Source organism: Leptosomus discolor, chromosome 25, assembly GCF_034619465.1.
Source record: "Leptosomus discolor isolate bLepDis1 chromosome 25, bLepDis1.hap2, whole genome shotgun sequence".
Taxonomy (NCBI): domain Eukaryota; kingdom Metazoa; phylum Chordata; class Aves; order Leptosomiformes; family Leptosomidae; genus Leptosomus; species Leptosomus discolor.
The window spans coordinates 2,571,597-2,641,904 of NC_141415.1; the positions used below are offsets into that span (position 1 = coordinate 2,571,597).

General features: G+C 45.4%; 1 protein-coding gene across 1 annotated transcript; it reads right to left on the reverse strand.

The window, feature by feature from the left end:
- Positions 1-33,794: 33,794 nt before the first annotated feature.
- On the reverse strand, positions 33,795-53,128 carry WNT9B (Wnt family member 9B). The gene is made up of 8 exons (XM_086478165.1): positions 53,040-53,128; positions 50,764-50,839; positions 50,320-50,330; positions 48,042-48,101; positions 44,996-45,059; positions 41,221-41,482; positions 35,166-35,431; positions 33,795-34,271 (listed from the first exon to the last, which is right to left on the reverse strand). The coding sequence occupies exons 1-8, from the start codon at positions 53,126-53,128 to the stop codon at positions 33,795-33,797; spliced, it is 1,305 nt and encodes a 434-aa protein (XP_086334291.1).
- Positions 53,129-70,308: the final 17,180 nt, after the last annotated feature.

Below are 70,308 nucleotides of genomic sequence, written 5' to 3' on the forward strand. Positions count from 1 at the left end.
GCCTGTTTCCAGCTGTGGTCTTGCTGACAGTGTCCATGTATGGTCCTGTACAGCAACACTTCGCCTTCTTTCGTCATTATATTACCCACAGATATCAAAGTGCTATCAGTTTCTTTGTTGGTGATGTTGAGGCAGAAGGAGGAGATCCAGGTTTTCTAATAGTAGACCTGAGGAACGACTGGAGCACAGGTCTCTTGTCCCCACTGCTCTGACCACTGGTCCCCACTGGTATCTCCTCCTCTCATGACTAAGATGCTGAGTATACCCGCAGCCCTGGACTGGGACGCTTTGCCCACTTGCAGACTGGGGAGAAGCTGCACTGTGGCTCCTCCCAGAGAGCTCAAGGAGCGGCAGTGCCTCCGGGCACTCGGTGAATGAATGAAAAAACAGAGTCAGAACTGATTAGGGAGCTCAGGTTTTGGCTCAGACTCTCTAGAGCCTCCAAGGCATTGCAGAGGCTCAGAACCTCATTACTTCTATAAAGTGAATTCAGTAATTAGCTCAGGTCAAAAGTTTACGGCTTGGAGACTGCTGCTGGGGAAGTGGTTCCTCCTGGATGTTAGAAACCAAACTGCAGAAAGCAGCAGTAGTTGGCATCAAGGCGAAACACTTAATCAATGATACTTTTGATGGGACTGTCTTGCTGTGTAGTCTTATTGGACAGTGAATGTTGCAGTGTTATCTCCTCAGAAAGAATACATCACACTGGAGAAGTAGGCAGGGCACTGCCACAAATACTTGTGAACCTAGGAATTGCCTAACCAGATGGGTCCTGGCCTAGCTATGCCAAAATCCTGCCATGGCCAGAACAAGGTTTTTCAAACAAGACTGCAAGTAGCTGTTACAGGTTGTATCCTACCTCCGCTGCCTCCAAACAGTCCAGCTGAAGAGCAGCCGAGACCTAAAGCAGTAATTCACTCCAGTGAGATAGTGTTGTCATCGGTTTAAATAGCTGATTTCTACTTAAGTGTTTCTATGTCCCTGATTTCAAAGATAGCCCAAAGCAGCAGTTCTGTATCCTTGATTTGTCCTGCATACAAAAGCCTTCCAGTGGGTGGAATTTTTTTATTTTCCAGTTTCATGTAATATCCCCCAATAATGTGTTATGTGACAGGAAAGCCCAGTATCATTTGCTGTTTAATCATTCTGGTTATGTTTTTAATGATTTACCTGACTCACAGACAATTAATTTTCCTTACAGTGATCAGACCTCTGGGTCTCATCCCACTCTTAGAGGCCTCTGCAATTCTGCTGGATCCCATGAGATGTGAAGTACACATCCGCACTGCTGAGCTCTGACATGGCACTGGAGGATTTTCCATCCTAGCCTTTACCCAGGATTATGCACCCTCATACCCTGCCCATTTCAAGACCACAACACAAAGATTGTGCCACGCTGCCCAGCACAACACCCTGCCTCCTTTCCCCTTGCCTGACTATGCCAGAGAGAAAGTGGGACGGGGAGGAGGGAAGGGAGGGGCTGAAGGATTAAACAAGACAGACCAGAAAGCCTTGAATTTTTCCCCTAATACTCAGCCATTTAATGACTAGTTTGATGATAAGCATGAAATTAAATAGACAAAGAAAATTATCTCATGTCTAAGAAGGCAGCAGATAATTAGGCTTTGATGGGGACATTCTGAGATACTTTCTACTTATTCTGTGAGTCTGAGTTAATGCTGTGGCTGTCTTGATTGTCCCTGCAGTTGAACCCTGCTGATCTCCCCTGGCCAGACCTTGGATAGATGCTAGTGCTGGTTGATGCCTCCTTTATTCAGGGAGGTGTTAGTCCTGTGTAAGAACCTTCCTCAATAGGGAAAAGCTTTCTGTCGTGCTCAGTTTCCATTTCCAATGTTTGTCCTTTTTAAACTCTTTATAGCTCACTTCATCCAGAGCAATATTAAGATAAAGCTGTACAGAGCATTTGGTATGCATATATGTCTTCTCTCCTTGTGAAGGTAAAATCAGTAGCAGCAGCGTGAGGAACAATCCTTCAGCAGCTTTGAAACACAAATACATTTTTTCTGTACCTATTTGTAGATATAAGTGGTTTAAGTCCAAAAATTTTGAAAACCAGAAAATAATTAATCAGCTCAAAGATTCAGACCCAAACCCGCCAGCTTCAAGAGTCTGAGGACGATCTAGACATGAAAATAATTGCACACCAGGTAGTGTGTGAATTCACAGTGTCCTGATCCCTCCCAAGGTAGCCATAATTTGAGCACTCCTAAGCACCAGGAAAAAAAATCCCTTTTCTCACATGTAATGACTCCTAAAGTCATATTATGCTTTGTTTTCAGGCGAATGCCATCTCATTATGCCAAGGCTTCAAGCCAGAATCGCCAAATGCAAGCTATCTCCAAACTAGAAGCCATGAAATCACAGGTGGTACAAGGCTGCCTGCAAAGTAAGGCACATTAGCTGTTTGCCAGAAGCACCTCTAAAAACTTGAGGTAGGAAAGAGGTGATTAAATGAGGAAGAACTTGAAAGTAGGAGCCAAATGGAAGGCAAGAAAAGACATAAGAAATCCCATTTGTGAACCAAAAGCAGAGAATGTGTCTTTTGACACAGGATTTAAAAAAACAATGCAAAGCTGAGTGTGTGAGAAAGGAGAGGTGAACCTGAGGCTGCTGGCTTTTTCCCAGTAAACTTTGGACTTGGGGAGAAGTAGGAGGATTGCCTGGCTCTGGCACCCAGCATGAATAGCGAAGTGTCATCTGAGAGCTTAGAATGGCACAAGCTTTGATAAAGTCACTGTCCTAAAACAGCATCTCTCCGAGTTTTGAAAAGACATTCCCATCATTCCATTTAAAATATTCCCAAAATGACAAATCTGACTGACCTCATTGAAAAATCAGACTGTCAGCTCACCCCGACACTCCACAGTTTTTGCTTTGATCACAGTATATGATGGGAAAAATTCCAAATCTTTGAAAGCTTGCCCTGGGAAGGAAAGAAAACCATTTCCTACTAAGCTCTGCTCTCAAATACATTTTGCTGTTTATTTTTGGCGGTAGAAGACCAGCAAACTTGACAGTGCCCATAAGGAATGTCCAGCTGCCAGCAAGCTGTTCACGGCTTTCAGGCTCCTGGAGGAGTGATGGGAGGTGGGGAGGGAGAGTCCACTTCAGGAATGCTGCTGGGGCGTTTAGGAAGGCTGAGCTGTGTTTGACAGTGTAATAGACCCCCAGAGAAGCACTGAGTCTTATGCATAGCCTGCAGCTATTCAAGAACTCAAAGCTCAAACATACACACAGAAAGGTTAGCTTTTAATGGATGGTAAATGTTTGGAGAGACCTTTGACCAGCTCTAATACTGCAGCTGACCGTTCAGAAAGTCTGTAATGAATGACCACGCATTAGGCTCGGCTGCTCACTTTAGCGAACAATAACTGTCAAACCTTGCTGCTTAACCCCCAGCAAGCTCTCCTGCCTGTCAGGTGGTAACTGAGCTGGTATTGAGGGGGTTAGACCTGGCTTTAGATCACGCTTGCTCTGTACAACTGTCAAAGCAGTCCAGAGCACCATGCTGAGTTGGAGAAGATGCAACAATACCTTTGGATGCCTCCAAAAATACATTTTTCCTGATTTTTCAAAAGAGATGAATCTGTTTCAGCCCTGGTCGTTGCCAGTAGCTTCATCTGCTCTGGCAAGGATAAGAAAGCAATCAAGTGTCTATGCCTTCGATCCTGGTCTTTATGACGAAGCCATGAAAGGAGACATTTTCCTTGCCATGTTCTTTGCATATACCTCTGGGCTCAAATTCCTCCCCCCGCCCTGGCCCTGAGAATTTCACACTTGAATTTGTGTGAGTACGCAGCATAGACACATGTGCAGATTTCCTGAAGATATTCACAATATTCACTGCAGAAATTTGCACAAGCATTTTTTGTCAAACTGGAAACTCCTGAAGCCCCCGAGTAAAATCTTACTCACAGTAGCCACGTTTCAGTGCCTTCTTCACTACTCTTCCATGTCAGACATCTATATTTTTCCCTCTTTAAAGATTTAAGCACTTTCAAAAGACTTTCAGATTGCCAAAAATCATTCTGATAACCTGCAGCAAAGCCATTGATACAAAATAAGTCCTCATTCTTACTGCCATGCACAGTCCACAGAGCAATGATGTTTCCATTTATAATGCCTATGGCTGGTCTGCTTTGAGGACTGATAGGACAGCAGTCTTCATGGCTTTCTGTCCAGTATCTTCTACTAGGAATTTCAGGAAAAGCTGTTTTACAGAAAGGGAGGTCTGAATGGCTCATTAGGGATAAGTGAGTAGGAACGAATCCACTATATTCCATGATGATGTATCATGGAGAAAACTTGATTAAAATGAATAGGAAACAGCAGAGAAAAGGCTCCATGCCTTGGGCCAGTTCATCAAGAGACCCCTTGAAGCAAATACCAGCTTTCTCCTCTTTCTGTGGTTACAGGATCATTATGTGGTTTCGTGATCCTATTGCCAGTCCATTGTCTTGGGAAGCTTGGAGACTCTGTAAGTCTTCTGAAGTGCCACCAAACTGTATAACAAATCAGAAATATTTCAGCTTAGTAAATATCTCAAAGCTCTTCAGACTGCTGAGTGTTGAGATCAACTCACATGAGTGTGTCACCAAGCCTCACAAACGGGGTGTCGTGCCAGTAGCAAATGTTGTTAAGCCCACCTAGATCAATGGATGCACCATGCTGTTTCCAACATCGATCATCCTGCCTACCAGTAGCCTCAGTCCCTTGGACCTCCTTAAATATTACCTCAGATGCTCTGTATGACTGTGCAGTGTGCATGGTCCTTCAGTGTCAGATTTGAGCTTGATCATCCTTTTCTTACCCCAATAGTGTTTGCCTGCACATGACAATGAAAGCAAAGAGAGTGTTTAGCAGAAGAGGTTGGATTAGGGTCAGGGAAGTCACCTGAAACTACCAACAACGACACAAGCTGTTGTTGGGTGTCTCTGCTTTGAGAACCTGGAAGGAAAATCATCATGATTTATTTACAGAGAATTTCTGAAGTACACTTGCATTAACCTGACATTTTGCACAGAGTGGACAGAAACAATGAACTTGTGATTTTGCTACATTTCTTACTGGCAGGTGGTATTTTCCCTTGCAGGCCCCTGGATCAACCCTGCTGCTTTTGCCAACCAAATCCTTGTGACTTTTAAAATCCCAGTGACAGAAATAATCTCAATTCACATGAGAATTGAAGTATTTACAGGGATTGAAGTGCCATAACCAAAGCTGGCTTTGCACGGAAGTTGACTGGAGAGGAGAAAAGAGTGCCTGAAGGGTTCCTCTACAAGAGGCACTGTAATGAATGTACAGAGCTTCATGTTGCCTGACTTTGCTTCATGAGTCCAACACAGATCAGACTACAGAAGGAAGGTGAGATGCTGGGAAGACAGTAGGTGATGGGTCCTATGGATATCCCATATGTCACACTTCAGACTGTAGAGGCCAAGCCTCTGCAGAGGCTGTAGTCAGAGGCCAAGCTGAGTCTGATTCATACATCTCTGAAATGCTTCACCTTTTCCAGAAGTGTGTATGTTCACTTTCCCATGGACTCACCATCACAAGTAGCTTCTTCCTTACTGAAGAGTAAATTGTCCTCATCACAGACTGTGCATCCACTCTGGGACAGTGCATCCTCAGGAGTCCAGCCACAGGTATCATACATCTTAAGCAAGAGAATAAAAGTGGTCACTAATTTCTTCACAGCTTGGAAAATGAATCTTTCCTCAAGGTAGTCAATGGGTTCCTCATCATGACCTTCTTTGCACTGTTGTCAGCTCTGGTGGTAGTAGGTCCTAATTGGATGTCCCTGAAATAAGTAGACCTTGGTCAGGTATGGGAGAGTCAGTACCTGGCCTGGACCTCTGACCTGTGCTTGCAAGATGAGTCATAGAGTGGATCCCTGGTAGGGCAGACATGTCATCACACACCCAGTGCTCTGCCACTGACACCTTCTCTGCTTTTCAGGCAAACTCAGAGTCTGGGTGCCATGGCACTGGTTCAAACTGACATCTAGCATGGTGAAAAGATGGCCAGGATAGGAATGTGTCTTGTCCCAGGAATCGTTTGGGCATTGCTGCTGTGCACTGTTAAGTTTCACAGCAGTTTTTTAAGTCCTGGCATGTTTACAGAGGTCAGACACTTGGTGGATGATTATTTGGAGACTGGGATCCAGCCGATGCACCTTACACCAAGTGGCATGAATATGGAGGATGGTGAGGCATTGAACTGTCATTGTAACTGTTCAGGTGAGTGTGTACATCTGCCTCTGTGTGCACGTGGTGGGGGGGTGTGGTTGCATATTTGGATAGAGCTGTTTCCACAGGTATGCATCTATATGTATATGTTCCTGTATGAGTGGGTACGTGTGCCGATGTGCGTGCATCTGTATGCCCGTGTCCATGTGTGCAAGTGGCTGTGTATCTATACATGCATGTGCATGTATGCATGTGTGCATGCAAATGACTGCAAATGATCTCATATGTGCATATATGTGCAGGCACGTGTACAAATAAGTGTGCAAACAGGTGCATGTGTGGGCATGCCTACATTTCTGTCTAGACACGAGTGTGTACATGTAAGAAAAGAAAAAAAGGAGCTCTTCTGGGAAAGGGATGAAAAGTAAAGCTCCCAGTAGAGCTCTCAGTGTTCTGGAATTGCTCATTGTGGTGGAAGGCAGTAGGATGTGACACAGCCTTGATCAAAGCCCAAAGGAGGGACAGGCACAGAAGTGCAGTCTGCAAGCCTGACACAGGCTCTGGGAGCAGCAAAGCATGCAAAGACTGGTAGAGTGCATGCCAAGTGATGAAACAGAAGAACATATCTCACTCAACTAAAGAGGCTTTTGCACCATCATTCATAGCAATGTCATTGGAAGGCTGAGAAAACAGGAGCTGGAAAAGCAGCAATTCAGCTGAACTGCTGGGCGCAGAGGATAATCATCAACGACATGATCGCTCCTCAGGTCACTCCTCAGGGTGTTGATATGCGCAACCATATAGCTCAAAAACTTTACCAGTGACTTCCACTGTGATATGAACTCACTTAGAATCACAGGATCATTCAAGTTGCAGGGGATCTCAGGAGTCTCTAGTCTAACATCCAGCTCAAAGCAGCACCAGCTGTGAGATCAAACCAGGTTGCACCGAACTTTAATCCTCCAGCAGCTTTGTGGATGATGCTAAATTAGGGAGGCGGGGGTGGGTGGAGTGAGGTGTCTGACAAGCTGAGTGGCTGAACCTCACTGCAGAAGGACCTTACACTTCAAGACTGGGCCAAGCAAAAACCTCATGAGGTTAACAGAGGAAGAGCCAACCGTTGTTATATTGTCTGTCACCCCTTAGCCTTCTCTTCACTCATTCTGCACCAGAGTCAGGATTACCTCCTGCATTGCTGCAGGCTGGGAGCAGACTGGCTGAGCAACAGTCCTGCTGCCCAAGACTGCTGGTGATGGTGGGTGCCAGGGTGAGTATGAGCTGGCAGTCACTCTCACTACAAATAAGACAAACTGCTTGTTGGACTATTTGTGGAGGGGCATAGCCAGGCAGTAGAAGGAAGTTAGTGTTCTTCCATTCAGTGCTGGAAAAGCTGCACCTGGAAAACTGCATGCAGTTTTGAGCTCCCAGTTCAGAAACGATGTGGAGAAACTGGAGAGGGACCAGTCAAGGCAACCATGATTGTCAAGGCCTGGGGCACATCGTCTGCCAGGAGAGGTAAAGGAAGCAGGGCTGATTTAGCAGAGAGATGGAGAGAAGGCTTCACCTGTTCTACTGGGTGAAAGGAGACTGAACAGTCTGTAAATTTTTGAAGGACCATTACAAGGATGGCAGAGCCAAACTCTTCTCACTGGTGCCAGACAATATAGCAAGGGTCAACAAACACAAACTGGAGCTTAGGAGGTTCATGTTAGGCATCAGGAAACACTCATTCTCCAAGAAGGTAATGCAGCTTTGGACCAATTGCCAAGAGCGTCTTTGTCCTTCAGTATCTACAGGGTTCAGCTGTACAAAGCCCTGGTTATCCTGATCTAGTCCTGGGGATCATCCTGCTCAAGGGGTGGTTGGGCTAGAGACTTACAAAGGCCTCTTTCCATCAGAGATGTTGAGATTCCTATGGTTCAATTTCTTTGAGAGTTGCTTTCCCATGAAGGTACACTCTTCTCCAGGTTGCTGCTTTTTCACAGAGGGGAAGAAGTTATCTTAACACTCTTGCAAGGTTTCCACCACACACTCTATACAAGGTCTCTGCCCTGTCACAAATTTCAGCTAAGATCCTTGTTGAACGGACAGAATTTCTCTTCAGTAATGAGAGGCCACCAGTATCCTTGTCCTTCCTATAGGCTTTTTCCAGGGATTTGACCTTGTTCCTACACTTCTCCAGTCTTGGAACACAGCAGCCCTCCCACATGAGACTCTGCCTGGATGTCATCAGAACTGCAGTGAACATAATTATGTCTGCAGGAGATAAAATAAGGACATATTGCTTGCAGTGGATCTCACTGTGGCTGCGAGTGTGAATCTGGCTTGGGAGGATGATGAACTGCAGTATCAGAAGGTCAATGTTATTGTGACAGTAAAGCCTGATGTGGAGGCAATGAGCAAGGCAAGGTCCACGTGAGGGTCCATAGCAAGGACAGGACCAAAGATGCTCAATGTCCAACGTGGAAGGAGATATGTAAGGCCCTGAGCTACATATGGAGGCTGTGGTGATGCATGGAGGCAGTGACTTGAAGATTATATGGGTGGGAAGAGAGCAAGAAGGGACAGATGAAAAGCCTGTCAGACAAGCTGAGGAAGGTCCAACAAAACACTACTTCTGTTTGCATGCTGATGGTATATCTGACATGAAATACGCTGGCACAAAGTTAACCAATCATCAGCCCTGTTTGAACAAACCTGAACTGGCACAAAAAGTTTATTCCACATCAGCATGTTGAGTAGCGAGGCTGTGTTATTTCTACTGTAGCACTAGAAGCCCTCAAGTTAGATTTAGCATATCACTGAGCTGCAGTTTTAAATCACAACTTCCCCATGTACTCTTTCCTTTGGGGAAAAAACAAGCATCAAAGGACTCTCTTAGGAGCTTCCCCTCCTACTCCTTCCATTTCATTTTTCAATTTGAGGAAGCACATTGTATGTTAATTTCACCTCCCTTCTCTCAGTTTCTTCCATTTGGCTGATGCCTTCAGATACTGTTCCAGTGTCAGTGAATATGCAAATACCATTTTGTTTGTCTTGCCTTGGGACAATGAAGTCTTTGAAATGTAGATGTGGGATCTTCAACTGGTCTTGCTGTCTAAGAACCTACTTTCTCTTTAACTCTTAATTTTTGATACAATTCAGTAGAAGGACTCTTGTCTTTCACTTTCATTGACAACTAGGCATTCACTCTCATTTAGACAAAGTGGAATATATTTCATCTGGTCGCTGGTTTTGTTTGCTGAACGAATCACAAATTATATACTTTTAAAAACAATTCTTATTCAATGCCTTAGCAGCAAGACAGCTATTTCTTCCCTGAATTACATGAAGTGTGAACAGTATACATAAACATAGCTGAGAGATGAACAGATTATACAGAGCCTTCCTGGTTTAGACATGAGGACACAGGATTGTCAAATCTGAATCAAGCCCAAGATCCTTTTAGCTCAGTGCTGTGTCCAGAAGAAATCTCTAAAGAAAGTGGACAGGAACAAGATGACTAGAGAATGAAGTCCAGTCAACAAAGCACCAGGGCACTTACATAGCAGGAGGTACCTGGGAGTCTGGGACTTCCATAAACGCAGTGAATCTGCATTTGAGAAAGGACCAATACAGAACAGGGCCACCTATATGTCAGCGGAGATCTACCTGTCTCTGGTGACAGGACGGCATCACTCATGAAATACCCATGTAGAAGAACTGGCAATCCCAGTGTTACAAACCAAACATGACACTGTCTGGTCTTGTGATGTACCCCATGGTGCCCTCTGCACAATACTTTCACACCATGAGAGTGGATACAGTCCTTGTTTGAACTAACACAGTGAGAGCTGGCAGCTTGCGCTGAGATTAAACTTCCTGTTGGCATATCGTAAGAAGCTCCCACATCTTTCATGTGGTTGTTTCAAGAGAGGACTATCCAGCTGTGCTGGCTTGTCTACCCCTGAGACACCTCTCCTGGTATCTCAGAATGGTCAAGTTCAAAATGAGAAACTGATCTGGCAGCTGCCACCTCAACAACCAAGCTAGTAGCCCCTGGTGTTGTGGCTCTTCCTTGATTGAACACTTCAATCTCATCAAAAGCCTGGCTGGTGACTCACAACTTCCAATGACCCAATACTGCTTGCTCTGCTCTACAAGTGCAGCATAGTGGTTGCTCAACTTGTTACAAATCATCTCCACTTTACCCTTCTCCTCAGCCACCCTAACCACTGCAAATAACTAATTTAGTTCTTAACATCAACTTTCACAGTCAGTTTCACCCCACCTGCCCATATCTAATCTTTTGACTCAAGTAATTCTTTTTCCTCTTTACTGAAGAGGTTTCAGTTACTCCAGAAATGTCTTCCTCCTTGAGCCCCTGAACTGCAAGTTCTGGTGGCCAGAAGAACATCCTGGGGAAGTCTCCTACCTGCTTGCCCCACTCACATATTCATCCCTGAGTATCTTTAGCTGGACTTTCAAGCCAGGATAACTGTCAGGTTCTTCTGTCTGCTTTGTTTACTCACAAGACTTCTTTTGACAAGCAGTTATTTCTAGTCCTTGTGAGAAAATTTGACTGCATCTCATCATCCCATTCAGAGAGAATTATTGGATTAGGTTAATTGGGTTTAGAAGAATGTCACAAATTGAATTCTCAGCTGAGTTCTTCTAGTGGAATTTTCTTATAACTATATTCCTCTGTGCAGCAAACCAGGTTTTTATTTCCAGTGTAATTTTCACCTAAGAGTTCAAATGTTCTAAAGGCATATATATTTTTGTTTGTTTGTTTAACTTCTGCCTTTATAGTCTAATGTTTGAATAGGCTGGGGGGAACTCAAGACATGGGCCAAGAAGAACTGCAACAAATACATATATAAAGATGCATAGGATGTATTTACCAATGTGGCTTGGCTGCCAGAACAGAAGTTCTCTCATAAAATCTCCAACACGATGCTCTCTACCATGTTGGTCCATCATCTTAACAACTTAGATTAAAAAGGCCCTCTTCCCTTTGTCTTCCTCTACCTAACTTCACTCGTCTTCTTAAAACCTCCTGTGATAATCTTTTGCCCACACAACTGACTCCCTCATCCAGACCACTGACTAAGCAAGCCTTGAAAGAGATTTTTTTTGATCGATCTTGAAAAAAATCTGGTACAAATTACAATCTTTAATTGTCCAGGATGTAAGAGCTAAGAATCAAAAAGCGGTCATAGAAACCATTATGGAATAGTCAGGATGCAGCTGTGATGAAGAAACCTCTTCACATGTGTGTCCTTTCATGTCTTCACTCTAAGCCCACCCAGAGGGGACCCAGCAGAGCTAGCAGAGGGCTCACTTGTACTGGGGACAAAATTGCCCATGCTTGATTAACAGATACCCACAGCAAGAGTATTTCTGCTGCTAATTCACAATGAGCTACTAGAAAGTGCCAGGATAATTTGTAGTTTGACTCTTGGCTTTCAACCCCACTTCCCAATTCCTGTCCTGACTTGACTCATGGCTTCAGTGCTGTCCCTATGGTCTGCCTGTGACCCTCAGAGAGGCAGAGGCAGAATTAAGCCTCGCTTCTTTTGTCTAGCATTGCCTGTTGTCTGATTAGTTACCGCATGCTATCCTGCTTTGTGGGCAATCCACTCCTCACAAATGTTGTGTTCAGGGCTGTGCATGACTGAACACCTCAAATCGTGCATTGCACGGTTTGCTCACCACTACTTGAATCTCTCTCAGGAGTCTTACCAAGTTTATGAAAGGACACAGGATTTCCAGCACAAGAAAGGACTGGGGAAACAAAGGCTACAACAGGAAACAGAAATCTGACAAGTAAATAGTGCTTAAAATTAAAATATCATAACAGATTATTTTCAAAGACAATTTAGGGAAAGTTCTTGTGAGGCCCTGTTTGTTATCTTTTAATTTCATGATAGGTTTGTTCACTGTTGCTGCAAGTTCTCCAGAATTTAAGGATGCTCGGAACACATTCTTAAAAAGAAAAGGAAACATTCTGTATTTCATGGTGAAATTACAAAACCTCTTAAATATACTTTCAAGAATAGAAACAGCCTTGTTAAAAGAATGACCTGCCAGTGCAATGAAGGGTGAAATGCAATAGGAAACTGACTTGATAAAAGGATAATTCCAGTAAATGAGTAACACTTCCATTGTATCACACAAAATACATAATGCTCAGTTTATAAGAATAGCAGCTGCAGCCCATATTCTGAGTTGCTCTTCTGGTAATGGCAAACCTGGATGGGAGCCTGTTGAGAGGATGCTTTACAATCAGTCTAGCTGAAGAACATGAAGCCCCATGATCAAAAGCAACCCTAGATAACCAGCACAGCTAAAAATTGTTTCAATTAATGTCATTAATGCAGTTGAAAACATTACCCCCATCAGCAAGAGGAGCATGCAGGTGAGTGTCCAGGGCCTGAGAATGCATGGATGGGATTCATCTCCGTTCTGGAGCTGGAAAGTGAGATGTCAAGTGTGAGCCAGGCGCCTTAGGCTCTGCTCATACCCAGTGGAGAAAAAAGGCTCAGGGCAATTCGTTTGGCCGTTAGAAAGCATTTGTCCTTTGAAGGCCTGATTCTTCCATAAAGGGAGCACAGAGTAACTAGCTCAGGTAGGGATATTAAATTATCTGTTGAGGAAGCTCTGACAAAGAGCCCTCACCATGTCAGGACTCCTCTAGGAAGGATCGTTGACTAAATTGCAGGTCTTAACACTAATTATCCTTGAACTGGACATTTTTTAATGCTTACCAGAAGCAATGGGGATTCCCACCTTTACCTCACAGCTGTAACTCTGACTTAACATATTACTCTGGATGAATCTCTTCCTCTGCTCTTCTTTTGCTAATTACACAATTATGACTGTGAATTTGAGGCTCAAAGAAAAGCTGTGGATCTGGGGAACCAAAGGGCAGGGTCTGGCAAGTTGCCATTCATCCAGAACCGCTTCCTGAGCCCGCACAGCTCTGGATAGCACCTCTAAATCTGAGCCAGAGAGATACCACTTTTCTGCCTCCCTCAAGTGCCAAGCTTTGAAGTCAGCCTCTAAGGCACAGCTACTGGTGATGACTCATAGGTAGCGAAGCCAAATATGAATGCACTCCCACGACCACTGGAGTCAGAATAGACACATTAACACGAGACACTAACATGCAAGACACTGATTAGCCTTGCAAAGGAGGAAGGCCTGTGAACTGCCTGCCTAAATCATCTCCAAGACTGACACTGATGTATTCAGAGCCATGGGATGAGCCCCTGTGCCACTAAGCACACTTCAAATGGAAGGTGATTTCCGAATCCCATGAACACATTTTTATTTCGGTAAGGACAGGAGTCGCAATGTACTGATTTTAGAGGTTGGAGGCATTAGGAATGAGTACGTCAAGCAAGGCGATTGCTTAGTCCCAACTTAGAAGAGGTGTCAAGGTCCTGCAGTAGAACTATATGGCATGGTGCTGGCAAGTGACATTCATCTGAGAATAGTCAACACACAGGCCACACTGTATTTGCACTTACGCTGAAAGGAGGAAGAGAGGGAGAGGAAGGCTCTGTCCTACCAAGTCCTCTGAAGAAGTGGGTTTCCCTGTCAGCATGGCCAACCTCTTTAAAACTCTTCTTCTAGCTGCTATGTTGGTGGCAGAAACAGCTGGAGCCCTTCCGAGGTCAGATAGTGGAATTTTAGCTAGAGGCATTTTTTTGTCTCAACAGAGATGCCGCCAGTTTGTTCGGCTGAAAGATCTAAAGTAGGGGCCGCTACAGCAGAAATCTGCTTGCTTCGGCCAACCACTGCCCACCCACCCTGGAATTACTCCAACACACTCACTAGACCCCCCACCTCTCGTTTAATCTTTAATGCGCCTCCAATTGCCCTAGGCTGGACACCGCAGCAAGGCAGGCAAGATAGGAGTGATGATTAGCTCCCTGACCCCGCGTGCTATGCTGGGCATTGGGAAATGTATGTCTAACGGCTGACCCTCCATCGATCCTGACTCTGTCCTCCAGGCAGAAGGAATCATTAGCAGCAGCTTACGATGGAGGGGCATGCAATACCTCTCATTCTGCTGGGTGTAGGCACATGAAAAAGCCACAGGCACAGCAGACCTGTCCTACCTGTTCTTGTTCCCCCCGACTCTCTGTTTGGCTGTTCTTAGGTATCTAGTGTAACAGGGAAAAGGGGAGGGATGAACCAGTGTGCCCTGTACATAGCCCCTTTCGTGCTTGCCTAGATGCTTTTCTAGCTGCGATACCCATCCTGTGCCATAGGAAACTAGCTCTTGCACTAACAGGACAACTGCCCTCTCTACAACCTGTCAACAAGCCCTGATGTCTGCCCAGCCACTAACACAAAAACACAGAAATTCCAGGTGCAAATCTGGAGACAATTGCATTTCACTTCTTACCCAACCCCTAACATCAATGCTCAATTTTGATGAAAGACAGTGCTAGAACGGAAATGTACACACAGAGGGAAAAGGATCAGGAGAGTTGCTGGCCCCCACCAAAGAGGAACTTCTACAAAGCTGGAGCAATCCAAGATCTAAGGTCAAGTAACCTCATACATGACAAAAGGTGGGGTTTCCAACAACAGTGAGGGAACTCAGACCAGAAAAGACAACAGACAATAGCGAAAGAAACAGATTTTATGTCCAACACGTGGAATAAGGGAACTTCCCTCTGACCAATTTATAAAAGGAGCATTTGGGGACAACAAAAGAAGCGGTTGAGAACCTACCTGTGGAAGAAGAAAGCAGAAAGAAAATCAAAAGATGAGGGAACTTAGAAAATAGCTGGATAGCTCCATTGCTATCATGTCTCAATGGTCTAGGAGCCAACAGTGCAAAGGCTTTGTAGAGACTAAAAGATAAATTCCCCTAAGGGAAATAATTTCTGTATTAACTGGTTAAGCAATACTGAAAATGTGTTTTGTCCAGGTTCTATCCAGGTTCCATCTGGTGGGCACTGCTCTGTGTATGAATGAAGCCTCGGTGGTGATATGAGAGTAGACTTATACGGCAGGAAGAAATTACCCAACTGAAAATACCATTCAAGATACCCGTGCAAGAGCCTGGAGTAAAAGGAACATTGTTGAGAGAGACTTACTGCAGTTGTGCACGGTAGTACCAAGACCGGTAACACATGAATCCATTAATTGGCCGCTGAAACAGAAATGAATACCTGGAAATCATCATGCTCAAAGCAGTGTAAGGCAGACAGGCTTGGAATGGGGAGGCAGACGTTTTCAATATATGTCCGACCCAACAGAGCACACTTACTACGAGGCCAGTGCCTACGCCAGGGGCAGTGACTGAAGCCCCTGAGGATATGCAGGGCATATCCTTTGATTTGCTTTGTGATCTTCAGGGTCTCCACAATAGCTCTTGGTCACATTTCTCATCTGCTTCTCTGTTCCTTCTCCATATTGGAAAGTATGGTTGGTGATGGCTGTGTCCTTGTTTGTCATCCAGCAATAACACAAGAGCAATTACAGCCCAGAGGGTCAGCCCTACTGGATTGAAAATATTTATGTCTGTTCCTTGTAATTTCTGACAAGCGAGAATTGGTATGCTTAGAAAACTTCTTTCAGGTTTATAGTCTTGTCCTTGTACCGGAGAACAGTAACCACACATAAGAAATTACCCTCCTCAATCCCACCATTATGGGTGCCAAACTTGGTGCTGGCCACTACCAGACTGAAGCAATCCGATGACAACAAGCCTTCTACATTTGTGCAATACCCATCTTCTTTCTCCCCCGTACTCTTCCCACCCTCTGAACACCACACTTCTGGTTTTCATGGCTGCATCATACAAAGTTTCGGATCTGTTCAGTGTCTGACTCTACTGATAAGCTTTTCTTCTACCCTGATGCTTTCCAAAGACAAGCTCCAAATTTACAGCAGAAGGTGCTGTTAGGAGTTTGTAAATGTACATCTATCCATTCCATACTCCTGAATTACATCTCTTTTCTATCACACATTGTCAGGGACATAGGACATACCCCAGTATATCATTACTACTTCTGTCTTGGCAGTGCCCCATAGCTTTGTGCTATTAACACATTAAATTGAGACACAGCTGACATGGACTTTTCAAGAAGAGATCACACCAAAACAGCTCAGCTCCAGTGTGAGGGTAACAAGCCTGGTGGCTAAGAGAGAAGCAAGTGGATTCCTATGTCTTGTTTGCACTCGAGTCACTGAAGTAGGTTAGAAAAACATAGGTTACCTCCAATGACAATAAGGTATCTCCAGGGAGTGATTATGAAGTTTCATTATGAAACTTCATGCAATACCCTCAGTTCAGTTCTGGTTCTGGTATTATGAGAATTTGCATTTGTTAAAGATTAGGATGCTGGAATAAAGAGTACCTTTTCTGACCCTACAGGTGATAGCAACCAAGCAAGGTCTTCCCTACGTTAAAAGACTCATTTCAAATTAGTTCAGCTTTTGGTTTTTTTTACGAAAACAGTTGTTTTATCAAACTATTTGACTGGTCTATCATAATTGTCTTCTGATAAACCAGTGTTTTAGCCAAATCCCACTTCTTCAAGTACATGTTCCATCAAAATCCTTTGCTTAATGCTGAGATCAAATACACAAAGCTGCAGCCATTCACATTGTTTTTTTCCTCTCCTTTTTTTATTCCAAGGTATTGATCTTTTCAAGGTGTTCAGGATGGTTTGATAAGAACTGAAAGGTGGTGTGATATAACCACTCAGATTTAGCATGATTTAGGATGAGCAGCACAGCTCTGTAAGTGTCTTCTTATATGCGGATAATGCAGATAAGGGAGTGAGGAGGATAAGAAGGGCAGGGGTTCAGCCATATCTGAAAGAAGGTTAAGGGAATAATAGATACTTCATCGTCTGTATTGCCCACAGCACCATGCTGTCCACCAAGATAGGAATTTTCTTACTTTTGCTCTCCACCTCCTTGCCCATTATTTTAGCCTCCTGTATCTGACTGTGTCTTCTAGCTGGGGAGTTCACACAAGAATCTCCGAACATTCTCTTCCATTTCTTGGCTTGACATTTGTCTAAGTCACAATAGTCTTCAGCTTAAAAAGATTCCCTACAGTTCAATTTATCTACTAGGAAGAAATTGATTTTAATAAATGCACCCTGAGGGTGGAACATCAAAACCCATTCTCACACCATCAACTCTGAAATTAGCTGTTGACCTTGATTTTATTGTCATGACTGACTCTTCTTCCCAGAATAGAGAAGAATTCTGTTTATGTTTACCTCCATTTCTCTTTGGATATGCCCTACTTGGTTGGAGCATCTTCAATCCATCCCAGCTTTGCAAGGGACAGCGATGGATACCTCTGTGCCCCACCACAGTTTTTGTCAGCCTCAAATCCACATTTAATATTTCATTCCTAGAAGATATTACACTTTTCTGGTTTTTTGATCTTCTTTGAAAAATTATGAACTCATCAAATATTTACCAGTTAGAAATTAATCTCCATTGCATAGAGAATTCAATGGAATGAACACAGAGATACTAGCTTAAATCAGGGGTGGTATTGCTATGTAAGACATGGATATCCATTCCAGGCCAATATCAAAATGCTAGTGGAACAACTGTTGTTTCAGTAAGCAAGGCAAACTGAAATGGAGTTAAGACCAACATCCCTCATTTACAGGGAACAGAGATCTAGAGGGGCCACAGATATTGTGAAAGACAGCACTTCATATGAAAATATGTCTGAGATGCTGAGAAATAATCCAAAAAAATAAGGAAAGGGACAATTTTATTTTAAAAAAGTAAATGCCACATCCATGTTGTCTCCTTCAAGAAAGCTAGAAGATATAAATCCCATGAGATATATGTAGCATGGGTGTTTCTTAAGGTGTATGATTTATAAAGGGCTGGTTCTGCATCCAAGCTGAGACAAGTTTGAGGTCTTACGTTTTTTAGAAATGAGTTGGTGAGCTGCAGGAGTTGCAGTGGCAGCTGATATTGTGAAGTCAGGGCAGAAGAAAAGGTGTTCCTCCAGTAGAAGTTAATCAGGATCTCTGTGGCATGGGCAGGACCATGTCCAGTCAACCAGTCACAGGAAAATTCTTCCTGTCACAAACACAGTAAGAAAAAGGGACCTAAATTTCCATAAAAGCAGCTCCAGTTGGGTATTCAGTTTTGTTTCGGGTGTTCGGAGCTTTGAGGGCTTTATTACCTAACAGGACAAACAGTGAAACAATGAAAGAAATTGCCTAGATAAGTGTCAAAACTCTTTTACTGTTATCTCTGTTCAAGCCACAGGCTTGTCTTGTCTTTCTCACAATGGCACAGTATGCAGCTCCTATGAGCTCTCCATTCCCCCCATACTGTTCACTCCCTCCCTATATTTTTGCCTTTCAATAAGTCCTGAGGAATCCAATAAAGACTCCTGGAGGAATTTGTAGCAACACATTCCTTTTCCATCATCATCTGCACTTTGAGCAAAGCTCTTCTCTTATATATCTCTTCTGACAGAATATGAGACCACAAGTATTTTAAGCTGAGACAAAGAAAGTAGAGGGCTGTAATCCAAACTGACAGCAACATTATTAATCAGAGTAGAAGAGGCTGAGCAGAGCAGATTGCTTAAAGATCTAAGAAATGGCATCATGTTGGGAGGGGGCTCCCAGGTAGTTCTGGGCACCGTGGATGGGCTGCAGAGCTCTCGCCTAGAGGACACCACATCAGTCCCCAAAGGCAATAGTAGGAACAGAGACATAAGACCACCCAGTGTTGAAGCACACCCATTCCCAGCATCTGCTTCAGAGCCTGGTCTGTATGCTGTTGCTTTGATCAGATCGCTGATGCAGGGGAAAATGCGGGGCAGGCACATTTTTCAAAACATCTTAGTAAGATTTTTACCAGTACAGGGCCCTGTTCCTAACAGTGCTCTCCTGGATGTAGTTTTAGGATCTGTGTGTCTTGGTGGTTTCAGTAGCAGGTTGTGCCATCACTGTATCAACGAGGTCTTGATTCAGCTAGAAGGGGAGCTGAGATACACCAAGCTAGATACCTGCATGGTACACTCTGCAGTTAGAAAGGGGATAAACACTGCAGCACTGCAGCTGGAGATGGACTCCCCCTCTACCCTCTATACACCCGTGCACTTTGATAAACCGCATTCCTAAATACTTTTTACAGTTGACAGAGAAATAAGGGGGTTGAGTTCAAGAAATGCCTGCCTCTGCTGGGGACCTAGTCAAGAAGTTCATGTTCAATGGTCTGCACAGTGTTTGCATGAGGATGAGTCCCAACACTGCTATTTAAATAAGCTTGGTTACAATGTAATGCACAGTATTCTTTAAACATGGCTTCTGGTTTTAATTACACGAGATTATTTAGGTCTTCTGCAACTTTCACTGATAATAATTTACACTAGTCCAATCATCAGTATGTTTTGAATGTGGCTATGCCAGGAACAAACCCCTCTATGAACATCCCTATTAAGGAATAATTCCCTTGCATTTGCTTTATCAGTCTCATTTATATTGATTCAGAATGGGCAATAATTATTTTGGATTTTTAAACCAGAACGTATTCTGTCACTACATCAAATGGATCACTCTAGATGCAGAAGGTATCCTTCATACTAGAAAAGAGAACAATATCCTACTTAATTATTCAAAGAGGGAGATGAACAGCAGACATGGAAGGAAGAGACTTCCAAGAACAGATATCTGTTTATTCTAATAGGTAATGGACAATGTGAGTTAGCAGTTTGCAGCTGAATCTAGACAGATAGATGTTATGTCTCAGGTCAGCTTTTCCATCATTTTCTGGGCATCAGTGAAACCAGTCCACAATTCAACAGGACCTTTTCCCCTCCTCCCCATAACTTCTCCAGTAACGCAATTTGCTAAACATCATTGCTAATAACTACAAGTTTCCTAGGCAATTACTTTTGACTTCACAGCTGCAGTTTATTTGACCTAATCATTACAAAAAGATGTAACATCTTGTGTAGAAAACAAAGGGATGGGAAGGAGCTAATTGTTACAGTTGAACATAACTTCACCGGTCTGCAACTCCGGCCTCCTAGAGGGCTGTAGAATTGCTGTATTTCCACTTATTGGTAAAGAATTATTTCAGTCTAGGAGAAGTGAGTCAGTATTCATTTGCTTCTCTCCATATCAAAGAAGAAGTACAGGAGAGTTAAGGAATAGCTTCCAGTCACTACAAACCTCCTTGGTCTCATGCTTTTGAATCTGTGTCTTTCTTTTCTTACGTGTGTTTGCTTTTTAAACAACTGAATTCATCCCTTGGGATTAGCAATGCAGCCAGAGTAGTAACCTGACCAGACACAAGTTTGTAAATGACTGTATGACAGGCTTTATCTTCTCAGGGGTTGCCTTACAGGATCATAAGCATATGACGTGGTGGACGCTGCAGCCAAGCCAGACCAGCCAGAGTTAAACTTTCAAGAGAGACAAGGTTGGAAAATTGTGCCTTATTCACAGGCTGGGGAATTGGCTCACAGCATAGTGACAGTTGATGGATGATGCTCTGAAGGTGGTCTTCTTTCCCAATCAAAATCTCTTCAGTCACTCTGGAAGCTGAGCTGTTTGGAAGTTTACATGAATTCTTATTGAAATGATGGAAAAAACTCAATGGCAATGGAAGATAGCCCAGAAGCAAATGCTCCTATACTGTTCATTACTCTTCTCAAGGTCCAGGATGCTCTTAGATCAAACTGAATTCTACCTCCATACAGATATAGACTGGGACAACATCACTCCGTCATCTGGAATTCAGACTCATACTCCAAAACCTCCTCGGAAATGTGCATGCCCTTGTTTACTAATTTTAATGGCAACTAATATTTGTGTTATGTCAACTTCCGGAGGCCTGGGCATCTTTGTACTGTGCTGCCCAAAACATAATAGTTGAGGGCATGGGCGAGCTGCCCATGGTCACAGACACATCAACAACAGAGCTAGGAAGATGATGTTGGGGTCACGTATCAGAGGAGAGGATGGCTATGCTGCTCTGTCCCCCCAAAAACCTTTGCTTGGATGCCAGGGCCTGAGGGTTGGGGAGGGCGTTGGGTTATCGCTGTAAAAACAACCTAATACGACATGCTGCTGTCTGTCTTGCAGAAATCTCATTTGACCTTGGGCTATGAGCCACAGACTAAACCTCCTGTTCAAACCTGACCCAGCTCTCTCCACAGCCCGAGCGGGAGGAAACGTGAGACCTAACGCTGGCAGCTCTGGTTCCTGATGTGTGTCACCCTCCCCCTTCAGCAATTCCCCCATCCTTTCCGGAGCCAGTGTGGGAGAAGAGCCCTCCATCCTCCACAACACCTGCACAGGCTGTGGCTCTCAGAGCCTCTGGGCACGCAGGGTGAGCCGGAGAGCAGCTCAGCACAGAGGAGGGGAAAACATGTTTAAAGAGATTTTTTGTTTTTAATAAAAGTGTGCTGGTTTCAGGTGACCTCAGGGTGTTTTTGGATAGCAGGGAGGGGATCATTCTCCCCCTCTCCCAAGTCAGTAACACAACAGTCACAACCTGGATCAGTGCAAGCTGCTGATCTTTATTTCTCTGTCTTCCACGCTGCTGGGCTTGTTCAAGCAAACAGGCAAGCAGCTTCTGGCAAACATAGTTGGGAAAGGGTGTCCCACCTCAACTGCACTTGTCTCCTGGCTTCTGCTCTCCCTGTGGGTCACTTATGCCCATAGCTGGGTGGTGCTACAGTTTCTTAGTCATGTTCTTGCTGCTCTTTTTCCTTTCCTCCACTTCCTTCTCTCCATCACTAGACCTGCTGAATTAAGGGAAGGGTAAAAGGATTAAATACCAGGAGAGCTTGAGCTTGCCCCAAAATTGAAAGAGAGGAAAATCAAAACAACATCTGATTTTGGACTATAACTGAGATACATGAAAGGGGACAAATGCCTATTTACATCTTCCAGCTCTCAGGGACCTGGTGACTTTCTGATTGGAACTGGAGTGACTATATGAGCACTCCAACTCACACTCTGCTGACCCTTCTTCTCAGGACAAGCACAAGTCCCAAAAGCTGGAGTGAAGCGCCCTGCAGATGAGTATAGATCATAGTTGTAGTCACACAGGGAGCTGGGAGACCAACAACTGTTCTCCCTTTCTGTATATAATGTCTTTTACCAGCATGGTTGAGCAGCCGATTTACAAGGTATGGCTGGATTTGGCGCTGCTTACCCTGCTAACCTCAGCCATGCCCCCATGCTCCCAAGGTATTTTTGCACTGGAGCTTGCCTGGGGCAGTGCAATGCCATGAATAACTTTCCTACTAAAAGCAAGGAGGGATGGAGAAATGGAAGAGGCGGGTGGGTTTTGGCAAGAACAGCACACAGGGAAAGATAAAGAATCTGGGTTGAATCAGGGATGGGGGAGGGAACAGAAACTGAATAAAAAGCAAAATGATGTAAGGGACATTGGAGGAAAGCCAGCAAACCAGGTCAGGCAGCAGTCAAGAGGAAGGTGGTATTGAGGCAACTACAGGGCATGGATTTGTATCTGTACAACAGGATCAGGCAAGCTTAGGTTCACAGCAGAGCCCTTCCAAGGGCCAACAGGTGACTCAGAAGAATAGCTGATTTAATAGGTAAGAGCTGAATCCAAGAAGACCTCCTTCTGGGGACATTTCAGCAGCACAGTGTTGCCTTGGTCAGCTTCTTCATCCTATTCATACACAGAGTCATGTCACCAGACCTATCAGGGTCAGACAGGAGACCTGCAAAACTCCCAAGAACAGACACCTGGAGCAGTGTGTGTAGCTGGGGCTTTTGGAGGTGATTTGGGGTGGGGGGAAATGTCACAAAGCTGTTAAGCAGAGTTTTGCACAGACGTCTAAAATTTCTCTACGTAAGCAGGGGTCTATCGAGGTGCAAAAGAGTTGAAATGTGAGAACACACATGCCTCTACAAATGGTACTGCACCTGGCACTAAAGCAAATGTCTTATAGCTCAACACATGCTGGGCCTAGGATCTAACATCTAATATCAATTCCCAGCTGCCTGTAGTGATATAGGGAAGCAGCTGGCAGCAGATAGAGCAAAGGTGACAAAATCTAAGTGCGCTGTTGTACATTCAGTTAAAAGTATCCCTGTAGGTAGTGTATCTTGATTCTGCAAGGTCTCTAAAACAGGGCTAGCAGCTGAGCAGTTTGAACACAGTGTTTGGAAGGAACCTTTCCCATGTAGTCTCAGGACTTATTTCTGCATCCAAAATGTTTTACCAGCAGATATTGGCAATATCATCAATACCTGACAGATCCAAGGCATCAACATTTGCAGACATGATAGTCTACTAACCCAGACGAAAAGGAGAAGAATCTCCAAAATTATCTGGAAAACATTTGTGACACTGGGTTAAAAAACAGCAGAGAAATACAAGTTCAGGGGAAAAATATGTACCTTGATAGGAAATGATGAGTAAGTACAGAAAACTAGTTCGCCTCTATCCACAGAAAAAAAACAAAGGTTTCAGAAATGTATATTTTGACAGATAGTTTCTATCCAGTATGGCTGCCAAAATATTTTATCTATAGGCATTAATATTTAAAATGTGCTGTATAACATGGGATGCTAATAGGAATGAGTGGTTGGCTAGGAGCTGTCAGAGACAATACCATCCAACACAGTCAACTCGGGTCTCTAATCAAAGCCTTGGGACAACGTTGGTGCTGGAAGTGAGAGAGTCAGGCTAGGTCCAGAAAAGCCTATAGAAGGTATCATGCCTTTCACATTCCGGAAACCAGTCCTGGCAGACTCTTTCACAAAGCCTTTCAGACAATTGCAAATGAAAGGCGTTAGCAAACACATCACAGATTGCAGAGGCTATTGTCCCAGGCACGGTTATGGGATTTAGAACTACCATAAGCTGGTAAAAAAAAAAGTTAGCAGAGTTCATTTGCCCTAAATTTGTAATGGAGATGGACTGCTCTGGGAGGTGCCTGTTTATTTCCTTTGACTGACTTATATTCGCAGCTTAAGCTTTCAGACATCTAAGGTTAGGTCAGAAATCTCTAAAGCATTCAGTTTCAGAAAACTAGAATCTGAAGCACGCACTTACAAGTATATGCTCAAGAACATGTCCCGAGTCCTGGCTTTGCCATTAGAGTAACCAGAGCACAAAAAGAGGTTTTGGTACAGGTCAGCAAAGGCTCTGTAGGTGGGTGTAGTCAGGCTGGTCTCCAGCCATGGGCTTGCTCCCATCACCCATATGTGTTAGAGCAAATGCTGGCACTGAAGAAGCTAGAGCATTGAGCAGAATTTCAGCATCCAGGTTGATAATGTGAACAGTGGCAAAGCCATGCTTAGGACACACGGCTCACACTTTGCATCTGCCACTGTTGGGGATGTTTGATTTGCACAACAGTTTAGATGCAATTGTGGATGAGAGGGAAAAATTGCTTGGCTGGGAATTGCCAGAGCTACCCAGTGATGGTAATACCCTTAACACGAAACAGGAATATGATTTGTGTTATCTATTAATTGCTTCCATTGAGCTGCTTGCTCCCCAAAAGCAGTGGAACATTGACCATCCTTGATGCTACTTAGAGAAGCAATCTGGCCTAGAAGACACTAATCTGTCAATAAAAGGTATATCCAGCATTTTCTGTATCTGAGACATGACTTGCACACTACCCTGTGCTTTTTGCTTTGGGGCTCCCATTGCTTTCTTGCCTAGTGAGAGCTGTGACTTCAAAGAGCTCCAGGTCTCTGCTGCCTGGGAGAGTGATGGCAGGACTGCCTGGGAGCCATCACAGCATGTCTGCCCCAAACCCAGCATATCTCCAAAAAAAACAGGACGCCTGCTTGGCCCCCAATGGTCCAGCTTTTCTCCATCCAGCAAGGCAGGGGATTTTCAGCATGGCCGCACAAATGAGCGGGCATCCTACTTGCCTTATTTGCCAGAAGCTCTTTCCCATGACATTTTAATCCCACTGCAACAGTAACAAGTGGCATGAGGAGGTTTCATTGCACCCACCCAGCACACATACAACCACTCCACTATGTGTACACTCAATAGGACTGAGAGAAAAAATACCTCACATCACAATTAGCCCAGGAACAGACGATCTCAGGAAAACTACCTGCCTGCTGAGGGCTTGGCTGGCCTCCTGTGTGCCCAGGCTCTCTCCTGCCTGACACTGCCGAGAGAGGATGGCATGTCTCACCATTTTCTGACACTCAGTTCTCCACCAATGCTCCTTTTCTTCTATGACTGTTTCCTCTCTCAGCAAGACTTGAGGTTTCCATTTAGTCCCTGGCCCTGGACCTAACAGCCATTCTGTCTTTTGGTGCTATGAAACAGCTGACAGACAAAAGTAGCCTGTAAGGATATGCTTAAGGTGTCTGGGACAGATTCTGCCTGCGAATGACTTGAAGGAGCACACATGCAAAGCCTGCCTCTCCTCAGCATCTCTTCCTGATCTGTCTGAGGGCTGTTTTCTTGTTGTCTCCGTTCCGTGCTGCTGAGCATCCATAAGAGCATGGTAGCCACTGCTGCTTCATAAGACAGCAGAGCCATACTGGGTAGGAACTCTTACCACACCCTGGCAAGCCTGCCCAAAAAATCCCCTGAGTCAGCACTCTTCGTCCACCGAGGAGGTTAAGTAGATACCACTGCCTCACTGGGGCAGGGGAAGCATTAACTGGGGTCAACTGGGGATGCAAAACAAGCCCCAAGAAAGGGTGAGACCAGCAACTCCCCAAGAAGCCACATGATGCTCATCAGTGAAGAAGGTAAAGAGGCTGATACAGAAGAATTGTGTGGCTCTCCTTGAACTTCCAGGGACAGTGGTTACCCCACTTCGGTAGTGCTGTTTTGGGAGAAGGGAGGGACATTTCTGGGGACACCAGGCTGACCCAAGCCCTGAGCCATGCTGGTGCCTATGACAGACATTCCTAACTTGAGACTGGTGCTAGATATGCTCCCCCTTGCCTCATCCAGTCCCAAGAAAATGTCACTGACCTTGTGAAGCCTGTCCATAGATACGTACTGCTTGCTTTATCTTTCCTGGGAAGGAGATTTTGCATGGACTGCAATACTCTGGTTGACAAGCTAGGCAGACCTTAGGAGACAACAGGGACTGCCAGAAGAGTAGGTTAGGGTAGAGGGTTGGGAGAGGACCCATGAGTGTCTTGAATTATGTATCATCCCCGGTACACTAGCATGCCTTACCCAGGAGAACCCAACTTCTCTGAATGGTGTTTCTGACACAATTTTGGCTCAGTATGTGCCAAGGAGCTGCACAGCTCTGTGTGGACCTTCAAGGATGGGCAACACCGTGCTGCCTTCTAACAGGCCAGAACTGAAACTCAGAAGTTATGTCCAAGAGCTGGTGGGGGAGAAAGAGGGATGGGTTAACAAGATCCCAACCAGAAAGCAAACCACAGTGTGAAGTGGCCCTGTTGTGGCCCACGGTTGGCAGCTCTCGTCCATGCTGGGCCTGGGCAGTTGCATACATTGGCTATGGACTGTGCTGAGCCTTGGACACAGCAGTTAACCACGTTTCCTGTAGGGCTTAGCTTGGCATGTGCATCAGACACAGCCTGTGGCCATGGCCCTTCCTCTGGCCTTGTGTGGTCACTGTAGAGCACCACAATGTGATGAGAAGTCACCATGCTCTGGTCGCCTGGTGCCAGATCAAGGTCTGGGGGAGATACTTGGGATCACCTGGTAAACCCACTCTCAGCCATTGCTCAGGACTGCTGGAGTCAGCAGCTCCCATGTGCCCAAGATGAAGGGCAAGAAGAGCCGCAAGTCTGGGGTCATCACTGCAGCACAAGGCCAGCTCCTTCATCCCTCCCTGCAAAAACTGTGATCTGGTGTTCCTCTACATGTCCACAGGCTTCCCTCAGACAACCACCCTTATCCCCCTAGGAAGAGTCTGAGGAGCACAGGGTACCTTGGAGCCATGTCTTTGAGGCTGAGCAACTTCTACAGCAGCTGCATCAGCTCAGTTGTCAAGTTCCACGAACAGTGACATCCAAACGGCTGACACAGAGGCACCAGCAGCAGAACAGAGCAATCAGGTACATGAGCATCCAGTTTGTTTTGCTGCTATATGCTTTATTAGGAATATGCCACTGACGTGTTCTTGATGAGATTTGGCTCATTAGTGTCACGTCTCCTTGACACAAACATACCTGAGCTCACCCTTACTGTTGGGTGGACAAAAATGGGCATTTCTAGTTATCTTCAGGAGAAGGTGCAGGTAAAGGAGAACTAAAGGGATAATGTCAATGTGTCAATGGAGAAATGGAATTATTCAAAGCTGTTTCCCAGGGATGTTCCTTAAATGTGTACATTCTTAGAAAACAACAGGTATTTATTGACCGACAAGAACACCAGCAGTGCAGACACTAGTGCAATACAAGAAAACACAGACAGATACACACATATGCATGTTATAATCAAAAGGATTATATAAAAATTAGGACAAGGTACAAGTAGGACTGTAATGCAACTTAAAACCCATATCACCATTTTCTTTCTAGAGGACATATAAGAAATATAAATAACATCCATACTTCCTGTCACAAAAATTGTACATCTTGAGGTAGACAAATGTTTTGTTTCCCTTAAAGCACAGCCTTTTTTTACTCAAGTGACATACTGTATTGTCACAAATCTGTCTTCCAGTCTTACACAAAGTATATGAGGGTGTAGAAGTGGCTATTGCACGAGTGGGGTTTGTTACTCTGCTTGTTAGTGTTTCTTGGCTTACATGGCCCTATTTGTTGATCTAACCCCAGCGTTGCACATGGATCCCTGGTTAAGCCTCAAGGAACCACTGGTGTCTACTGGGCAGCCTCCAGATAGGCAATTTCTTTCCAAGCACGTTCAGCTTTTCACTTGGGAATGGTGGGGTCCATCCACACCAGAACTTTATACACTTCAGTAAAACTTTTCTGATGGATCATTATTTCCCTCCTGCAATAAGCATGCTGGATCCACTACTACCAAGCCTAGCACCACAACACACCAGGAAAAGCAATAAAAACTGGACTAGGAAGTACACACATGGACAGGGACTAACCTGTGTCTGCAGAGTAGCCCTCATGTGGGTAGTCAGGTTCCCAGCCAGCTGGGAGTATTAGAGCTATGACTGTTCTCAGGCTACTTGGATTTCAGGTACAGAGGAAAGGATTCATCCTGAATCAAAAAACTACACAGGAAAGCATGTGCAGCTCAGAGTTTTACAATCAATAGCCACGTTGAGGTACATTTGCACTTGGGAAAGAATTTTTTTATAGCTAGGGCATAAGCTTTCGTCTTTGCTGCTGAAAATATTTCCATGCAAAGAGTTAAGTGCGATCACCTTATATCTCCAGCCTCTCATTCTAGTAACTACTTTGCACACATAACCAAAGAGATGGCACATCCACTGGATTTGTGGTACATCAAAAGGTGTGCAGCATAATTAAGAAGCTCATACACACACAAAATGGAGCCCAGGTCTTCACAGCCCATATCTCCAGGAGGTGGCGGAAGAGCTTTGCTCAAGATGGTGCTTGGTCTTTATTCTTGAAGAAAACACAATTCAGGTAAGAATGCCGAATGCCAAACAAACCCAAGTTCTACATCCTGGTCACACAAAGATTCCCATTGCTATTAGCTGAAGTAGATCACATTTCTGAATATCAACCCAATTTACCTGAAGTGTGGGTGATAAAACAGCCCTGGACAACTGAATGAAAAAAAAAAAAGAAAAAAGAAAAAAGAAAAGGAAAACAAGCTATCTGCTTCAAGCAAACTTTTTCACTCCTTTATCCATAGCATCATTTCTAAAAAGGTTAGTATTGAAGGACACAAAAAGGAGTGATATCAGCATTGCCTTGAACTCAAAATATGCTCAAGTCTTTTCCCCAGACTTCATGTGGGGCGTTTAAAATTATTTGTTTCCCATCAGTTTTCATTGTTTGGTTTCCAGACTGAAAGAGAGGCTGTTCTGACTGGCAGGGGGTGAACAGAAAGCTTTTCAGCTGTGACAGGGAAGGGTTGAAATAGGCTTTGAGTTAACCTTGCACAGCAAAGCCAGAGGACATCAGACTTTCTTGTCTAGGCTTGGCTTAACAGCTAACAACCAAAATTTACTTCAGTCAAATGCCAAACCTCCATATTCCACTGAGCCCAAACTCACTCCAAGGATAGCAGAGAATGAACCATCTCTTCCTCAGATCTTCTCCATATTCCCCATTTCTCAAGCAGCTCTGAGCCACAAAGGGCAAGGAGCTTCAGGTGCGTAAGCGTAAGTCGTCTTTGGTACATGAAAAAACAGTACTTAATTTTCCCCTGATATACCTTTTTGTCCAGTTCTTACTCAACAATTCCTGTGTGGTGTTAGGACTTCAAAGCACAACCTCACCTTTCAATTTACTTTGCTTACATTATTCTTTGACTTCAGTAAAGTTCTTGTGAGATCCCCATGGGACTGTGTTAACCCAACACTCAAGACAAAGGGTAGCTCCACCTCATAGCTGCTGGCAGGAAGACTGGACAAAAACACAGTAGGGCATAGACACTGCCAGTTTTAACAGATCACAGCTCAAATGGTAACACAGACCACTGCTAAAAACCTCCATTGCTAGAGTTAATCCCTGCACATTTCACAGCCGCCAGTGTTTTCAGTGGCAAGGGACTTGGTGACACCACCTCGAAAGGATGAATGTCCATACGACGTGGGCTACACATACAAAGAGCAAGATCATTTTGAAGTGCTGCAAAGCAGTATCTAATTCTGTTTTAAAGGCGGCATCTTTGTCTGAAAGAGTTCCGAAGGACCAATTCTGTCAAAAATATCTAAGCTGAAGAGGCTGATAGTTGCCTAAATAAAGATGCCTAATCCCCTTGCCACAAACCTGTCCTTCGGTTTCCAGTGACATCAGTGTTTCAGCTGCAAAGGACACAAATAACTGAAGCTGCAAGTCCTACTAGTCTGACTGTATTCCTCTCTGCCTAAATAATCATCTCACCATCCTTCTGGTCTTGTTTTTGAGTCTGTTGTGCAAAAAACTTAACATGCTTCTGAAATGCATTCACCTACACTCAAAGCATTGCAACATTCAGAGACAGATAAAGGATATTGTTAAAATAACAATTTTTGCTCTGTGGAAGCCAGGCTTGCCTTTCAGATGGGAGAACTACCCTACACATTTGAAATGCTCTTCACAGGAAAATGAAAGGTGTTAGTAACATGTGCTTCCTTCCATGCTCACTGCAGAGCAGGACCAGGTCATTGGAGAAGACTAAAAGACTTACCTACATGTCTGTTCTTGTGAGGTTTTCTCCTCTCTTTTTTTTTACAGTAATAGTACAGAAGAGTGAGTCTGAGCAAGACAAAAAGCTTCACTTTGAAATGAGTGCACCCTGCAGATACCTGGAGGGTACCCCAAAGGGCCCTACAAAGACCAGCCAGGTCCAAGGAGGCTCCTGTTTAGCCTGTAGCCCAGCAGCCACCTCAGGAAAGCTCCAACATCCTGTTACTGGAGTTGCTGGGAAGGGGAGAAAACGGATTTTCAGTTATGTGTGAGATGGATGGTAGATCCTCTCCAACAGGCCCAAGTTGGGTTTGGAGGGCAGAAGTACATCAGAGCTTCACAGACCTGCTCCCAGTGTGCGTTCTGATGGTTTCTACTGCAAGAGTCAAACACAATGCTGCTCAGCAGGGTCACTTGGAGTTCAGTGAACACAAAGCCCTCAAGAGAAGACCTGACACGCAAAGTGACATAAACAGCCTGCTCTTTCAAGAAATGAGAGAGCAGATTCATAACCTCTCACTGAGATCCAGCTGTCAGCAGGTGATACTGACACAGATACCATAACTAAGAGGTTACAGAAGTGTTTTTTGCTTCTTCAAACAACTTCACAAAAAAGCTGTAGACAGAACTGACTAAGCTATTGAAAACCATTCTATCTTGAGTTCTTGCCTGCAGTGGCCTCATGCAAGTCCTGTTCCCAATTTGCACAATGAGTGAATCCAAGCTGCAGTGATGTGTCTGCTGGAACCCCCTTAGTTCACTTCATCAACATTAGGCCAAAATGGAAATCGAAAGAATCAAGACCATCAAGAACACTTTCCACCACCTCGCAGCATCCTACTTACCCTCAGATTATGACATCTGGGTGAGAAGAACGGATTGTGGCATGCCCAGAAATTACTGGCCAGTGGACAACTGAGAAGTGCAGCTTTAATAAAAGCAAGAGGACAGAGTGCTGTCCCCTCCACTTGCTTCCGAAAGAATGGCATCCAGCTGTGCTTCCCTGCTCCTTCCATCGAGTCCCAGTCCCTGTTTAAATGTGAACGCTCCATGCAATGCTATAGGATCCTCAAATAACCCTCCTGTGATGTGATATTCCCTTCCTCTCTGACGACGGACAAACCAGGAGGTCAGTGGGGCAGATGGCTTGGGATCAATAGTGTGGAGTTAGTTCCTTTGTCACTTCACCTACGATGCCAATTTTAACTTACTGGGATGCTTTTTCATTGAGTGCTCAACATTGAGACTCGTGGGAAGATTTCAACTCCAAAAGAGATTAAAAGCAACATGTAAATAATGGTCTGCTCAATATTAAGTACTTGGGTATTTAGGAGCTAAAAAATAATACCACAAATTAACCCCATTTCCAGTATTATGTCTGTCATAAGTACTTTAATTCAGTTCAAGTCAACTTGAGCCAGAAAAAGGATAAAAAGGAATAAGTCCACTAAAAGACGTGTAGCTAGCCAAAGGAAAGGTCTTAGTGGCCTCTAAAGAGCCAGTTAATGGCTAGATCTGCTCTAAGACAGTTCTCTTCCATCCTTTTATGAAGCAGAAAAATAGTTGTAAAAAACAAAAGGGCAACAAGGTCAAGATAGAGTGTGAGCACAGACTCATCACTGCAAAGTAATTGTTGGAAACACATGTAAATGAACAGATGAGCTGCCTGACTTCAGCAGATCCGCACTCAAGAGCTAGAGTACACACGTGAGATTTCACCGCTTTGGTAGGAGAACTTGATCACATTGAAAGCTTGCCCAATTCAGGGTATGGATCAGTCCATCTAGGTAACCCAAATCAGCATCTTCATCCATTACATTGCCAATGAATTTTGATCTGAGCTTAAGGATTTGAGTATTCTTTTCAGCACCAGCCCATCCACACAGGCATTACCAAGACTGAGTAAATACAGCAGCTTTATTATCTCAGGGACTCTCCAGAGCTGCTCCCAGTCCAAACACTCTAACTGCTGCTGCAGGATTAACCAGGGAAAGCCCTGGATCAGGCAAATACACTGCCAAGCACTGTAAAAGAGCTCAATCCCCAGACAGGTTGAGCTACACACATCTATGTGTACCTGGTGGCCAGGTCAGGGAATGCCTCCCTGCCATTCCCAAAACTGCTCTCTAAAACACAGCCAAAGAAACAAACCAGGTTGTTTCTGTTGTGTTCAGCTTAAAGTTAATGAGAAAAACATGACTCAAAGTCAGGGGATCACAACACTGTAACAGACTGTGCTCTTTTCCCCCAGGTCACCTTCTCTCATACCAGATGCCTGCATTGTCTAGACATATTTTACTTCTCAGTGCAGAGATTGTCACTCACGAGTTGCAAATTTTTAAGATGCTGCAGTTCCTGTGGTTCCTAATTCCCTTTCAGAAATTTTACCTGTCATTAGCACAGGGCAGAACTGTGGGATGCGATGTACCTTGGGCACCAGGGCAAAGAGTAGTACACATAAGACAAAAAGGCAATTGATAGTTTGCGGGGGGGGGGGGGGGGGAGAAAGATGCATCATTGGCACCATCACCCTGGATCTACCACCATAAAATAGCCCCCTGTGAGGCAGCATGCTGCAGAGGGGTAGCTTCACAGACCTCAGCTGAGTTCCTGCAATACATACACTCTAATAAAGGCAATTTTGCATCTCCTGTATACAGCAAGGTTAAAATATGGTTAAAAGGCACTTGGAATCTAACATCCAAACTATAGACCTGGGAGATGAAGCTCCATTTGTTTGTAAACTGATATTTCTGAGGCATATTCTTGTATCAAGATGAGACTACTCAACAGTGCGTCTTTGAGTTCAACGAGCTCCCAGAGAACAGCACTGAAAACCCCCTGCTGCCAGAGTCATTTTGCCTTGGTGCAGAAACAGAGCTGTCCCTGCTACATCAGGACCCAGTCTGACTATTTGCCTCCCTGGTCCCTTAATTCTCTTCTTTCCAGGAGCCAGGGTTCAAGCCCTCACTATTTCAATGTCACCACCCCAATGCATATACATGTGCAAGTGAGGGATGGAGGAGGGGAATATTCCTGCAGATGAGAGTACAAGTTTTAGCTCAAAGGAGATATTTTGACTGCTTCAGTGTTTCTACTGTCCCCACATTAACCCCACTCTCTGTCCCTCCTTCCTGATCTGATACCTGGCAAAACCTCTGTTTTTCACCCCTCATACAGGGGCTCTCCCCAGATCAGAGGATCTCAACACTGAGATAAGAGGAGCACTGGACATTTTTGGTGCTTGCCTTTGCCCTCACCCCACAGCAGAAAGTCATGTCTCTCTCTCCCTACTGCTTCCTTGTACTCTATGACTTGTCTTGACCCACTAGCACTGTCTTTACTGCTTGCAGCTGTAGACCACCTCTTCCTGCATACACTGTTGGCACTCAACATAGCAACACCACTGCACCTGGCAGTGGCAAGAGAAGGTAACCAGCCGGCTCTGGGTGTTATAGCCTCGTCCACAGCACATGCTGTCACAGTTGCCTTCCCGAGAGCAGGTCCTCCCAGCAGTTCCCAGGGAGTATTTACTGGGACGGCAGAAACTGGGGGAGTCTTCCACATACACTAGGTCAGTAGAGCGGGGTGAAGCAGGGTGCTTGGGGGAATGGCTGTGTCTCTGTGGGCCAGCCAGCTCCGAGTGTCCCACAGCATCATTGGTGGTGCTGAAGACCTTGACAGCATCATCGTAGCGCAGCTTCAGCAGTCTTCCAATCTCATGGAAAGGTGAAAGCTGCTTCCAGCATGTCCGGACAGCACATGAGCCAGAGACACCATGGCACTTGCATGTGGTTTTGAGACCGTTTTTCACAGCCTGATGAGGAAGAGAAGTGGTAGTCATTATCTGCCAGGACCATGAGGCTAATTCTGCGTAGAGGCAACACCTCAGATTGCAGACAGCCTGGAAGTACTTCAGTTTTACTGATACTAACCCTATTTTATGGGAGAAAAACTAAATAACAAAACAAAACGATGGAATGGCTAAAGGGCTGGCTATCGAACCAGAGAGCAGAAAGCTGAAATGAGGACAAATGGCTGAATACTGAGTAAATTCTTACTAATGCTATTTGGAACAGCAGGAGTAGTCAACCATAAAACTGGGCATCTCCAGCATGGTGGATTCTCTTTGGCATATTCAAATGAAGACAGTACTCTAATCGAGAAAGTAATTGGACTCAGTAAATGGTAAACAATGGTAAGTCAGTAGCCTGTAACATATAGGCCAAAATGCTTGATCTAATGGTCTCCCTGACCCAAATCTGTGACATGACAAGTTCCATAGCAAATCACCAGCAGACTCGTAACTGATCTCAAAAGTGTCAACCCTTAATCTGCTTCACATGTCAGACCAGTTCTGAAGCTCTAGCTCTTCTCAAAACTCCCTGTGGCCGTGGTGTAACACATGGAGTAATTCAGCCATTAAGTGCTACAGCTGTTACCGTGCTGCATATTGCTATCACTCAGCCCCAATACCGCTAAAGGGTACAGGATGCTACTCTGCCACTCAACATGCAGCTCCTCACATCAGAGTTCAGGAGACTTTCCAGGGAGCTCTCAGTACTGTAAGGTCCACAACACACAAGTAAACAGGTCTGGTTTCAGTAGAGGCAGGGAACAGCCCTCTCACAAACAGCCTTGGCTGAGGATGTGTTGGAAGACTTACTCTGAGTCCTAACTTCATTCTAGGCCTGCTAGTGCAGCTCCTCACCTTTATGCCAACATTGGTGTTGTGGATGTCCACCTTGGCCCGCAGGTCTTTGCCAATCCTCTTCTGACCCAAGAATTTTTTCAGGAACTTGGTGCTGTATTTGAGGTTGTCTCCACAAACACCCCACTGCCAGGCCTTGCGGTTCTCCAGGTCTGGGGAGTCATCACAGGTGCAGCGCTCCATGCGCCCAGCACTACAGGCTCTGGCCAAGGAGTGGGTGAGAGCTGCAGAAGACACTGCATAGAGGAAGGCAGTTTCCTTAAAACCTGCACAGGAGAAGGATTAGGAGAGGGTAGGAGCAGGAAAGGCAAAATAAGGTGTTCATCCACCTCACTGGCTCCCCTGACTGTGCATGAAATAAAACCAAGGACAATACTTAGAAATACAAAGAGACAAAACTCTTCTGTTACCTGCACACCATTCCTAGCAGAGAAACTCAGTATTATGTTTGAAGTAACTGGTATAGTAACGCCCCAGTGTCACGTGGTGGCTGTGACTGATTCAGTGTGGAGACAGCAGACCACTCATGAACCAAGGGATGATTGGCAACAGCCAAACAGTGCTGGGAAAATATTCAACCACAAAAAGCAACAGTCATGAAGCTCCATTTCTCCTCATCCTCACTGCAGAGCTGATAGGTGTGAACAGAGACCGCCATTGAAACCATGTTGTGGCTTAAAATCAGTAAATATTTAGTAGAGACTGAAAAAATATTTTAAAAATCTGACCTGTTATTTACAGACGTTTTAAATTGGGACTGTGTTGGCACAGTTGTAGTATTTCATATGGAAAGATCATGTGTAGTTTGACTGGATGTGGTTCCACGTTGAAGTACATCTTGGGCAAGAAGGACAGCTCTTCCGCACGTGAGTGGGCTTTCTGGCTTCCCTGTAAATTATCTACTCCCAGTGAGTGTGGGGATGCTTTCTGAAGCTGTTCTCCTTCCTAAAGCTTGGCTACATTTGCCCTGAGGTGACCATGATACACCATGACATTTTAACCAGGAAAGAAGGTACAGTGCCTGAATAGAAATTCAATCTGCAGACATGAGATCATATAGGAATGGGTATGTTGATATGACACCCATGAGCTCCTCAGAAGTTCCAGAAAACCCTGATTGACACAAACCTGATCTAAACCCCAAAATATTTTGTTTTGATTACCTACTTCCTCTCCTATTTAATCCAGGGGAAAATCTTAATATTTCCTCTAGAGTTCATTTGCAAGAAACAAAACTATTAATGGGAAATTGCTTAACACGTCCACAATTTAGGAAGTAGTGCAGGGAAGAGAAAGACAGGTGACTGATCAATAGCTCAGAGTACAGGAATGGATAGGATTGGCCAAAACAGAGAAAATTTCATTTTTGAAAAATAAACTTGTAGATTGCATGGAAGAAAACACACTGAAGCAAACAAATATTCCACATTGGAAAATTCTAAATTTCCTTCCACGTCAGAATGAAACCTGTTTCCCCCAAAAATGGAAGATAAAGAGAGAACCACAGAGACCTGATCTAGTCTTGCAGTCAGTCCTGCTTTGAGCAAAGGTTGGAAGGCACCTCCAGAATTCATTCAGTCCAACCTCAAATCTTTCCATCATTCTGTTCCCTCAAAGAATCCAGCTGTAATAACAGATCAGACCACTGACTGTTGAGATCCAGACATAAATCTGACCAGAGAACAGGACAAAGCGTTCTTCTGATAGGTATCAGTAAGAAGAATGAAAAATTGACTAATCGTGAACATAATGGAGAGGCTGCATTAGCAACTTCAATACAGACCTCATGGAAGCTCTTTGGAATTCCAGAATTTTAGATGAAAGATCTAGCAACAGTATGGACGTGGATGAGAGAGTCAAGAACATGTGGAGGAGTTCAAGGAGACCAATTAACAAGCTGCTTTCTACCTCACCATTTTAGTTGCTGTATCACTGGGACAAGTAACTTGCAGCTAAGCTGTCTGGTTGATGATGCTCTGTAAAACCTGTCAGGGTACTGGAAGAATAATGAAAAAATGTCACCACATCCATCAAAAGTTTTGGAAAAGCTAGTATGGGACAGTCAATACAGATTATGGCTAACAACATGATGCTCACGCATTTTCAAACAGTGGCTAACTCAAAAGAAGGACCTAAGAGAGGATAAAATACGTTTGAGATCCTGAATCTGAAAAATAATTCCAGAATCTAATCTCCAAATGCCTACCAGATACCCAGTATCCTATCTGACATACTGATACCAGAAGAGAGGAGAGCATTTTAGAAACACTTTCCCATACCATATAAAGTTAGCAGTACCAGTCAGCTCCACATACACTGCTAAATCTGACTTTGTGGAATACCACACTGCTTCTGCTATTTCTGACCAGTGGTGGTTTGGTTTCTTCTGTGGCACTCCACGTAAGTGCTGGCCAGATTTCAACCCACTTGAAATCAAAGACCATTGCTTGTGGTCAGGCCACTGCAGACAGCAGTAACTGAAGATAACAAGCATACTTTCAAATAGTCTCCTTTTTCTCCTCCCCCCCTTCAACCTCCTTTTATGGCAAAGGTTCAATGTCACCAGGCTGCCAAATGCTTGTCTGAAAAGTCTAAGATGATTCCTTCTACTTTGTAAGAAGGGATTGATCACCCTTTAATTGTTTAATTCACAAATCACATGAATAAAGGAAAAATTGAATGGTCCTTAAGCCCTTATGGAATAACAATGAGCAACAGAGCAGCTGTTGAAGCTGGGTTTTCAGTAGGACATAGCACAAATTAGTAGCAATCAGCCCCAACAAGCATGAGTAGAGAAGATATAAAATTAGGTTTCTCCATGTGTCCTGGTTACCTATCCTCCCGCTATATCAATGGAGCTGTTGTCACCACATCCAGCAGAGCTTGGAGACAATGCCCAGGCTGTCAGGGTCTGGTTTAGGGATGAGTCACTCTCCTGACCCCGTTGACTGTGTTGCTAGTGACTAAATGAAATCTTAACCACTCGGTGCAAGGGCAAACATCTAAATGCATATGACTTCACTGGGCAGTTAGGTTGCAAACATCCAGCACAGAATTGAATTTCAAGATGTTAAAGCAAGCCAGCTCCCCCTGGTAGGACCTCGCACGTGTCCAAGTCTTCCCCTGAGCTCTCTGGAATTATTTCTTAGCCCAGCAGCCTATAAATACAGAAAAGACTTTTGCTGCATGGCAAGGCACTGTGCTGTGGTGTGGTGCGCTCTAGACCACAAGGAAAACTATAATAGGAGGAGTTTAGCCATGTGGTGATTCTGCCAAAGGAAAGATGCTCAAGGTCAAAGATTTTTCAGTGCTACAACAAAGATAGTGTGAGCATTTCAGAGCAAGTGGAAGAGACATCTCTCTGGAAAAAAACAAACAAACAAACAAAGCCATACAACCAAATTTTTTTTAAAAAAAAAACAACCAACTGAACAAACAAAAAAGAGCAGACCAGAAAGCTATAGAATTGTAGAAACATTCACGATGGAAGGACTTCTCAGGGTCTTTAGTACAACCTCCTGCTCCAAGCAGGGCGAACTCCAATGCCAGATAAAGTTGCTCAGGGCTTTGTCCAACTCAGTTCTTAAAATCTCTAATAGTGGAAATTCTGTGTCTCCAAGCTACCACTCCTGTGCTCTACCATTCCTAGATCAATGAAACCACTGGTTGAAGGTCAAAGAATCTAACCAACAGGAAGCAAAGAAATGGATTAATGGATGGAAGTATTGCAGACTGCTTGTTTCTCAAGAAGGATTTTTCAGAGTGGCTGGATTTGAGCTTCTTTGCTATAGGTATTTATTTTCCCAAAATCACCATGTTGTTCGAGATGAAATACTGCTTACCTGACCTCCAGCAGCAATTGACTGCCCTTATGGCACACCTTGGAGACCAAAAGATTATCGTTGCTTTACAAACTTTTTATAAAGACACTAACTGCCACCATGCAACAAGATGGCCTGAAATGTCCCTCCAGAATCATTTGAAATCTAACTAATTCCATGGATTTTCAAAGAAGTGGAGAACGGATGCAGAAGGATTTTGCAGGGATCAGTGAAGAGTAATAGTCATCGAAGGACTGTAGGTTATGCAAAAGGAGTTTTCCAGTTGTATCCGAAGGATTGTCAGTGTAAAACAACCAATGTGCAGACTGTGAAAAAAGCCAGAAAGCCCTTCACTTTTTTTTTTTTTTTACTTACTAAAAGTGTGTAAATAGAGGAAAAAAGATGGTGGCATCTCTAGAAGCAGGAAAAGCCTCAATGATCTGAATCAGTCATAGCAGTTTTTCAGTTGTGACTGCAAATTAAGTGGGGCTTTTCACCTTTTACAAAAATGAACCATCTCAGTGGGACATGATCTTTTCTCCCCTCTTGCACTCATAAGACCATCAAAGACTGTTAAGAAGTGTGTGGTTTTCTTTATGGCTTCTCTAGGACCATGGCAACATCAAATGATTTAAACATTTCTGAAACTCTTCATCACTACTTGGGTGAAATGAGCATAGTCCGTTGTCTGACTAACAATTTTAAAGGCAGCAACAAAGCAGCAGTAGGAATATGTGAGAAACAGATCAAAAGTGGCAGCTGAAAGTGCTCATGTTCTTTGTGAAAGAATCTAACCTATTTGCAAGTTAAAGGAAAATGAGAACTAGTAATTGCTTCCAGCCAACTGTCCTCTCATATAGGAGATGTATATAGCATACTTTTTGGTATTAAATCATCATTTGATCCTTAAGATTGTGTAATAAAAGTTTTCAAACACTTATCCTCATCTGCCAAAACAGGTTTTAAATTACAGGTGATATTTTATTTTGTCAGTCAGGAGTCAATGGAAATGTTGAGGCATGCCACCACGAGATAATTAAATGTTTTCCAGCTATTTGAAGATGAAGATTATTCAATTGTCATTTTCAAGTAATTTGAGGTTGATGAAGGTACAGATGTCAGAAAGTCAGTCAAAATTATCATGAACAGCTTCTTCCACAGTGTGCTAAAAAAATTCACAATAGAGCCTTGCAATGAATTAAATCTCATCTGACATGTGCTGGTTTACTAAAATATTAACCTAATATTCACATTAATAAAATTGGATAATTTTAAATTGAAATGTTAAAAAGTTTCAATCCCAAAGCTAATTAAAATCAAGATTTTATTTCATGAAAGTTAATATTGGCTTATTTGGGCCCCTTTTCTTAAAACATTAAGTTACTAAACATTATCAAAGGACTGAAACTCAGTAATACTGAAGACTGAAACTTAGTAAATGTTACTAAACGTTATTGAAGGGCTGAAACTCAGTAGCATGTGGTCAGGCATTGTTTGGATGAGGACAAGTTTAGCAAAGTGTATATGCATGTTTTGGCAACTTTTATTAAGAAATAGTTTCAGGGTCTGTCCTCATTCTATTTTTCTCAAGTTCTTATAAATTGAAGGATTTATTATGCTCTCTCCTACCTCAAATTCAGAACTTACAGGACATTTCCTTCCTCTAAAGCATTTTGTGCAACAGAAGACAGTGGCTGAAAAGTGTCCACTCTGTCTGAACTTCTGCAGAAACTTCAAATATGTGTGGAAGAATCTTAGGAGATATTTATCAACATGCACTGAAATCACAGAATCACAGAAATGCCTTAATGATGATAAATGACATTTTCAAACAGTAAATTAGGATTAAATTCTGTATCTGAGAACAACAGAGATTTACATACGGAATATCCAAAGAGCTAAAAAGTCTTTTCTTAAAATGTCCCTTGACATAAAGCATGAACCCTTATTTTTCACAGTATAACCCCTGATTGCCAGCCAAGGAAGATGGTCAGTCTAGGAAACTCTGGTCTTGGACAAAAATTCACAAGGTCAAGGGTGTGAAATTCCTTCTACTTTTCAACCTATGACAAACCAGACAGGAAAGATAAGGATAAGGCAAGTTTTGTGGCAAAAGGGCCCAAATTGCACAGCTCCCATTCCTAGGCAAAAAAAAAAAAAAAAAAAAGATGCATATTCCAGGGGCCACAGCACCAAATGAGATTTTATACTGCAAACAAAAGACTACCTTGTACCTCGCTTCAGCAGGCTGGTCCGTCCCTCCAGGCTGCAGTTCCAGCGCTCGCTGCGAAACTGGTACTGGCACTCCATGATCCCAAGCCGGATGGCATCCCGCAAGGTCTCTGCCAAGCCAGGCTCCCTCCGGCACAGCCTCTTCTGCTTGCGGGACAGCTTCAGCAAGTCACACTGCTTCACGTGTACCTTCCCCTGGGCAGAGTTTGTGGAGGGTCCCAGGGATGGGAAGTGGGTCAGAGCTTCTTTTCCAGTCAAGCTGAAAGGAAGCAGAAAAAGCAGTGTGTTATGGGAGAGGGCAATCATGGAAGAGAAAAGGTGATCAGAGGGAAGGATATTCAGAAAGCTGCTGGTCAGGGTACTTTACCAGCTCAGAAGGTTAATCACTACAGATCGGTTAGATCTAATATCCCATCTCCACCACACACCAAGGCAAAGTAGCAGACTAATGCTGTGGGGAGAAAGAAGAAATGCACGTGTGTTGTCACCAGCAGCCTCAGGTGGGAAGTTTTCTTGACTCTACGAAGAGGACATGTTTACACCACTGCAGTTTTGTTTCCTTCACAGTACATTGACCATCACACACAGAGATTTGTTTTACTCAATGGTTCTGCAGGTCACTGTAGGTCACAGCTCTGTCCTAACTCCATCAAGCATTAACCATGTCCTTCCAGGGTTTTGGGTGCACTGGTACCATGCCACTGAAAATACCTGGGGAAGACCAACAGGGAGGCACTATCAATGATTACCTTTCTACAGCAAACACGACTTTTGCTGGAAACATTTTCTTGCTGAAAAAATAAAGGAAAGTTCAACTAAAAATGTCTTTCCCAATGCAATGGCAATGCACTTGTATGTGTTTATATGTAATTCAGCTGAAAAATGTCACAAATTTTAGAGATAAATGGTTTCACTTTTCATGGCAAGAAAATATTTTTCTTGCAAAATTTATCGTCCTTAATATCTTTAGGATGCTTGAAAACACAGAGAAGTAATTTTACTTTGATGCAAGATTTGAGGGTTGCAAACAAGCTGGGAAGAGTCATGCATTTGCACAACACTGATCAGGAGTGCCTCTCCTGATTACCAAACAGGTAAGAATCACAGAGTGCCTCAACTCCCCCACCCAGAAAAATACCAAAACCAATGGAAATGTCCTAAAGCCTTTATTTGTGGACACAACTCAGCCCCAATAGTAACATTTGCAGACTACACCTCCCCTCCCACAAACCCTGTCGTTTTCTTTGGAAGTCCACAGGTAGTTCAACATGGACGAAGAGATGAGCCAGTTGGTTCTTGTTCCTCTCCCCGAGTCAGGCAAACTGGGCTATGCTGCTCCATGAAGTGAGTGTGGGAGTCAGACAAGCAAAGCTGGATACGGAGGGATGCAATCAGGAGCAATCTCTGAAGCATGTCTACAAAGACTACCTGGTTGCTGCCACCCCCACCAGCAGTGCAGCGACTCTCCATCATGTTCCCTGCACAGTTCAGTGCCTGAGCAAACCAAGCCAGATGGAGATGGACACTAGTTAGTAAGCTGGTACAATGCCAAACAAGAATTCCCCACAGCAGTGCAGAGAGTGAAATTCTTCACCTCTGCACCGTTATCAAGTTCCTTGTAAAATCATGGCTCTCTCACAGCTGATTTATCTGACCAGGTCTAACTGGTTGTGTTTCCAGGTGTATGTTTCCGCACAACAAATGCCAATCTGTGCCGGCAGAGAGAGGAGAGGAAAGTCTGTGCCGGCAAATATGACAAGTGTCCACATTGTCTACCACACTCCAGTTCACAAGTAAAGAATTTTAACCAAGGGAGGTGACCAAAATGAAAACATACGTGGTTCCACAAAAGACAGACATTTCTAACTCAACTCTTCAAGCTATCCAGAAGGACCTTGACAGGCCAAGTAAAACGTCCTGCACATGGGTCGGGGCAGTCCCAAGCACAAATGCAGGCTGGGCGATGGGTGGATTGAGAACAGCCCTGCAGAGAAGGCCTTGGGGGTGTTGGTTGACGAGAAACTCAGCATGACCCAGCAATGTGCACTTGCAGCCCAGAAAGCCAAACATATCCTGAGCTGTATCGGAAGCAGCGTGGCCAGCAGGTCAAGGGAGGTGATTCTCCTCCTCTACTGTGCTCTGGTGAGACCTCACCTGCAGTGCCATGTCCAGCTCTGGGGCCCGCAGCACAGGAAAGACATGGACCTGTTGAAGCAAGTCCACAGAAGGGCCACAAAGATGATCAGGGGCTGAAGCACCTCCCCTGTGAGGACAGGCTGAGAGAGTTGGGGTTGTTCAGTTTGGAGAAGAGAAGGCTCCGGGGAGAACTTCTAGCGACCTTCCAGTACTTAAAGAGAGCCTACAGGAAAGCATGAGAGGATGTTTCACAAGGGCATGTAGTGATAGGACAAGGGGTAACGGCTTTAAACTGAAAGAGGGGAGATTTCAATTAGATATTAGGAAGAAGTTCTTTACTGTGAGGCTGGTGAGACACCGGAACAGGTTGCCCAGAGAAGCCGTGGCTGTCCCCTCCCTGGAAGTGTTCAAGGCCAGGTTGGATGAGGCTTTGAGAGATCTTATCTAGTGGAAGGTGTCCCTGACCATGGCAGGGGGTTGCAACTGGATGATCTTCAAGGTCCCTTCCAACCCAAACCATTCAATGATTCTATGAAGCAAGACCATACTCTTATCAGGGATATAACCTTCATTATGGAGGATGCAAGTCAAGCACCACAGCTGCAATTTTAGTCCTCCACATATTTTATAGTCATCTATATCTGAGCTAGATGTCTAGATCTTTCTGTAGTCAATCTAATCTACCCAGGCATGGGAGTTACAGCCCAATTCAGCTGACCTAACCCCAGCACTTCCGCATTCATTCTCACAGTATCCTACAACCTCCAGATGCACTCACACCACCATAATTAGGAACAAGTGCGATTAACTGACACATGGAAATCATCCAGAGACCTGCAAACTAATCAAGAACCAAGGAATCATTGTGAAACATGCAGCAGGTATTAAACTTTAGAAACCAAGTGGGAAGAATCTCGTAATCCCGTTGTCACTGCTGAACTGGGGGACAGAAACATGAGATGGTCCAGTGAGAGCCAAGAAATAAACAGGCAATACTGGAAACAGACAGATATTTGGGGGCAGGTTTCAGCTGAAGAAACTGGAATTAACATGGTTTGATGAGCTTCAGAGAGCAATTCAGACTGCACAGTTCAAAGCTCTATCTGGCACCAAACGCTGCACACAGAGGGCAGCAACAGCTGGTGCACAAGGGACATGCAGCAGTCCTGAGCTGTAGGAACTGTGGTGAAGGACACTAGATTGACCCAAATGAGTGAGACCAACACATGATGAGCAACCTTGACCACTTTGCCTGACTCGTTGTGGTGCTTAGAAACCGATACGTGTGCTCCTTAGAGTTATATTTCCCTGGGTGCATAAGCACATGCTCTGCGCAAGCTCCGAAGCTCAAGATATGCCAACTCCAGTATGGGCAGGGAGACGCAACAGAAGCTGAGAGTCGGACAAAAGTCTGACTTCTTAGGGATGTTCAGGCTGTACCTAACTCACTGCAACAATGCTGGGTTCAGGCAGAGGTGTTGCTATTGCATCAGTTGGGGGAATAGCAACACTCATGTAAGTCAGAGACCTGGACTTTTCCTGGTAGTGGGATCCAGCACTCGCATCCCAGGAAAGTGCACTTGTCAACAAGTTAAATGTGAGGTGTAGTTATTCTCCGTTTGCCATACAGCATCTGCGCTTCCATGCAGCAGAGTTTCCCAAGTTCACAGCACAGAGAGCAGAAATAAGAAAAAGGGAACTGGCGCTGGAGAGAGGAGCTGAAGAGACTCATATATCAACACTGAAATTGCTCACTGCTTGAAAGCCACATATGCAATTTTACTAAAGTCCTGTATACCAAGCTACTGATTGTCCACATACCAGCAGAACTACCACCCATGCCAACTATCCTAACTCTCAAAAATCCCTTTTCTGAACAAAAAGAGCTCCCCTCCTGCCAGTGTCCATCCTCATTTTAGTGTCCTCCATCCTAGGTAAACTGGCATTCATCCCTTCTCAGATATTTTTGAGAGAGCAGTCATACCTTCACTGACAATTTAGACTAGTCATCTGCTTCCTATGAAACATGTGATCAGCTCTCAGCTCTTCCTTTTCACAGGGGCTTCAGAAGCAGCAGGAGCTCTAGTATGGAGGCTTGATGGCTCTATTTCCGAAGGAGCCCAATAGTATGACGTCAACTATGAATAAAACAGAGAATTACAAAAAAACCTGCTCACTTTTTGTTCTTATCATTATACATGCTCATCCCAAGGGCCTATGATATTGGCCTAAAATCTGTGAACCCCTTCTCATGGGGAAAAGATACAGTAGGCAGTGCTCTAGTCTAGTGGTAAAGAGCAAAGCAAGAACCATAGGATGAAAGTTAAAATCAGAAAATCAGACCTTAAGCAGACACAATTTAACTAAGGGTTATTGAGCTCCCCCAGGTTTGTCAGGGGCTTTGATGCATTTCCTCAAGTAGCAACTGTAAAGTCAAGACTCTGTGCTCTTCTGTAGCTCACTGGCTGTCAGAGTATTCACATCAGAGTGCTGACTCAGGAAGGAAAATGTGGTACAAAAGACATTTCTTAAAACCACATGAGTGTAAAAGGGAGAAAAGGTGGCAAACGGATCTTCAGATTTTTCTGAGATGTGGTGATCTACATAGCACAGGAGAGAGCTGTACCAGGCAAGTTGTCAGAAACTCTAAGAATAGAGTAGAATTAGTGGGCAAACGTTAAACAGAGAACAGTGGAGAAGGGTCTTCTGTAGAACGTGGTCATGCCTCATAAACCTACTTTGGAGGAGTCATTGAACAGAAAGACCAAGGATAGGCCAGATGCTACAGTCTACTTGGACTGGTAAAGTTGACGGATTTCCAAAATAGCTTGCGTATGAAGTCAAATACACAGACCCACTATCTTCCACAATTTCCACTAGAAGAAAAAGGAATACTAGGAGAACACAGGGTTGTAAAATCATGTCTGACCTGCAAGTGAGTAAGAGAGATTATTCATACCTCTAGTATACAAGAACCAGGGGGAATTATATTAACTTATTAATTGATAGACTAAAAATAAATTAAATGGGATACAGAGACTGTAGTTAAACTTGCAGCCCTTCTTAATGCAGGACACTAGGGATGCTAACGTATACATGCATTCATACAAAACCATAGAATAAAAATTCATAAGAGACCATTAATCACAAAGCTACTTTGACAGGAAATCCTTGAGGTATCGGCTGTCAGAAGCCAGAGAGTATTCTGAGAGAGCATCATTTTCTGCTATCCTATTCCTTTATATGCTTTTGCCTTCATGTTTATTATTACCCAGTGTTGAAACCAGGTTGTGAAGCTACATGAACCCTTGGTCTGACCCAGGACAGCTGTTCCTACAGTCTTGGACAGGGATTATCTCAAGGATGTCCTATGACCCACCAGTGGCCAACAAGATTTAGGAGAAGGTGGTATTGTATTCTTCAGACCCTGAAGGATGTTGGATGCTAGTATTTGTGTAAAACTCAAATATAATAATCATAGGCACTATAAAAACCACCTTAGAAGAATTTGATTCCATTTTCAGAGCAATTTCAATAGTGCACAGCAAATACAGCCTGGGACCACACACAGAGCAAAGACACCAAGTCTAATTCATCTTTTACACTATGCAAAGCAGAAGCTTCATGGGAAAAACACTTTCTAAAATTTGATCCATCGATACTTTGAATTCTGACAGAGGTAATACAGCATCCTACACAAATAGCTGGTTGCACAGGCAGACTTAATTAATATTTCTTTTTTATTATTTTTTTTTAATTTCTAAAGTTCCAACACAAAAAGAAACTTGTTTTTCCTCTAGAAACATAGGATGGAAATAAACAGATGGAAATAATGCACTCAGGAGTAAACTAAATAAGCAGTAAATTGGTTAATCTAAGACATATAACTAAAGCTACTTGGAATATACCTTTCTGTGAAAGTCTCCCTCATGTGAACTACCACACTCGTTATCTAAGACATGTGAATTGAAAAGAAAAAATTACACCGCTGTGCTTGGAGGCTCCTACAGAGATTGGGATTCATTGAGTAAGATCAGTGCACAGACGTAACTTTCAAAACTACTGTCTCACGTATCTTTCACTTTAGGTAAGCAGGCAGAGAAATTAAAGGAGTTGCGCAAGGTCGTGCAGCTGACCAGTGGCGCAGCCAGCAGCAGAAGCCACTCACAGAGTCCGAACAGACACAGCTAAGATTGCCCGTATGAGTAGAGGCTTGCAGCCTCTGACTGTAACTGTGTTTTGTTAGGGTAAGACTAACACAGGATCAGATTGAGATCGCAGTACGAGAACATTCTTACAAGATTAAATATAAAATATGCAGATATTTGCAGTTAGGCAAAATGCACATGGTTTTTAGATGATTTAGAGTTTATTATCTACAGATCATACGGCAAAAAAAAGTAAACTCTTTGAATTAATGCACACCTGCTAGCAATCTGAAAGAACAATAAGGATCTCAAACTTTTATTTCTCTCTATTTTTCTGTCTAAGCACTTTGCTAAATTCATCTATTTCCTTTAATCTCCTTCCAGCCACATTCCAGCTGCTTAAGAGACTTTTAATGAGAGCCTGTTCCTGTGCAATGCCCAATGTCCTCTGGATCTGAAAGGTCTTAAAACCCCCTAAAAATATGCCTTTTCTACCTTTCCCAAGTAAGGAGAAAAATCAAAGGGAGCCACAACAGTACTCCATATCTGATTTCACGGGCCTTTCATGTTCCGCAGAAATATCTACACCCCACAGGTAGCTGCAACAAGAATTCAGGAAAGGTTAAGAGAATATGGGACAATGACAGATCAAATCGAGGCCACTATGGTGCACAGCAGGTCCTCAGCTCTCTCTCCCTGACAGCTCAGTGGAATAGAGTTTTAATCCTATCAGAAGAAACACAATTTAATCCTCAATATTTTCCCCTGGACAAATGGGTGGCCAGCAGCAGTGTTGTACTGTCTTGACTAAATGGGATGATCTCCCATCTTTGTACCACCCACTGTCTACAGAGAAGGTGGCAGAAATCCCCAAAGCAGCATCTTGTTATAAACTATTGATCTCAAAGGTTTTTTTACTTTTGCCCATCAGAGTTGTCATTTCAGACCCTTTGGCAGGTATCTTTCTACCTGTTATCCTCCAGGTTTTCTGTCAAGCTTTCTGCTCCCCACAAAGAAATTGAGCTTGAATTAAAAACTCAGGTGAGGTTTATGTGAGGTTATGAATTGGAATCCTTTGAAATGGGCTTTTCTGCTTGGGAACGGCAGCAGATGAAGTGTCCAGATACAGACTTGTTTTTTAAAAAGAATTCTCCTGAAACTCCACAGAGAACAGCATATAAAATTGTTACATCAAAAGAGCTGGTTGTTTTGGGATGAGAGGCACGTGAGGCTGTAAGGATTTAGCTGGGAACCATTGCAATCAGTGTCTATGCACCAGCTGACTTGGGTCACTCTAACTGCACTGGGTTCTTCATCTTTATCTGCTCTTGGTTTAAACCCTTCCACCTCTCAACAGAGTCACATGAAATATCTCCATGCAGCCCTTTATTTCAGGGGCAGTGCCCTCCCTGCTGCTGACCATCCAACCCAGTCCAGCAGTCTGGTCAATCATTACATGGGAGACCAGATTTTTCAGTCTAACTCCGGACTGGCCACATTCCCTAGAGCGTTCCCTACATGAAACACTCAACACCCAGTGGGATGATGTTTTAGAAAATATGATACCCTGAGATAGTGACTAAAGAGAATCTGGGAACTGAAGATAATCAAAAAGCAACCGTGAAAAGCCCTTACCTATTCAATGCATCTGTAGTTTCATGTCATCTCTGTTGTGGTAGTCACTACAGACTCCATCTTTTCAAGTCTCAGCCGAAAGTTGCCTACCCTCTCCATTTCTGCTCTCTTTCTGCTGATATACTCTTTTTAAATATCCCAGTGTTCTGTGTGACTGACAACGCAAAAAAAGATGCTGTAACAAATGCTCCTGATACACAGTATTTTGAGGAATGATTGTGCATCCTGTAAGTAATATGAGCATTTAATTTATCAGCTCAACAGGAAGAGAAACATATTCAGAAATCTTTCCAGGAGCACTCAGAACTCTACAGGAGAGTCCCTAACTATAGTACATTTGATCCATTAGATTTGTCAGAGAAACGCTGCAGTAACAAACAGTTATCAAAGAAAACAAAGAAATGTAGGTAACTGGGCTAACTGGACAGAAACCAAAGCTTACTCGACATCTCTAGAGGGATACAGGGGAGGTGAGGACAGCGTTTTTCAAGATACTCATATTTACAATAAGATGCCATTTGACATATTATGCTATTTTCAAAACTATGCAAGCCCAAGCTTCAATAGACCTGCAAGTCATGTTGTTTTTACTCACCAAGGGCCCCCCAAAAATTCTCAGCATCATGAAATGAGCAACAGTTGTGCCACTGACTTTGATGGGAGAAGAATTAGCAGTAAATACAGAGGACACAGGTAGGCTGAATTAAGAGGAGCTGTGAATCAAGACAGCACATCATGTGAAATTCCAGGAAGCCTGGCGCCTCTGTACCTACCACAGGTATTTCAGGACAAGTTATAAAGAAATGCTGCAGCAGATCTGGCTGCCCACAGAGTGCAGGCCAAACTGGCCCGTGAATGAGACATGTTGCAGCCTGCTCCGTGGAGGTCTCCTCAGAAGAAGGCTTTAATCAGGTTTGTTGCTTCTGTCTGCCCAACATCCTACCTGAGGTGGGTCTCTTCTGACTTCTGCCCTGACCTAATTGTAGGAAGGGACCCTCTTAGGCTCTGTGAGGAGCTCTTTGCCCTCCAGCACATCCTAAACTGCTTTTCACTTTGTGAAACACAGCCCCTAAGAAGGCAATAGGAGGCTGAGAGCATTTAGTGAGGCCTAGAGAGACTCCCACCCACCCAAGGAGTTGTACACCCTGAAAGAAAAAGCATGGCTAAATGAGGAGAGAATACCTTACAGGAGGCTGCAGCATAGGGGAGGATTGAAACAAAGGTGAAAACAAAACAAGCACGAAGGAAGTTAAGAGGTGGACACTGTCTGTATGCAAGGGAGACAGCCACTCCTGGATTCCTGCATCTAATGAGCCAGGCAAGCCCAACATAATCTGAACAACATTTCATGCAGAGCTTATTTTCGCCCACTGTCTTAAAATTAGGCTTTAATTTACCCAGCACTGGACCCAGCACTGGCAGTTCAAGGGCTGTTCAAGCATAGCCAGTGCACTGACACCAGATAGCCGAACAACCCCAGATACTGGGAACGTGGTCTGAGATCTGCCCACAGCCGCCATCATTTCTCCATTGTAAGGCTTATTTTGTATAGTTATAGGTGATATTTATCTTTCATGGGCCCTTGGACCATTTTTGCTGCACTACCTTGTACACTTCTTGCCTTACCTTTGTCCTGATGGACTCAAACTTGGCATTTTCTGCACCGCTGTCGACCAGCAGTACTTCACCTTTGTCAAACCCACTGTACACAACAGAAAGGGCTCAGGTCCTCTCTCTGCAGAAGCCTCCTTCCCTTTTTACTACATCTTTGCTGGTTTTCTCAATTAAGTGTTGGGAAAGCAAAGATCTGGCTCATGTGCCTAAGACTCTCCTATTTGGCAAAGCTTAGAGGTAGACCACTGAACCAGGGTATGAATTCCCTTCCAATTCAGTAGTAATTTGGATGCGAGATGCCTTTTCTCCCTATCTGAGCCGTAGCAGGCATTCACATCAGGGCTTTTAAAATATTCATGTTCCTCTCTAGTCTGTTGCCTCCAATTTGTGTTTGAAAGCAAACATGTATCACATTATTAATCACCACCAAACACTCACTGAGTTCTTAGACTTTAGTTTCCTTCTTGTATTCCTTCTCGTAATTTTTAAATGAAGAGGTGAGAATATGCAGGCCACACCTGTGTCAAATCCCTCAAGGAAAAAAATGTTAAAAAGTGAAACTACAGCCTCAGATCCTAAGCTACGCATTGTCAGGAGGCAGCACACCCAGATTTCGTATGCCCAGCAAGCAGCTTATACCAAACAGATCATTGCCACAAAATGAAGAATCATTCAGGTTGCTTTAACAACAGAGTCCAGCTTGAGCAACAGTCAGTAACTGCTTTGTGTTAGTTATCTGAAAGGGGAGTGCAAATACATTCACTTCCACTGAGTACAGCCACGTGCACATGCCCCTGTAACTGGAAAGCCACTCACCGCAATCCAACTCCTTTACAGAGCATTCACGCTACGAACGACCAAGGCAGAGTCCTCCCGTGTCAGCAGGTGCTTAGGTATGAGTTGGGCTAAATGATACAATTAATAAACTTAAAACCCAGCTGTTTTAAGGAAGCTTTGCAGCAGAAACGAAATACCAATTATTGTCCTAGGTGAGCGCTGCCAAGCCAGCAGAAATGTGCAAGCAAATGTAGGAAGAAGTGTCTGGCATGTGATGAGAGGATCAGTAGAGAGGGACCAAGACCCTCCACAAGTGTAAGCCAGCATAGATCTGTCCTGAGTGTTACAATCACTCACAGCAGTGTCTGAATATATCAATGTTTGTGTCTCTTCTACAGTCACTGTGATAAATGCACTAACAGCTCTGGTTACCATAAGAGAGTCTGAAAAACCTGCCTGAGAAGCAGCTTACTCAGAAAACACAGCAAAACAAAAAAAACCCCATCTTCGTAGGAAGTTCTGCATTGACCCAACCTGTTAAAAACCCGTCTTTGCCTTTACCCAAGTCAACTAATATGCAAGAGAAGGACACACGCCCAGGGACAAGTGTGCCCAAGTGACCTTGCACGATATCCCAGGCTGAAGCATCAGCTCTGCCTCTCTGCACCAAAGCGCACCCTCCGTGCCTGGGTTGGCTTTAAGCCCCTGCCACCCCGTGGAGCCCCGCAGCACCCACATGTCACCCACACCTCTCTGCTGAGCCCCAGCTCCCTCCTCCCACCTTCTTCCCTCCAGAGAAGCCGCCTGGAGAGAGGTATCAAAGCCAGCAACCATCCGGGGCGAATTCACATCCCGAGCAGAAAGGGACCCTAGTTCAAGGGGTATAAGCAAGCCAGTTTTTTCTTCCTGTTGCTCCCAGCCAAAAGCATCTTCCACCCCGTTTCTCCGTCCCACGAGTTGATCTTTCCCCCGTCCCCTTTCTCCGGGGTGCCCGGGAGCACGGCGGAGGCTCCTGCCGACACCCAGCACCCTCGCCCCTTTCTCCCACGCCGCTCCCCCACAGCGCCCCGCCGGCCGCAGCGCATCGGGCCGCCCCCGCGGTGCCAGCGCGGCCCGGCGGCTGCGGGGATGCGCCGGGGGCTGCAGGTGCGCGGCCCGGCCGGGACGGCTCCCGCACCGCTCCGAGCGGCCCCGGCGCCGAGCAACCGCGCGGAGCCTCCGCGCCTCCTCTCAGCTGAGCATCCGCGGATAACCCGCGCTCCCTCCCGGGCTTCCCTGGCGCTACCCCGCGCACCCTGCGCGCTACCCCCCCCGGGTTCCCCAACGCTGCCCCGCGCACCCTGCGAATTCCCCCCCCCCCCCTCCCCGGGGTTCTCCAACGCTGCCCCGCGCACCCTGCGCGCTCCCCCCCGGGGTTCCCCAACGCTGCCCCGCGCACCCTGCGCGCTCCCTCCCGGGCTGCCCCGGCGCGGAGGCGGCGCCAGGGGCCGAGCCCCGCGGGCGGCGCTGACCCGAAGTAGGCGGTGGCGGGCGGTGGCGGCAGGAGGAGGAGGAGGAGGAGGAGGAGGAAGATGCGGCAGAGGGCGGCGGCGGAGCGCATGGTGCCGGGCGGTGCCGCTCCGCAGCTCGCTGCGCGGCCGCCCGGCGCCGCGGCTCTTTAAGCGGGAGGCGGGGCGGCCCCCTCCTCCCGTCCCGTCCCGTCCCGTCCCGTCCCGTCCCACAGCCGCCGGCGACGCCGCGGCGGACGGCGCCGGGCACCCCCTGGGCTCCCTGGGGACCCCGTGGCCCCTCGAGCCCTCGGGCATGCCGTGCCGAGTCGCGTCCCGCCAAGTCCCTCCATCCCGCGGGCTCCCGGGGCAGCCCTTGGCCTGGATCTGTGGGCTCACAGACCGCGGCAGGGCATCGCCAGTGTCCGTACCGGGCTCCGGGATGCTCGACGGGGCCACATAGAATAATAACGGTGGATGCAGCAGGGGAAGATCCCACTTCCCAGCCTTCCTGCTGCCTTTGGCGGGGCAGCACGTCTGCAGGCAGCTGTTTGTGCAGGGAAGGATCAGGGAACGAATAAACTGATGTGTTAAGGAAGAGATGAAGATGTACCTGCTGTGCCCCAGCACTCGGTGTTCACTCAACACATCCTGCTTCTGCTTGGGCTCACTGCCAATGGCTCCAATGTTCATGGACACAAATCCCAACGCATGGCCTGGAGCACACTCCCTCAGACATGTATAATCAAATATGCACTGCACAAGGCACAAGCCAACTTCTCATACAAATGTTGGTGGGAAGGACCCTTTGGAGGTCTCTAGGCCAACCTCCTGACCCAAGACAGGTTGCTGTCAAATCTAGACAAGGATGACTGAGACTTTGTCCTGCAGACCTCCAAGGATGCAAATCCCCAGACCTCTCTCGGCACTTGTCTTGTGGATGCACGACCCTTCAGGGGAAGCATTGTTTAACGCCCAGCCTTATCCTCCCAAGCACAATTACAGAAGCATTCATAGGTGAACTCAGCAAGAACTTTCCAGAAACCAATAGTGGCCCCTGCAACAAATGTTAGCAAGGTGCAATGCCCATGCTTTGAAAACGCTCCTATAAAATCACAAGACTGTGGAGACACATTTGTGGTAGGGCTCTAGGTAGGCAGATGGACACGTGGAAGCAATCTGCCCCAGTGATAAATGAGAATGGCACCTTTGCCGAGCTGGTGGTGCGCTGCTGAGTTTAACACCCTCCTCCATCAGGTTGTGCAACTGGGAAGTTTGATTTGCAAACAGTGTAAATGTGTGTGCAAGGTTGTGAAATGCAGCACTTCCTAGTAACACTTAAAGAACTCCAGCTGAATCTGTAATTGCTCCCATCCCTGCAGCAGTATCCTCAAATGTCTCATGATGGGGAGGGTACTACCAAGACCTGGTCTCTACTACTGAGACCAGTGTTGTTATCCAGTATGTACTTGGGCTTCTTCTTTTTGTTTTCCCACATGGGGGCTCCTCGTGGCACATTTCCAGGCCAGAGCATCTCTATAACCATGCCTTTGCCTGGATGACAGAGATGGACTGTCCCACCTCCTGCCTGCACAACCCTGCTGCAAGGACTGGTGATTTTAGGAGAGGGACTAACGTAAGAAGGGACAACATTAACAGTCACCATCTCATACCAGTCCTACTATGGTAGGAAGAGAAATCTCTGCTCTCCTGCCATGCTCTGTCTTGAGTTGGGCCATAGTCCTTCCACCACAGGTGGGTGAATGGGGTTGTTGTTTGGGAAGGGGAGCAGAGGGAGGTGTGGGGCTGCATGTCAAACAAGTCTGTGGCTTCATGAAGGGCTAGGATGGGAGTCTCAGATACTGTGAGAAATCGGGTGTAGAAGGGCAACCCAACTGCCTCCACCCCCTACAGATCTCCCCAAAATCTAGTACTCCTCACTGTCCTAGGACACCACTGACTCTCCACGGCCTTCCTTTTGAACCTGCTTTGCTGCAGCTTGGTGTCTTAACCTTGTTGCCCAAATATTCAGGGAGCAGCCAAGTTCCATTTTGCCTCTGAGAAGCTTTTCTCCTTTTCAGCTCTTGGCAGGGCTCATTAGGTGCAACATGGAGACTTGCTGATATTTTTACCTCTGTTTAGGGGTGTTTGCATAAGAATGTCTTTTGGTGCTGTTTTTCATCGAATTGTATAGGAATGACTGGGAGTGGGGGTTGCTTTTGATAACCCTCTCGTTTCTTGACTCACTTCTTGCTACCGTGACAGCATTCACAGGATACAAGCCTGGGCATCAAGGAAGCATGGATATTAGTATTTGCTGAAAGCACATCAGAGAGTGTAATTCTGCATCTGGGAATATTCTTCAGATGCAGTCTTCAGCCACAGTGCCAAGATGTCCCCAGCCAGGCACCACCAGACCATGGGAGCACTTCAGGAAGAAGGCAGGCATCACCTACCTCCCCATCTGAGAGTGGAAACACATGGGTAATACCATGCCATGCTCACCAGTGTCACAATCAAGTCTTGATGTCTTTGGCAAAGAAGGCTACATTGCAGCCTCTGCAGTCCTGCTGCTGGGACTCATTCTCCAAATTCAGGTGCTCAAACCCTTGAGTACTAAAGCAGCCAAGGTCCCTTCTCCCCGATGCTCGGAGAAGCTGTGACACCATCAAGCCACTCCTAGGTGCTCAGCACTGCCTGTAGTCCTAAGTGTTTCAGAGGATCTGCCTGGATGCTTGTTTCCTGTCCTACTTCAGTCTGAGTGAACTGGCTTAGGGAAGACCACTTGGTGAACGGTGATGGGCAGAGCAGAGTTCACACAGCACCTCTGCCAACAGATCGGGGGCAGGGGTGGGGGGTGTCCAGGGAGCTCCTGGAGAAATCTGTGGCAGATGAGGTGCTCCTAGTAGTTCCGGCAGTTCTTGAAAGTCCAGTACTGCTCTGCCCAACACACATGGACAGCTTCTCAGGCATGCCATGAAGCCTAGTAGAGGAAGGAAAGAGGCATAGACCCCATATGACTATACAACCCCACAGGGACCTGCTGAGGAAGGATGAAAAGGACTGGCCAGGATCCAGGTGATGAAGCGCCAGCAGAAGACTGATACGATGTATGAATCTTTCAATCCTGGACAGAAAATACATAAGGAAAGACCAGCATAAGGAGGGCTGCCAAGGGAGGGAGGCAAGCAGTGGTGGGGAAAAGGATATAAACGCTTCTCTTGTGCTGCCTGTAAAGTGTCTCTGAGGTGAGGAAGGCATCCTCCCATACAGTTCGGAGGCCACAACTACAGCCAGATTTTCACATCTTTGACAGTATCTATTTATATTGGGAGAGTTAGGGTTGGCAGAAGACATTTTACCTTCTGGCTGGTGTGAAGGAGGGAATTTCACATGGTATGTAAGTATCTGGGAAGGAGGTGGAACTGTAGGGCAGATGCAGGGAGCAGTCACATTTCATGGTGTTACAGCTGGGGCCATAAAGTCACAGCTGACTGCATATTATGGTCCTGCTGAGGCCATGTCCACAGTGAAGAGCTTTCAGGAGGAAAGGTCAAAGTTCTGGGCAGGCTGAGCATGCTCTGATGCCCTGGAGGGGGTCTTTTATGGAAGCACCCTGTCCTTTCTGGTCCTGTCCCCTTCTGCCAGCAAAGGGAAACCTGAGAGAGGTGGTGGGCTAAGGAAGGACAACCCTAGCTGTACCTATTGCTTTTCTCATTCCACGCCACAGTGGCAGGACAACTGGAGATTAAGTCTTCAGCAGGAGGTGTCAAAGGGACAGCATGGGGGACAACATGAGTGGTCATCTTGTCCCCAGACCTTTCTTCCTTCTTGACTTATTGGGGAGCCACTGTAGCTGGGCCTCTTCCCATAATTTCTGTCTAGGGCACAAGGTGTGAGAGACCCAAGCATGGGGAGGGAAGGTGCCTCGTGCAAGGAGCAAGGAGTACATTTGTAGAGATGCTCTTGGGGAAAAAGGCAACGAACCGACAGGAGTTTGACTGATCAGTGAATAGCTGGGTTGGAGAGGGGATAAAGTGAAGAGTAAGTTGGTGTCTGAAGCAAAGAAGAAGGTGTCAGGAGACACACTGAGCAGACCTTGAGGAGGACAAGTTGGTGGTGGAGATGGGCATGAAGCAAGCCCAAGAGCAGGGATATGGGTGGCTTAGCACATGGGTCAAGTAATGCTTTGTGCTGCCAGCAGGAACGCAAAAGGCCTTGCCAGAGGCAGGGCTGAGGCTCAGCTATGTTGAGGACTGTGGAGGAGAAGGGCATAATACATCAGGGAAGGGAAAACTGGGGGAAGTAGGAAGGTAGCAAGAGTACCTGAGAGGGTCTACCTGCATGGGTGAGAAGACTGTTCTGACTGCTCCACTTGTTCCACTGCACAGTGCAACGCCAAGGCTTAGGCTTTGTCATTGAGTTCACAAGCCAGTAAAACCTACAAAGACTGGAGAAAGAACAGTTGTTTTCTGTCCTGGCATGTTCCTTTATCCCAGTTCCTGGTAGGGATGCTTCAGGACTTGTCACTGTAATGTCTCTCCAGTTAAATTATTTTATTCCAGAGCTGAATTGACCTGTGCTGTTTTGAAAGCAGTTTTAGGGACATTTGCCAAGGCATAATGGCCATGTTTCTTCTAAACTAGACAGTTTTCTGAGTCAACTGCTTGTTGCCCTATGCACTGTCCTGTAGCCATTTGACCAAGAATCTGTATTAGTAGTTATTTCATACCTACAGTTTACATCGGTCCTTTTATCTATGCCATTTCAAGGACCTTTTGGCTGAGTCTCTGTGGCCACCTGACTTTATTTGGTTCACAAGAAAGAGGCATATATTTTAAGATTTTTGAGAAAAGGTATTTTGAGGGATTCATGAGAACTAAAGAAAAATTCTCACTGAATGTTTCTATATGCTGGAGTTTGGTTTCACAGGGATGTCTGATACTGATATTGATCATGTGTATTGGCAAAAACAATACTCACACTTTCCCACCCAGGCGCTTTGCAAAACCCACACTACTCTTCATCTAAGTTGTAAGTTAGTCCATACAATCCTACCCTGATCAGAGGGCCTGGCAGCAGGTCCCACACTTTGGAGAGGGTGTCCAGGACCCCATGAAATGACCATGGTTTGTGCATGTGTCTTAGCCCACAGAACAAAAGACACTTCCTTCCTCAGCTGAAGAAAGCTTTGAGACGGGCCAGCACAAATGCTTTCAAGCACATTGCTCAGGGGCTGGATAACAAGACACCGAACAAGAGGTGGTGGATGGGGAAGTGAGACCACCATCAAACCGTCTCCTCTAATTCAGATGCAATTTTCTCTTGGCTTCTGTAGAGCACAGAGTTGATATGTCTTGTCTCCAAGATCTAAGTGATATTTCACATTTCTGTCATGCTCATAGAAGTTCATTCATCCCAAGAGACAGGTCACATCTGCAATGCTTCATAATCTTCTTATCAACATTGCAGAATGCTAATGACAATAGCGTGTTCACAGCATTTCACAGGGACTGGGCAGGATGTTTATTGTAACAAAAGACAAAAATTAGGAACAGGGCACGTCAGCTGAGTGATTTCTTTATATCCTGACATCCTCAGAGTTTGGGGTGTTATATGACACATCTGCCCTCAAAGACTTGTCCTGACGTACCTTTGACACAGCATGTTGCATGATCCTCTTGCTTCTACTGAACTCCTTCTCTCTCACAGCAGTGTGAGTAGACATACTTGGACTGCACCAAACATCCTAACATCAGGCCACAGCATGTGTTGAGTATGCCTGGACTGCCCAAGTTGAGAGCGATCTTTCCATGATTGTTAGGAATTACAACCATGGGCAGCTTGGCAACTGCCCGAGTAAGAATTTCCTTCATCCTTTCCACAGACCCCAGGTCTTCCAGGTGAAGAGTCCTAGCCCTCCTTTAGTAATGCCACCTTTCAGTAGCTGTGATTATCTTCATCACATTTCCCAGTAACTGCTCTGATTCTCTGGATCTTTGCTGTCAATGAGGAGAGCAGGACAGCATGTATTCCAGATGTGTCCTGTCTTGTTCCCTAGCAGTAATTCCTGATGTTCTGTTCTCCGTGATGACCATCCAGGAGATTTGAGATGATAGTTTTATAGAAGGCTGTACGTAATTAAACAGTTGTTGTAGGACAATTGGAAACTCATTTTCCATAAAGAGAAACCGGTGAATTAGCTGAGATGTAGATATTCACATCGTAGACAACCTCTTATCATGAGACAAATCTCTTCTCCCATGACCGATTTTGCTGCATTATCCTGTGAAAATGGTGCTTTTCCCACCAGCTGTAAGTTAAGGAGTAAATAAATCCTCAGCTCATCACATGTTGTATGCTGCAGCACCGACTGCTTCTGTACTTCTTGACCTAAGCGTTGCTCTGCAGCTTTACTAACACTCAACTGATCATGTACCCAGATGGCTTATGTTCTTCCTTAGCTCATGCCAGCGGGAATGGCAAGAAACAGCAACTGTCCATCAGCAGTCTGATTTCATGGCACTTTAAATTGAGATCCAGGCATGGGTCAGCTCCCCTCCCATCTCAGATAGGGGTGCAACAGAACTAGGAAGGGTTTGGAGAATTACAGCAACGCTGATCAAAGACAGAGAAGGGCATCTGTAGAAGTAGCCATGAGTAGGCTGGGATTCTTCAGTTTGAAAAAGAGAAAATTGATGGGGATACAGTCAAGGTCTTCCAGACCAAGTGGCTGACAGAGGGTGGACAAGAACTAACAAGTATTGGGGCATCAAATCAAGCCATCTGGTGCCATTTAAAAACAAAACAACACATTGGATGCCATTCTTCACACAACCAAGATGTCCCTGCCCCTGTCCAACCCAGCAGCTGTGGGTCTGCAGGCTGCACCGTGTCACAGAAGCCAATTTTTTGCATGCAGTTTAAGAAGAAACTATGTAGATTTGTGGAAGAAAAAAACCCACTGTCACTAAAACCATCAACACTACCTAGGGCTGGGGAAGTCCCTAAGCTGCAAATTCTTGGCATCTAGGAAATTTTTCAGGAGAAGAGTCTCTACGTGCACATTCCATTCTTGTACTTTTCCCAAGGAATCTGCTTTTGCCCAGTGTGGCTGCTGGGCATGACTCAGATTTGAAAATCCCAACAGAAAATTGCAAAAATTGGGTAACAGATCAAATGAATAATCAAATTACAAAGATGGCAAAAATGAAAGCAAGGGATATGTCAAAGGATCAGAAATATGCAAAACTTGGAAAGAAGAAGGGCAGAAGGGAACTTAATGAAACTCCTCTGGAAATGCCCACTGCTCCCTAACAGCAGCCAAGTAGCTGGTAGGGGCTCTCTAGCGTAGTCTTGTCTGGAGAGGCAACAGGATCAGGGTCCAGTAGCTGGATCCATAATCACCTGCGGTGGTGGCTAGTAGCCACATGCAGCCACTTGTCCCATGGCCAAAGGCTTACCCAGAGCAGGGGGACACTGATGAGGTACCCAATGGCCCTGTGGGCCATCAGGTGAGAATGACAGAGATAAAAGTGAGAAGTATCAGCAGGCATCTCTAGAGGACCTGAAGGATAGCTTGCAGTCTTGAAGTACATGTTCACGAGGGCCTGTCTCTCACCACAAAAAGAAGCTGTGTGTGGGGTGCTATGAACTGCACTGTGAGCACACCCACCTGCACCACTCTATTGGGGATTTTCCAACCTAGATCCCAGTCTAGAACTGACAACCCAAAATCCTGGATTTCAACCTTCCTTTGTTAGTGAAAGGTCCCGACACTCTATGTCTGTGCAGCAATCCAGGACAAGGAGACGGAGGCATCCGATGTTTTTCTGACCCAGTTTGAAGTGAGCCATCTTGATGATACCTGCCCAGATAAAACGGTGTGTTGGGCCATCCAGGAAGGCTGATGAGACTGAATTTGAACAACGAAGCATGCAGTGTCAAAATGAGGGGTCAGCAGGACTGCACAGCTGCATGATTTTTTTATAAGGGCCTGTTGTGATAGGACAAGGGGTAATGGTTCTAAACTAAAAGAAAGTAGATTCAGACTAGGTATAAGGAAGAAATTTTTTAAAATGAGGGTGGTGAAACACTGGCAAAGTTGCCCAGAGAGGTGGTAGATGCCCCATCCCTGGAAACATTCAAGGTTGGGTTGGACAGGGCTCTGAGCAACCAGATTTAGTTGAAGATGTCCCTGCTCATGTCAGGGGGGTTGGACTAGATGACCTTTAAAGGTCCATTCCAACCCAAACTATTCTATGATTGCTCAAGACTGGAGAAGAGCAGGGTCAACATAGTACTTGCACCCTGGAGAAAACAGAAGAGTAGACGAGAGGTCACCCATCCCTCATCATGCCAAGACACTGATAGTCTTGCTAAGGTCCTAGGAAAAGGCCAAACTCAGAGAGGCCTCCAAGGAGGTATCTTGGATGGATGGAAAAGAACTGTTGATCATAATTAATATTCAAGCAGTCCATGTAGAATTGCTGGGCCCCAACAGGGGAATCTGAGGATGCCAAAAAATGACAGACTGAGCCAGTCTAGCAGCTTGCTGCTGCCTAAACAAGAATGATTGTCCCACTCCTTTCTTCAGCCTGCTTCTGCTCCCAACAGCAATCCTGACCACTATTTTGCACCAGCTTTTTTGCCATATTCTGCATAATCAGTGAGCTGAACTAGTCCGTGGAGAGCTCTGTGGGAACCAGGCTGGTTCCAGGTGGAATGTATGGATACCCAGCCCTTGGTGGAGAGGCAGAAAAGATGTGGAGAGTAGACATCTCCTTTTGTCAGTAGTTAGATGTTAGTTGAGATCACATCATCTCATGAAGCTTCCCCTAAGAACATCTAGTCTCAGACCCATATGTAGCCTGATAGCCAAACCTTTCAGCCACAGCATGGACCAGTCATTAGATCCCCTCCTTGGACCGGGCCCTGCACTCTCAGCGTCTAAGCTTAGCTGAACTGAGCCTTACCCAAAGTGTTTTGAATGCAACTCCACAGTCTTCAGTTTGGTCCTTTTTCCAGGTAACCCAGGTGTGTCTACGACTCCCAGGTACTGCATTGGTACAAGCTGATAATTTTGCAGGTATGAGCAAATTCTTATTTCCAAAGCACTTAGCACACATCTCACCACTCAGGTGCATTTTGATAGATGAGTCAGGTTTAGGAAAGAAAATCCAGGGAGTGCAGCCAAGCAGGGACTGTTCTGTCCTTTACCCATCCTCAACCAGTGGGGCCATGTTCCAAGCGTGGGATCAAGTCCTAGATAATTTCTGAACCCATGTAGCTTAACAAATGCTTTCAGGAGCTGTGTTTTCAATCCTCTGGGTCTGCTTTAAACCACAGTTTCCTGGCCACATTGTGTGGGCTAGTAGCTAAGTGCACAGAGCTTTCTTTTGTAATCATCAGCTGTGGACTCCAGCAACTGCTCTGTGAAATAACCGAGGAGAAGACAAACAGCAATGCACGGGAGCAAGAAAGCGATTAAGAGGAAACAAAGAGTGAATATGGCTGCTAAACCTGAGGGTTCTGAGAGCCGGAACGAGCTACTAACAGCCTCAAATCAATAATCTGCTATTTCTTAGGCAAATAAATTTAAGTGGGGTAGAGCCTAGGAGACTTGGAGGCTAAACACTGTGCTGAGATGAATAGAAAAGAATGGAACAGAAATAAATTTGGGCTGAGAGGGAAGGTAGGAAGCATTGATGCAAGGCACACCCCAGTGAGAAAGAGAGGAGGGGTTGAAAACATTACTATTTAAGCTACAGCTTAATAAGAAACAAAAGAAAAAGCTATAAAAATCTACTCATGTAAACCTTTCACACAGATTTGGTAAACTGGGCTCCGGTTTGGGATTTGCACTGCCTGCCTTTTGCATATGGAAAAACATTGCAGCCTGAACATTAGTGATTCTGACTGTCTAAGGGCAAAATCTCTCCCTCGCAAGGATGGCTCATCTCTGAGCGCTAAATTTGCAACCTAAATATTTAAAACTGGACTGAATGAATAGCAAACGCGAGTCCTGCTCTGATTCTGGAAAAGAGCAAACTGCCAGGGCTGGGTTTTCTCCCTGTGTCCCATCCCTCGCTATGCTACCATCTCACTGCCAGCAGGTGGTACTGTGCCCCCAAGGATCATGCAAGGAGCAAGGCCTCCTTTGGAGGGGCTTTTCCAGGAGAAATCTTTCCAAACAATTGGGAAAGGCGTTCGCTATTTTTCTCTGCCCTACCTACTCACCCTGCCATTCTTGGAGCCCTTTTCTCCCTGAACTGCTCTTGCCCTGTGCTCCACAGCATGTGGAGCGCTGCGATGTCTGCTTGCAGAGGGAGCTCCCGTTGATCCTCAGTGACAGTGACCACACAATTGAGTGTTAACGTGGATTTTGCTTCTCCTCCAACACGCCGGAGCACTTCCATCCCAGCGAGCTGGGGGAGATGGGGTGTGATGGGCTAGTCCTCCGTGTATGGTTCTTCCAGACTAGTTGTCCTCCTGCATCCTCAGAGCTGGGACACCCAAGTGATGGGCACTGCCGGGTACCCAAGGCCTTGGGGAAGGTGTTTTAAGGGATATAACCTGGTACTTTTGCTTTGCTGGACATCCCAGCTTTGTTTGCGGTGGAACTAGGAAAGCGTCATACACAACCCAGTGCCCCAACACACATCACGAATGGACATGCTGCATTATAATGCTACATGGTCAGCTGTGGCAGGTCCACTGGGTGGCACTGTGTCCCACACTCCCAAGCTCTCCTGGCAAGTCACCCCCATCCTATCATGCTTATTCCCCAGATCACAGACCAAAGAGAGCATTGGTCAGATGCAGCTGGTCTGCAGATCAGCACCACCTCCATTGCATTTTAGGACAGTCTTCCTTTAAAATAAAGATAATCTTTGAGAAAAACTAGTAATTGAGATCAGCAATTCATTGCAAAAGTATGAGCAGGATACTGCATGCTGCACATTCCGGTTCTGATACACCAACATACACACTCACAATCATACAGTGATCCTACTCCACCCTTGCTTTCCATCAAAAATGTGATAACAAAACAAAAGGAGCAATATATGAAGGCGGCACTGATGTAAATAGAAATTACCCCCAAAGAAAGGTTATTTTTTCAGCAGCTCAGCTGTGATTCACCACTTAGCCCCACAAACAGTATCCAGGTATCCTGGTATCCAGGATAACTGAGGGGGTGACCCCAGGAGGGGAACATGTTTCTGTGGTGACACTGTGACAGAGAAATTTAAGCCAGAAATTTAAGTCACCAAGGAGAGCCCGAGGAGCCCTCACCGCTCTGTCGGGACTAGGAACACTGTGGGGTGGGTACCGAGAGGACCGCACCGCTCGGGGGATGCTCTAGCTGGCTTTTTTGCCTCGTTACGGAACAGAAGTGGATTTACAGGGATAAAAAGCAAAGCTCCAGTAGCTTTTTAGAGCCAGAAAGCTCCAGCTTCCCCTGGCAATAAGAGCTCCAAGGATGGCACGCTTGTCAAGCTACATGACAGGAAAGGTGATGCTCACACACTCTGAGGGGTGCAAGTTCCTTTTATATATAGCAGGCAAGAGTTTCCTCAATACTGCAAAAGTACTAAGCACAGAGCCAGGAAATTATCAGCTGCTCTACAAAGTCGGACCTTGGCAGAAGCTGAGAAATAAAAGCCCATTTGGGTGTTAGGAGAATGGGATACATGGTTTTGTGTCCAGGAAGCAGCAGTGAGAATGGGAGACATAGCCACTCAGAACCCTAAAACCTGGCAAAGGTAGGCAAAAACATGTCTACAAACACTTGTGTAAATAATTCTCAGTTGTTGCAGCTGGTCTTCGTTTAATGATATTAACCTCTCATTGTTAAAGGTAGGTTCCTCCTGAGCAGAAGGCTTTGTTGCTAGGAACGGGACAGCTGGCCAGGCTTCATTCAGCTTCTGGCGAGCAGGCACGTTTCATGTCTGAATTTCCACTGTGATCCCAGGACTATGCCCACTTTCAGGACAGCTTCCTGGGGACATAATTCTGCTTGCGCCGTGCACAGTGTTTAGTTGGCCAGCCGTATGCCTTATCTACTGCATGGAGCCTAGAGGAACAAGCAAAGAAGGATCTTAGCTGTGTAACCCATTGTTTGGATGACTACTGTGAAGGTGTTCTGGACTATTCAAATGTTTTGTGTTATTATCATGCACATAAACTAGACTACATAGTTAACTTGTAAATCAATACAGCACCATCATCAACTTATAGAAGTGCTGGTGGGAAGGAACATCTGGAGGTCTCTAATCCAACCTCCTGCTGAAAGCAAGACTAATGTCAGCAGGTTTCCCATGTTTTTTCTGCCTGAGTCTCCAAAACCTCCAAGGATGGATATCCCACAGCCTCTCCAGGTAATTAGATCCCTTCAAACACAGTTCTGGGTTTAAAAATAAACCCAAGAAGCTGATGGAAACAAACTGAGGTCTGCACGATCATATCAACTCTATCAGCCCAGCCCCCGCATTAGCACTTTGACCCTCCAGTCCCATTCAGTGTTTGGCTCCAGGCGTAGCTCTGCTCTCAGCAGCAGAAGGGTGTAGGGTGAGAGCCAGAAGTAGGTTAACCATCCTGGCCTGGCCTCTCCCCACTGTCTCTCTGCCTCACCCGTGTCACAGCATCCAACACCCCAGCTCAGCGCAAGAGGGGGAAATGGGCTCTGGAGCAATGTTCTAGGGGTTGGGAGGGAGAGCAGCCATCAGCCTCAGTTACTGCTCCATGTCCCCAGCCATACCTGCTCTTTCGTAGCTCACCATGGCACTCTCAGCACCAGAAGTCCAAGAAGACCTGAATACCCCTGACAACACATGAAAAAGGATAATTGGTCTCTGTTAAGAGGTGAGTCCAACTGGCCAGAAGGTGAGAGCTGCAAGCTGAGATGTGCTTTGCTCCTAGTGCTGTGCTGTGTTGTGCCTGCAGGAGAATAATTTCTCCTGGTGGCACCTCTCCCTTCGTTTTGCCTTTTTGTCCCTACTGTATAACATCAAACTGGCCTGAGCAGGATTTTTTGCAGCATGTTACACTATAGACTGGAAGTGCAAGTATCCAGCTCTAACCCCGAAATGAGGAAGACCCAAGAGCATAACCTGAGCACTACAACACAACTTCAGTGCTTGCACTACGCAGCTGTCACTGGAGCAATCGGAGGAGGCAGCGCAGAGCTGCATTTATCCCTTTCACTTTAATTTCTGGCATTTGGTCAGCCAGATCCCTCCTGAAAACCCAAGAGCTATGGCAAGCAAGAAAGCTGTCTCCAGCTCCCCTGGAAAACATCTTCAGCCCCCCTTTCCTCGTGGAGGCTGTTTCAGTGCAGGGCTGATGTGACGACAGACAGCGGGAGCTGTTTATCAGCTCTGAACATGTAAAAATTTCATAACTACAGAGGAAATGGGGGCGGCGCGTTGCAGTGGTGGGAATAATGGGCTGAAAGAGGTAGCAGTCTGCCCTGCAGGGGTGGGTCCCCAGGGCAAAGGGTGCACAACTTGTCCTAGATTTTTTTTTTCCTTTTTTTCCAGAGATCCCAATGTATAATTGCAGGAGGGGACAAGGGGGAAATTGAGCCAAAGACTCGTAACTGCAGAGGCCGGTCCCTGTGAGCAAAGGGCCACATGTCTCCTTTTATCGCCAGCCATAATTCCCTCCTTGGCTCAAAGGCGGCTGTGAAAAGAGCAGGACTGGTTCAAACTTCCTTGGGGTCTCCGTGGCAACCAGCCCTGCAGGAGCCTTTTCTTCCTTTCCCCCCTTTCCTCTTTTGTTGTTGTTGTTGTTGTGTCATTAAAACTTCCCGGATTGAATCCCCACCAGGCTGCTCTGCAGGCACCGCTCCAGACCTCCTGCCTGCCTCCAGCCAGCTGCCCTCGCCTTTTCTCATCCCCTGGACCAGCAAAGCCCAGTCCAAACTCAGCCACAGCCCAGCCACAGCTCAGCAAAGCTCACTCCCAGCCTTAGCTCAGCTGAGCCCAGCCCAGCTTCCCATCAGCATATTTGTCCTGTCCCCCCAGCTTCATCCCTCCCCAGTATTTATCATCTTCTTACTCTTCAGCCCAACATCCTCACAGTGATCAAGCAAAAATTGTAATTCTCTGATCTTTCAGTCTGAGCTGTCTCAGAAGGGGCACGGGGCAGTCCAGAGCTGGCATCCCAGCTCCACATGCCCACACATAGCTGAACCAGGCCAAGTCTGAGCAGATCCTCTCTTACATCAAGTGCTCAGGCATGGCAGGGGCTGTGGGGGACCTGCAGAGCACCATACCCTTGGACAGTCAAAGTCTTGGTCATGCACAGCAATGCCAGGTCATGCACAGCAATGCCAGGTCCAGCACAGATATCACACCCGCTTTGTGAATGCAAGTGAAAACCCAAGATGCAAGAAAGACTGAGATCTGTGTCATCAACCCCAACCTTTGGCAGTGCCATTAGCATGGGGAGTGCAGCTCCTTGGAGCTGTGTAAAAAGGCAAAAAAATATTGCTTATACCTGCTCTTGTGTTGTGCTGGCTGTGCTGGACTATGGCACTTCCTTGGTGGTGTGCTCAGGACTGAGGTGTGAGTAGATGGGGACATTACAGATGGGCACTGCAGCCTGGGCAGGTAGCAGAGTGTCAGCAAGGAGAAGGTCTCCAATCCTAGATGTGATCCAGCAGCAGTGCCTCACCTTACCCTACAGCATGGCTGACCAAACAGCCTAGGAGATATGCAGCACTGATGTAAATGTGGGCAGCTCCTTTTGCTCCAACAGCACAAGCACCTGCCTACATCAGAGGGCCCCACGATTTCCAGCTACAACATCGTGGAAAGTTGCAGCCTGCGGCAAAAAATAGCTGGTCTCATTTTTTACTGTGTATTCTCCAGCCTCCAGGATATTGCCAGGCTGGAGTCCTGGGGAAGGAAAGAAGGGAGAGGAATAACTCTGCTCCCTTTGCTCTCCATCCCTTCCCCCCCATCCCTGGGATGCATTCCTCCAGATGTCAAGGTAGACAGAGCTGTCTTCAAACAAGCCCAAGACCTGGGGCATAGTTTCATCATGTGCTCAGCTAGTCCAATTAGTCAGATTTACTGCAGTTGTGAAAGGCAGCTTGGCCTCTTCCATAAAGCAAGGCTGCCCTCAAACACACAAGGTGTAAAACTGCCCTTCACTACACAATTTCAGAGAGACAGCATGCACGAGCCTTGCTCTGCTTTTTATAATGGACCTGCTCCCCAGAAATCTCTGGGACTTGTCTTGAGGCTGCTCCCCACCGGCAAGGCCTTATACGCCTATGATCACTGATCTACACACGTTCATCCACCCTCAGCCATCTACATTTGCTCACATTCACCTACGTGTAGACCACATGCCCACAGGCTGCCAGTCAGGACTGTACACGTGGTCAACCATCCTAGTCATATCCCTCTCCTGTATCCTGAGCTATTGCTTCAAATTGGTGAAAAAAAAAATAATCACATCATTGTGTAAGAAATCCTTCTGAGATCTCTTCTATGGGGCATTAGCCTGCCCAAAGAGGCTCAGGTGAAGACTGAACAGAACCCTAAATGTTACCTGGAAATAATTTTCCCACTAACAATTGATGGCAGATGGGACAGATGTCCTACCCTACCAGATTCAAGTCTCTCTACTTCAGAAGAGTAGGGACAACCTGGAGTAGGAATGACTTGGAGAGAAGAACAAAAGGTTAACAGAGAAGACTTTAAAGCTTCATCGCAAGTACTGCCCCTTTCTAAGCCCATTGCCAAAAGCAGTGTGCCCACATGACGCGATGTGGGCCAATGTTATTTCAGGCAAAATTGTGCCAGTTGAACACAATATTTATGTCCTTGTATTTACTGAAGTTTGAGATGTGCTCCAGGTCGTCATAGTCATTAAAAACCCATGCATCCTAGGGCTTCATTAGGTGATTTTTTTTCTGAACATCTCCGTGGCAAGATAGAGGAAAGATCTAATCTAGCCATAGTTTGAACGGTGAGGTGCTAAAGGAATTTAAGTAGGTGACAGTGAAAGAAAGATGTTTTTATTCAAAGTCTGTAACAGCTCCATTTCAGTGGCACCCAAGCACTGAGACGAGGTGACCTTAGAAGATTTCTGTCTTACTGGCAGTGGTGAAGGAACCAGCAGTCAGCATTTCCACTTCACATATTTCCTATGCTCTCCTGCCTGCAGAACAAGATATATGTGAATAAAAAGGAGGAGAAAAACTAAACCATGGGGAGCACTATTTATCATTCATTCTGCCCTTCAAATACAAGGACTGGGACTCCAGTTCTGCTCATATGTTCATCTGCTCACTGTTAATTATTACGTCTGTGGTTCATAGCTGTCCCTTGATGTTCTAGCTCAGCTCTGCACAGAGGTTGAGACAGTTCCCTCCTGAAGGGACTAATAGGATATAGACAGAAGCAATTATTTCACAAGTTATACCAGCAAGAAGTACAGGGACAGATAAGGAACCTGAGACATCAAAATGATATGAGGAATCATTGACGAAGTTGAGAACACAACCCAAGTTTCCTGAGCTTGAATATGACAGCAAGTTACTCCAACAATGTTCTAAAAACGGAATATTTTGTTTCTAAACAAAAAGAAACAGAAGTCCTTGTCTGTTAGTCACAAGACTTTCTGAGATATTGCAGCAAAAGCTGGGTTCAAAAGAGTTTCTACCATCATTGGAAGACAAAAATTAGTACAGGATTTCTACACCATGAGCTCAGAATAGTTTGTAAAAAATTTAGTGAGGTAAAGCTATTTGCAGAAAAAATAAGCCATAAAATTATTCCTAGAACACTAAAAACAATGGTAAAGGGTTTTGCTAAATTCAGAGCTTTCCATCACCATCATCTCAACAGCCACCAGACCTTCAGCTAAAGCCTGCCTGTCCTCTGCTTTACACACGTGTCTTCAGCAAAGGGAAATTTCCAAAAAAATATCAAGTAGAAACCACAGCATGGTGTCCATCTGAAGAGGTGAAGATCCATTTTCAAAAGCGGATACATCTGCCCTGTGGCTGACTGTTCTGTAGGCATCTAACACTTTACACAACAACTGCAGGCAGTGCTGCACTGGACATAAAAGGCAGGCAAACGTGAAAGGCAGCCTTCCTGCAACCCCGCATAAGCTATGAGCTTGCTGGGAGGTTAAAGCTTTGCTGGAGTAAACATGAAGATGACCTGCACCTAACAGGAGTGAGGGGTATGCTAGGTTGACCATGCAATGGTGATGCGCTGGAGCGTACCCCTCAGATCATTGGTGGCAGAGCACGTTGAGAAGACACGTG

What these genes read in the sequence shown, in the direction of transcription:
- WNT9B (XM_086478165.1), bottom strand. Translation starts at nt 53,128, where the DNA reads ATGCGCTCCGCCGCCGCCCTCTGCCGCATCTTCCTCCTCCTCCTCCTC. An exon ending in CCCGCCACCGCCTACTTCGG is followed by an intron (nt 50,840 to 53,039) that starts GTCAGCGCCGCC and finishes TGTTGTGTACAG; the next exon opens with TGGGTTTGACAAAGGTGAAG. An exon ending in ACACCAATGTTGGCATAAAG is followed by an intron (nt 34,272 to 35,165) that starts GTGAGGAGCTGC and finishes CTTCCTCATCAG; the next exon opens with GCTGTGAAAAACGGTCTCAA.